At 35.0% G+C, this 70,930-nt stretch overlaps 6 protein-coding genes, 1 long non-coding RNA gene and 6 other non-coding genes across 25 annotated transcripts in view; 11 read left to right on the top strand and 2 right to left on the bottom strand.

Moving 5' to 3' along the window:
• Nucleotides 1-734, bottom strand: part of LOC133036648 (uncharacterized) — a 2,953-nt gene extending 2,219 nt beyond the window's left edge. Inside the window, exons 1-2 of one of the 2 annotated variants that reach the window (XR_009687235.1) lie at nt 530-734; nt 82-318 (exon numbers count right to left, since the gene is read on the bottom strand). This is a non-coding gene — a long non-coding RNA (uncharacterized LOC133036648). The remainder of the gene's footprint in view (nt 1-81; nt 319-529) is intronic. The other variant, XR_009687236.1, reaches the window with a different exon arrangement.
• Nucleotides 735-8,970: 8,236 nt separating this feature from the next.
• Nucleotides 8,971-13,714, top strand: LOC133036775 (uncharacterized). Its single transcript, XM_061113508.1, has 6 exons — nt 8,971-9,650; nt 9,739-9,855; nt 10,140-10,249; nt 12,188-12,370; nt 12,466-12,692; nt 12,803-13,714. The coding sequence occupies exons 1-6, from the start codon at nt 8,971-8,973 to the stop codon at nt 13,712-13,714; spliced, it is 2,229 nt and encodes a 742-aa protein (XP_060969491.1).
• A 73-nt stretch (nt 13,715-13,787) lies between these two features.
• Nucleotides 13,788-14,582, top strand: LOC115713178 (uncharacterized). The gene has a single exon (XM_030641663.2). The coding sequence runs from the start codon at nt 13,788-13,790 to the stop codon at nt 14,580-14,582; it is 795 nt and encodes a 264-aa protein (XP_030497523.2).
• A 16,550-nt stretch (nt 14,583-31,132) lies between these two features.
• LOC133036774 (uncharacterized) lies at nt 31,133-32,281 on the top strand. Its single transcript, XM_061113507.1, has 2 exons — nt 31,133-31,411; nt 31,523-32,281. The coding sequence occupies exons 1-2, from the start codon at nt 31,133-31,135 to the stop codon at nt 32,279-32,281; spliced, it is 1,038 nt and encodes a 345-aa protein (XP_060969490.1).
• A 203-nt stretch (nt 32,282-32,484) lies between these two features.
• On the top strand, nt 32,485-36,041 carry LOC115714107 (large ribosomal subunit protein uL22y). The gene is made up of 7 exons (XM_030642651.2): nt 32,485-32,659; nt 32,760-32,796; nt 32,984-33,024; nt 35,155-35,385; nt 35,465-35,567; nt 35,652-35,719; nt 35,800-36,041. Exons 1-7 carry the CDS (start codon nt 32,657-32,659, stop codon nt 35,863-35,865), a joined length of 549 nt encoding a protein of 182 aa, XP_030498511.1. The 5' UTR covers nt 32,485-32,656; the 3' UTR covers nt 35,866-36,041.
• Nucleotides 33,129-33,259, top strand: LOC115715470 (small nucleolar RNA snoR74). Its single transcript, XR_004011339.2, has one exon. It is a non-coding gene; the product is annotated as a small nucleolar RNA snoR74 (small nucleolar RNA).
• LOC115715471 (small nucleolar RNA snoR74) lies at nt 33,400-33,531 on the top strand. Its single transcript, XR_004011340.1, has one exon. It is a non-coding gene; the product is annotated as a small nucleolar RNA snoR74 (small nucleolar RNA).
• On the top strand, nt 33,743-33,879 carry LOC115715467 (small nucleolar RNA snoR74). The gene has a single exon (XR_004011336.1). It is a non-coding gene; the product is annotated as a small nucleolar RNA snoR74 (small nucleolar RNA).
• On the top strand, nt 34,056-34,192 carry LOC115715469 (small nucleolar RNA snoR74). The gene has a single exon (XR_004011338.1). It is a non-coding gene; the product is annotated as a small nucleolar RNA snoR74 (small nucleolar RNA).
• LOC115715468 (small nucleolar RNA snoR74) lies at nt 34,369-34,505 on the top strand. Its single transcript, XR_004011337.1, has one exon. It is a non-coding gene; the product is annotated as a small nucleolar RNA snoR74 (small nucleolar RNA).
• LOC115715472 (small nucleolar RNA snoR74) lies at nt 34,894-35,018 on the top strand. Its single transcript, XR_004011341.1, has one exon. It is a non-coding gene; the product is annotated as a small nucleolar RNA snoR74 (small nucleolar RNA).
• A 574-nt stretch (nt 36,042-36,615) lies between the features above and the next one.
• Nucleotides 36,616-39,562, bottom strand: LOC115714310 (small ribosomal subunit biogenesis GTPase RsgA 1, mitochondrial). Its single transcript, XM_030642962.2, has 5 exons — nt 38,724-39,562; nt 37,731-37,949; nt 37,429-37,623; nt 37,123-37,316; nt 36,616-37,025 (listed from the first exon to the last, which is right to left on the bottom strand). Exons 1-5 carry the CDS (start codon nt 39,393-39,395, stop codon nt 36,848-36,850), a joined length of 1,458 nt encoding a protein of 485 aa, XP_030498822.2. The 5' UTR covers nt 39,396-39,562; the 3' UTR covers nt 36,616-36,847.
• A 3,546-nt stretch (nt 39,563-43,108) lies between these two features.
• Nucleotides 43,109-50,853, top strand: LOC115714205 (uncharacterized). Of its 12 annotated transcripts, XR_009687228.1 has the most exons (7): nt 43,139-44,538; nt 45,363-45,427; nt 45,726-45,792; nt 46,014-46,223; nt 47,131-47,221; nt 49,285-49,367; nt 49,991-50,853. XR_009687228.1 is itself a non-coding variant. In XM_061113241.1 (3 exons), the coding sequence occupies exons 1-2, from the start codon at nt 43,575-43,577 to the stop codon at nt 45,386-45,388; spliced, it is 990 nt and encodes a 329-aa protein (XP_060969224.1). In that variant the 5' UTR covers nt 43,139-43,574; the 3' UTR covers nt 45,389-45,427; nt 45,726-47,124. The 12 variants fall into 12 exon arrangements, 2 of the variants coding, with proteins under 2 accessions (XP_060969223.1, XP_060969224.1); XR_009687232.1 differs by lacking the exon at nt 49,991-50,853 and having other exon boundaries at nt 45,996-46,223; nt 49,285-49,738; XR_009687234.1 differs by lacking the exon at nt 49,991-50,853 and having other exon boundaries at nt 45,721-45,792; nt 45,996-46,223; nt 49,285-49,738.
• The last annotated feature ends 20,077 nt before the right edge of the window (nt 50,854-70,930 follow it).

Below are 70,930 nucleotides of genomic sequence, written 5' to 3'. Positions count from 1 at the left end.
TAAATTGTGAAATGAACAATACCAATCAAGTTTAACAAAAATTTCATTTATAACAAATAAACAAGATGAAATGGAACTCACCCGAAAGTGACGTATGCCTCAACAAGTTCCTGATATTTATCTTCCCTTTTCAAGTGCAAGACATCCTCTATCAATACTCCAGAAGTAGATGTTTCTCCTGAGACATAAGAGACCATGTAAGGGCAACTGCCTAATTCAAGGCAACGATTCCGACGGCCACATATAGTATTGTTGCAAGTAACCTTTTTGCTTGTTGAAGAGCCATGGCGCTCTGCATCAACTCGGCCTCCAATCCGTCTGCAAATGAAGAAAGCAATTAAAGGAAAAAACAAACAAAAGTTATAGAATGAAGAAAGCAATTAAAGGAAAAAACAAACAAAAGTTATAGAATGAAGAAAATCCCTCAAATAAATGGTATATTTGGGGCGAAGAGTGAAAGATTAAAATCGATTGGAATTCGTTAAAGCTTTTTATTTCAATATTTTATATTGTGTTTAGAAGGACAAACCTGTTGATCCGATTGGGAGTAGTGTTTCTCTACCCTATTTCTTGATGTGGGTGGCGATGGTGGTGGTCGTGTAAACAGTACCCCCTAAACTCCCCATCGTTGGCGGTGTGGAAGCACTGATCGTGGTCTTTTTGGGAAGAAGAGGGTTTTGGAGGAGTGGAAATCCAATCTAGGGCATATAATTAAGGGAGAAGAAAATAATACAATAAAATAATATTATTCCCTTGAAAGGAAAAAAATAAATAAAAAATTATAATAAGAAAGCTAATAAAGTTTTATAGAAATTATCACAGCTGTTGACAGTTGTTACCTTAGTTATAGCTCAATGAGGGTTATATTTGTAAATTGACTATCAAAAGCCCAAAGAATTATTCTCTTTTTTATAAAGGTTTATAGATTAATTTTATTTTTAATTATAATCGTGTAATGAGTAGCATTTTTAGTTATGCCTGTTAAACAATCACATAGATTATGAACTATCCAAACACACATTAAACATTATTGCTCATAATCATTAAATGCAAAATCAATACTTTATTTAGAGCATCACAAACTTATGAAAACACATACCTCCTATATTAGCATTTTCCATTTGAACACCAAAATCTTTAATGTGAATGTGTCTCCAAGATGGTAGAAGAGGAGGTAGAAGAGGAGCTTATGAAAGCAAGCCCTTTTCTTATCACCACACACAGTCTCTCTCATTATCATACTAACACATATTAACCCCTTATATATCCAACACCCAACCCTAAGGGGTTTTATTAGGCTTATTGGGTTAATGAGTATAATTAGTGGTGGACTATAATTTAATGGGCCAATTATAGTTTTAGGGTGCTCTCATGTGCCTCTATACATTTATTAATTATTAACCATCCCATTATGGTAGTGAATAAATATTAGGCACATAGTTAATGATTGTGTTTATGGTATTAAGCTCATGATTATATTAGTCCACAATAATAATTCTAACATTCTCCCACTTGGACAATATAATCAACCACCATAACATTGTCTATCACACATAAGGTAACCAATTAAGACGTACATAATATCATATCGACATGATACATATATTATGTATGAATTGACCTTGAAGACATTTTAATCCAATAACAATCATTAAAAATCAAACCAAACATGCATGAGGTACAACAAAATTGAGACTATGCGCATTCATCTCCTTTTGTACTCGTCACTTCAGTAAACAACACATGTATGCATGACAACAATAATTAGAAGTGACTTCAATATCATTATGCATATTCAAAATACAAGTCATAAGCATTCCATACAAGATACTAGCATGTTCAATACATAATAGAAAAACTCCCACTGAGCTCAACAGCTAGGCTTCTAACAATCCCATTCAAGCAACATGCTCCAAACATACACATATGGGTAAGCCTTTCGTTAGTGGGTCTGCTAACATGCTAGTGCTAGGCGTGTATTCAATTGAAATAAGAGACTCTGTAACTTTCTCTTTGACAAAATAGTACTTTATGTCAATGTGTTTAGAACGGGAAGTACTTCTAACATTTCTAGAGAAAGCTACTGCTGCGGAATTATCACAATACAATTTCAGCGGCCTCGAGATAGAGTCCATAACACCCAATTCTGAAATGAAGTTTCGCAGCCATATCGCCTAACAAGTAGCCTCATAACATGCCATATACTCTGCCTCCATTGTTGAGGATACTGTGAGTGTCTGTTTGACACTTTTCCACGAAACAGCTCCTCCAGCCATCATGAAAGTGTAGCCTGATGTGGATTTCTTATCATCCACGCATCCTGCATAATCGGCGTCACTAAACCCAACTATATCAAGAGTGTCAGCTCGCCGATAAGTCAACATATGATCCTTGGTACCCTGAAGATACCGCATGACCTTCTTAGCCGCTTTCCAATGGCTAAGTCCAGGATCACTCAAGTATCTACCCAACACGCCAACAACAAAAGCAATATCAGGGCGTGTCCATACTTGAGCGTACATCAGGCTACCCACAACTGACGCATAAGGAACCACTTTCATTTCATCTCTCTCTTTGTCATTTTGTGGACATTGGCCCTTTGAGAATTTGTCACCTTTCACTATTGGTGCCTTTCCAGGTGAACAAGTATGCATATTGAATCTTTTCAAAATCCGATCAATATAAGTTCTTTGAGACAACCGAAGAATACCTTTAGATCTATCCCAAAGGATCTGTATCCCAAGTACATATGAAGCCTCACCAAGGTCTTTCATATCAAAATGGTCAGATAACAAATGCTTTGTCTCAGACAACAGATTTTTATCATTAGAAGCAAGCAAAATATCATCAACATACAGTACCAGGAAGATGAAGCTGCTCCCACTGACCTTCATATATATACATTGATCAACTTTGTTCTCCATGAAACCATTTGCAGTGACAACTGCATCAAACTTGAGATACCACTGTCTTGATGCCTGTTTAAGTCAATAAATAAACTTATTGAGCTTGCAAACCATATGCTCCTTGCCAGGCTCCTCAAAACCAATAGGTTGAGTCATGTAGATATCTTCATACAAATCTCCATTTAGAAAAGCAGTTTTCACATCCATTTGTTCAAGTTCCAAATCAAAATGAGCAACCATAGCCATGATGATTCGCAAAGAATCTTTGGTAGATACAATTGAGAATGTTTCTTTGTAATCAATACCTTCTCTCTGGCTATATCCTTTAGCAACAAGTCTAGCCTTATACTTTACTGGTTGCCCACTTGAATCATATTTGATCTTGTAAACCCATTTGCACCCAATGGGTCTTCAACCTTTCGGCAGAACAACTAAATTCCATACTTTGTTTCGCGACATGGAACTTGACTCATCTGTCATTGCATTCAACCATAACTTAGATTGGGGACTCCTCATAGCTTCTTGGTAAGTAACTTGTTCAGAAGCGTCTCCCACATCATAATCATGTTCTTGCAAATAGACAAGGTAGTCATCATGAATAGCAGGTTTGCGAGCTCTCTCTGATCTTCTTAACACAACTTCACCACCCTCAATATCAGGATTTTCATCTTGCATATGATTCTGAGGTTCATCATGAGCTTCTGTTGGAATTTGTTCAATCACGGGATCAATAGTAGGAGCGAAAGCGGAAGCAACAGGTACAGGGACATAAATACGTTCTTCCCTGAACAGAATTTCTCTTGACCCTTGACTTGAACTAAATTCATCTTCAAAATAGACAGCTCTATCTGATTCTATCACCCTGGTGGTGTGAGAAGGACAATAGAATCTAAAATCCCTCGAACCAATAATGTAGCCTACAAAATAGCCACTAATAGTCTTCAGATCAAGCTTCTTAGATTGTGGGTTATAGGGCCTTACTTCAACTTTACATCCCTAAACATGAAAATGACGCAAACTCAGTTTCTTGCCTGACCACAACTCGTATGGTGTCTTTGGGATAGACTTGCTAGGTACTTGATTCAAGATATAAGTAGCAGTCCTTAATGCCTCACCCCATAAAAATTCTGGCAAGCTAGAATGAATCAATATACAACGTACCATGTCAAGAAGTGTGCGATTCCTTCTCTCAGCAATTCCATTTTGCTGGGGTGTCCCTGGCATTGTGTATCTTGCATCAATACCACATTCTTGCAAGTATTTGGCAAAAGGCTCGGGGTTCCTTCCAGTTTCATCATAACGCCCATAATACTCACCACCTCTATCAGAATTGAGAGCTTTAATTTTCTTTCCCTTTTGAAGCTCAACATTCGTCTTGAAAATCTTGAAAGCATCTAAAGATTTAGATTTTTCACGAATGAGCTCAACATGGCCATATCGGGAAAAATCATCAATGAAGGTGATAAAGTATTTATAACCACCCATAGCAGGTGGGACAAAAGGCCCACAAATATCAGTATGAATAAGCTCTAACACATCTGCGCATCTGTCTGACTTACTCTTTCTAATCTTGGCAGTCAACTTTCCTTTTATACAATCAACACAGGCAGTAAAATCAGAAAAATCAAGATCCTGAAGCACATCATCTTTCACCAATCTCTCCATTCTATCTCTAGAAATATGGCCTAAACGTTTGTGCCAAAGCATGGAAGATTTCAAATCTGATCTTGCACGTTTAGAACCAACAACAGCATTAAGAGAAGAAGAAGAAGGGCAAGAGGGAGAAGTAACAGGAACAACATCAAGTAAATCAAGCTTATATAGGTTTCCACACAAAATTCCATTTCCAATCAACATAGAGTCACGATACAAAGTCAGTTTTCCAGTTCCAAAATGAAGACTATAACCTAGTCTCTCCAAAATAGATATAGATATCAAATTCCTCCTAATAGAGGGTAAATAAGCAACATCATGCAACTCCAAAAAAAATGCCCAGTATTTAGCTGCAGATTAACAGTCCCAAAAAATTCAACTCTGACTTTAGTATCGTCTCCCATGTACACATACTCCTCCAACCTACTCGGCCTTCTTCGACTTGTCACTGCCTGCAAAGAATTCGTAACATGAATTGTAGCACCAGTATTTAACCACCAAGTGTTTGAGGGCACATCAATAATATTGGATTCCAAACAAACCATCACAAGACAATTACCTTTCTTCTCTAAGTGAGCTTTAAGCTTTCGGCAATCGGCTTTCTTATGCCCGAAGCATTGACAAAAGTTGCACTTCCCTTTGAAAAACTCATTCTTATGACCAGTCGAAGAAGAGCTAGCTTGTCCATTTCCCTTAGGATTGGTGGCTTTCTTCTTATGAAACCTTTGGTCACTAGAGTTGTTGGGAGTGAACTTTCTCTTGTGAGAATTGTTTGGATTGGTCACCATGGAGATACTTCTTGCTCTCCCCTTTTTCATGTCCTCTTCTTCTTTGGCAAGAATAGCAGTCATCTCCTCAATGGTCCACTGCTCCTTTTTAGCATTGTAGCTTGATCTGATCGAATCAAATTGAGAAGGAATGGTTTCCATTACAAACCACACCATGTAATCCTCACCAAGATCCAATCCCATGCCCTTAAGCTTCTGGTAACAACCCATGAGCTTGTCAATGTGGGCTCTAATATCACCCGTATCAGCATAATTAGTGCGATGGAACAAAGTCAAGCACTCATTTTTCTCATTCTTTGAGAACTTTTTATACTTTTCCTTAATGGCAGCAAGAAAATCCTTTGCATTTTCAATCTGAGGAATACTATCACGAATGGACTCATCCATGTGATACCTCATAAGCATCAAACAACAGCGATTGGAATGCTCCCAATCCTCATAGGATTTCTTATCCTTTTCAGTGGCATCATCAGCAGGTTTAGGAGGTGCATCCATTCTCAAGGCCAAATCCACTCTCATAAGAGTCAAATTCAACATGAGAGATTCCACCCACTGTTTGTGGTTGGTTCCATTCAGTGTCAACATGGCAGAGGTTCTTGGAATGCTTAAAGCTGAATGAGAAACAAGAGCAATAACCATTAAATGCATGTTATAACAAAATCATGTCATTTGTGCTCTTTTTTCATGAATAAATGATCGCAAAATAACAAATGATCATCATGTATGCTAGAGTTGTTAGACAAATAAATAAAGTAGAACTCATACACAGGTAAGAACAATCTATTAAATATTATAATCAAATACATTAATTTACTATCGAAAGGATAGATAAATTGTGATTCATAATATTTAATAAATTTTCTTCACCATATTAAGCATCCTTAGTAAGCAATTATTATCGATAGGATAATTAATTACTTATAAGGATCTTAATCTTATATTGGAGGAATATACAATATTTAAATAAATTAATATTTAAATGTTTCTCATTACCAAATAATTTTTCATGCTTAATCTTACGATAGGTAAGAAAATAAGCACTAATTGTTTAAAATAAACATTAATTTATGCCATAACAAGATAATATTAATAACTAAGATTATGAATAAATTCATAAATTAATATTATGCATAAATTAAGATGTGGAAATGATAGAATGCTAAAAATATAATAAATTGGTGAAAAATGGCCCAAAATTTGACCTTGCACGCGCCTTCCCTTTTTTTTTAATTGCTCGAACGACATGTCGTTTTCCAAAAACGACATGTCGTTTGTGGAGGACGACGTGTCGCAGGGTCAAAAACGACCCGTCGTTTTGCTGCTCAAAAAGGACCTTCCAGTCAATGCAAAACGACATGTCGTTTGGCTGACAGAGCCCAAACGACATGTCATTTTTTTGCTCCAAAAAAACGACATTTTCCACCCATAATAAATGACATGTCGTTTGCCCGACAGAGGCAAAACGACAAGTTGTTTTTCGTTACCCCACCCCTGTCACCCAACAAACTTCCCCATGGGTCCGCGGGTCTGCAACTCGGATCGACGCGACCCGTTTCGTGACCCGATCGGTTGGAGCATTCCCGGCCACACAAAACTGACGGCATTTGAGGGGTTTTGTTCTATTTTCAACCCTCTATCAATTTCTATCATCCATTTCATCCATTTTTCACAAAAAAAAAATATAAAACACTACCCATAAAACACAAATCCGAAAATGGGTTTCCACCATTGATAAACTCAATGAAAAACTTGCAATCTTACAATAAACCATGCAATAATCATCCAAAGAATAAGATAAACCCATTCTAAAATATTTAAACTCATTTTATTCGAAAATATAAAAAAAAAAATCAAATTTGAAAAAAATAAATAAATGGGTTAGTTCAAATATTTTGGAGCTCTAAAATCAAGTATTCTAGCTCTTGATACCAATTGTTAAACTATCACATAGATTATGAACTATCCAAACACACATTAAACATTATTGCTCATAATCATTAAATGCAAAATCAATACTTTATTTAGAGCATCACAAACTTATGAAAACACATACCTCCCATATTGGCATTTTCCATTTGAACACCAAAATCTTCAATGTGAATGTGTCTCCAAGATGGTAGAAGAGGAGGTAGATGAGGAGCTTATGAAAGCAAGCCCTTTTCTTATCACCACACGCACTCTCTCTCATTATCATACTGATACATATTAACCCCTTATATATCCAACACCCAACCCTAAGGGGTTTTATTAGGCTTATTGGGTTAATGAGTATAATTAGTAGTGGACTATAATTTAATGGGTCAATTATAGTTTTAGGGTGCTCTCATGTGTCTCTATATATTTCTTAATTATTAACCATCCCATTATGGTAGTGAATAAATATTAGGCACATAGTTAATGATTGTGTTTATGGTATTAAGCTCATGATTATATTAGTTCACAATAATAATTCTAACAATGCCGTGTTAAATTGTAGAACTTAATGGTTAATAATACTCGTTTCTTGACCACTGAATCATGATGAAAATAATGTATCATATTTTTTATGTTATAGGTAACTTTTCATATCTTCTCATCTAAGGAAAATTTGATTTTTTATGCTTATAATTTAGCCAATAATTTAAAAATAAACCCATGTTGAAGATTATAGGAAACTAGTCAATGTAGTTGCGCGTTATTATAAATAAGGTAAATAGTGGCATAAATACCTAAAGTTTTAGGTTTGTCAGCGGCATAAACCCAATGATTTTTTTTAGTAGTATAAGTACCCAATATTTATAAAACTGTAATTTTCTTTCAGTTTCATCAGTACAGACTCTATTATTGTCTTAAACATGACACATATAAGACCCAATTTTTAGATTATTTGGTCTGGACGAAAAATATATAGTATCAGTTACTTCCAAATCTTTTTTTAATAAATTTAAAATGGAGTTGTACTGACGAAAATAGAGAAAAATTACAATTTTACAAACATTGGGTACTTATGCCACTAAAAAAAATTATTGGGTTTATGCCGCTTACAAACTCAAAACTTTAAGTACTTATGCCGCTATTTACCCTTATAAATATTAAATTAATGTAATATATAATTTTTTTTATTTTCACTTTCTTTTTGAATAAAATATATAAATGATTGAAAAATTACGATCTAAGAGAAGTAATAAATATGAATGTATCACTGATTCATCATCTTCTTTTCATATTTTCCTGAACTTTTACAAATACAGTAATACACAATACAATCCTTCTTATAATTTACATATTTGTTCAAGGGTTAGAAATAACAATATATAATAGGAAAATGTTGCCATGCAGTCAACCCTTGACATACATGAGCCAGTTGTCTTTTTAAAGGAAAATAATAACAAGTTTTTCTCTGATATAGAATTATCTATTTCAGAATTAAAAAGGCGACGGGTGGGCCTAACTTTAAATGGTGGGTCTGATGATATATCTAAGGTGATGGACCAAGACAGTAATGATACTGAGTGTTCTGATGGGTTTTCAAAAAACGGCAAATTGGTGGGTTCTTGTGCTCAGGCCCACTAATCACCATGAGTATAATTAGTTGGAACTGTCCTAGGCTTGGGAACCCACGGGCTGTTCAATTCCTACAAGACATGTGTAGTCAAAAGAAGCCCAAATTCTTGTTTTTATGTGAGACACTTTGTAAAAAAGATTTGGTAGAGCGTTTGAGGGTCAAACTTGGGTTTGAAGGTAGTTTTTCAGTCGATGCTTCCGGAAGGAAAGGCGGCTTGGCTCTATTTTGGAAAATTTATGAAGAAGCTAATCTACTCAGTTTTTCACCAAATCATATTGATGTTGAAGTTCGTATAAGGGGCATGTCGACATGGCGCCTAACTGGCTTCTACGGTGAACCAAACAGAAGACAACGGGATCAAACATGGACTCTTCTTCGTTCATTGCACAGCGAGTCGTCTCTCCCATGGTGTATCATCGATGATTTTAATAATATTTCAACCCACTCTGACAAGAGAGGCGGGCATCTATACCCAACTTCTCTTATTGATGGTTTCCAGTCGGTTATTGATGATTGCAACCTTATTGATCTAGACCTTCGCGGCTATCCTTTCACCTGGGATCGTGGACGAGGTACAGGCCATTGTGTAGAAATTCGTCTCGATAAAGCAATTTTCTCTCTTAGTTGGTTAGACACTTTTACTGAAGCTACTCTCACCAACATTGGTTTTTCTAATTCCGATCATACTCCCATCATTTTACAACCTGATTCCCATCATAGTACTATCACTGCTCCTCATTTTCGTTATGAGAACGTGTGGTCTCGAGCCAATTAGTCCACAGATTGTAAAAGATTGTTGGGATATGCACAGACACCTATCCCTCTTTGATAAAATAAAAATTTGTAGGGATAATTTGACAAAGTGGGGTTCGGATCTCACTGGTAATTTCAAGGGTCGTATTTCTACCAATAAAAAGAAAATGGCACAACTGAAGCAGCACCACAATTTTCCCTTGAAAGTTGAGTTTGTTAATGAACAAAATAATTACTTTGAACTTTTAGCTCAACAAGAGATCTAATTGAAACAGAGGTCGAAGCAATTTTGGTTACACAACGGGGACAAAAACATCAAATACTTTCATGCCACTGCTAGTGCCAGAAAAGGAACAATCAAATCTTGCACTTAGAAAATTCTGATGGAGCTTGGACCGATTGGGGAAACGGTCTTGACCAGGTTATCATCTCTTACTTTTCAAATTTATTTACTGCTAATTGTTCCTTGCAAAATACTGTTGCCACTGATGTCAGATGCTCTGTAACCAATGCTCAAAATGAAGAACTTTTGAAACCAATTGCCGAAGAAGAAATCAAAACTGCCCTATTCCAGATGCATCCAGACAAAGCACCTGGCCCTGATGGTATGGGTCCGAGATTTTTTCAGAAACATTGGGACATTGTGAGTGTTGAAATTATTTTACCAGGATCTTAGATCTACTCACAAGTATGTTGATTAACACCCTAAATATGAACTTTCTAAAACGATGAAATAAACACATATAAAGTTTAGTAAACCTTACATTGGGTGCAGCGGAATAATATGACTCCTTCCGTTCAGATATCTAGCCGTTGATTCCTTTCTGTAGCAGAGCATTATCAATATCTGAACCTGGATCTCTTTCTCTGATTCTTTAGTGCTGAAACTCCTTCTTGTTGAAAGTCTTTCTTCACGATCTTCCTCACTATGATTGAGGTATCACTTGCTGCGTGTGGGCAATACTCTAACACTAAGAATTTTGAAATCTTTATGAAGAAGAGAGAGAGAGGGAGTGGTCGGCCAAAGATAGGGAGAGAGAGAGGCTCAGTTTTTTCTGAATGAAAAGTCAGAAGAAAAGTGTAATTTTCCTGAAGCCTTCACTATCTATTTATAGCATTCCACTAGGGTTAGGTTTGAATTATTTGGCATTAAAATAATGAAAATATCAGAGGGAAAATCATACAAAAGTTTCCGGCCATGCAATGTGGATTTGGGCCTCACTTTTTGTAATTTTGCAGTTTTATCTTTTCTGCATCTGATTTTCTCAAAAACGCCAAATTTCAAATTCAACCATTTAAATGTCAATTCTAACTATTTAATAACTATAAATAATTATTAAATAATATTGACATTTATCATATTTATTAATTGAACCATACAAAGTATCATAATTAACAAATATGTCCCTAAAACTCTTTCTTTACAATTTCGCCCTTACTTACTGAAAAATTCACAAATAGACATAGTCTAATTTGAGAATTATAATTGATTAATCAAAACCAATTATATGAGTCTTACAAACAATATTATCTCAACTAGTGGGGGGACCATGGGTCTATATAACCGAGCTTCCAATAAGCAGATCAAGAATTTATAACCTAAATTCACTGACTTATTAATTCTTCGTTGAATCCACGCATAGAACTTAGAATTGCACTCTCAGTATATAGAATGCTCTATATGTTCCACCATATAGACACATTATTAGTTATCCATTGTTATAATCCTAATTTGATCAATGATCCTCTATATGAATGATCTACACTGTAAAGGGATTAGATTACCGTTACACCCTACAATGTATTTAATCCTTAAAACACTTAACCCCGTATAAATGATATTTCAGCTTATGTGAAATGAGATCTCCACCATTTATTTTCGTTTGGTCAAGCTCGAAGGAGATCATCCTTTACTTACTATTCGCCAGATAGAAGCTATAGATTCCATGTTTATGTTAGCGCTCCCACTCAATTGCACTACCGTTTTCCCAAAATGTACATATCACCCTAACCCAAAAGTAGGCTTAACTAACAAATCAAAGAACACGAATATCCTCTCGAGATCGAGCCTAATCATAACAGGATTAAGATCATTTGATCTAGGATCAACTAGGCGATATTGACTTGAATAGATATTACGGTAAGTTTAATAAATCTAAGTTAAAGTTCAATATCGGTCCCTTCCGATGGATACTCCATGCATCCAACCTGAGCTTTACTTTAACCAATGCTCTGGAAAGAACATAGCATTTCTCCAAATGCAAGTAAACTCTATTGTAGATTATCATATCAGTAAAACCCTGTGTCTGATAAATCTAGGAAACTTTATTCACATAGTCATGTTTACTTTCCAATATGTTGACAACACAATAAACAAGATCAAGTATGTGAAAAGGGTTTCAGATGAATTTATACATTATGTACATATAATCATGAAATAAATCATGTGAACCATGCAACATTAAATGTTATTTCTGATCTATATTAATAAGTAAATCTGATTATATTGAAATGAGTTTTATTTAGGGCATAAAACCCAACAGTGAGAGCATATTTGGTTAAGCTTGTTACTAATTTCTTTGATACCGGCTGTTTTCCGCGGGAGTTGAATGAAACAAACTTGGTTTTGATCCCTAAGAAGAAGAATTTCACCTCCATGGGTGATCTACGACCAATTGCTCTTTGTAATGTTGCTTATAAGGTGCTTTCAAAAGTTATTGCTAACCGTATGAGAAGCCTTATAGACCTTGTTATTTCTGACACCCAAAGCGCTTTCATTCCTGGACGTCTCATTCAAATAATGTTATGGTGGCGTTTGAAGTGATGCATTATCTTAAGAGGAAGACGAAAGGCAAAAAAGATTTTATGGCTCTCAAGCTAGATATGAGCAAGGCCTATGACCGTGTGGAGTGGGATTATCTTAGGTTCGTTATGGCTTGTATGAGTTTCGCCGAGAGGTGGATTAATCTAATTATGGCATGTGTCTTTTCGTCAATTATACTGTTATTCATGGAAGCCATACTATGGGTCCTATCATTCCTTCGAGAGGTATTCGACAGGGTGACCCTTTTTCGACATATCTTTTTATCATCTGTGCCGAAGGTCTTTCTTCACTTATCAAGAAGTTTGAATCTTAACGACTTTTACAAGGATGCAAGGTGGCTCATGGGGCACCACCCATCACTCATATGTTCTTTACAGACAATAGCTATTTGTTTTGTCAATCAACTACTAGTGTTGCCGGCAATGTCTCAAACTTGCTCAATCAATTTGAAACTACATCTGGACAAAAGGTGAACTTTTCTAAGTCTACGGTGTTCTTCAGTCCTAATACGTGTCTTGCAACCAGTGTCCAGATTTTTGATATTCTCCATATGCCCGAAGCCTCTGACAGAAGCCTCTATCTGGGACTTCCAAACATTATTAGGAGAAACAAAAATGTTGTACTAGGATTTCTGAAGACCAAGGTAATTGCAAGAATTAATAGTTGGGATGGAAGACTTCTTTCTCGTGCCGGCAAAGAAATTCTCTTCAAAACTGTTGTTCAGTCGCTCCCCACATATGCTATGAGTGTTTTCCTCCTTCCACTTGGTACATGTAATGAAATTGAAAAACTTATGGCCTGGTTTTGGTGGAAGTCATCTTCTAGTAAAGGGAAATGTATTATTTGGAGGTCTTGGGATCGTATGGCTGCTCATAAATACGATGGTGGCATGGGTTTTCGGCACTTGCATGATTTCAATATTCCCATGCTCGCTAAACAAGGTTGGCGTCTACTTTGCAATCTAGATACTCTTGTTGGAAAAGTCTATAAAGCTAGATACTTTCCCCACTCTGATTTCTTGTCAGTAGAACTAGGAAGTAACCCAAGCTTTGTTTGGAGAGGTATTTGGACTACCCAATATCTACTCCATTCGGGTGTCAGAAGAATAATCGAATCAGGAGACACAGTAAGCATATTAAACCACCCGTGGCTACCTGTACAAGATAACCCATATGTTTCAACAATACACCCTGGTTTAATGAACCAACATGTTAGATCCCTTTTTCATGTGCATAGCCGCTCTTAGGACAATGACCTTGTACGAGATATGTTCAATAATCAAGATGTTGATATTATTTTGGGCATGCCACTAAGCTCAAATGTCTCCATTGATACATGGTCTTGGGAGGGGGAAAGAACGGGCGAGTTCTCGGTCAAAAGTGCTTATAACAGAGCAACAACAAAAGCGCACCGAAGAGATGGTTGCAAACTCGAACTTCTGGCGGCAACTATGGCAATTGAAGGTTCCCCCAAAAGTCCAAAACTTTTTGTGGAGAGCCGTTACAGGTACATTACCAACTTGTGTCAAACTAGTGATCAAGCATGTCGATATTTCTGTCACTTGCCCTATTTGTAATCTACAACCTGAAACCATCAGCCATGCCCTCATCTCTTACCCGTTTGCATTTGATTGTTGGAGCCAATGTGCAACTCCAGCAGTTTTTTATCCTGGCGTTTCTTTCGGCAATTGGTTGGAGACCATCTTTAAGCAAGCTGAATCTGATATGATTTGTCTTATTGCCATGTATAGCTGGGCAATCTGGAAGGCTAGGAACAAGGTTGTTTGGAAAAAGAAATACTCCTCTTTTAATGACGTGCTTACTTCTGCACAAGTAGCTCTTGATCACTGGAATAAAGCTCAGGATAAAATTTCATTGTCATCAATCTGTCTAGAAATCATCGGTGATGGCGCTGAGTCATGGTCTAGACCCGTAGAAAATACAATCAAGATTAATGTAAATGCAACACTCTTTGATAGCGACAATAAGTATGGTTTCAGAATTGTTGCCCAAAACCATCTTGGTCACCTTGTTACAGCACGGGCTGGTTGCCATGGCGGAAGATATGCTGCTGAAGTCATTGAAGCCTTGGGTCAGTTGGGTAAAGACCAATAATTGGCAATATGTTCGAATTGAGACGGACAATCTTGTTTCAGTACAAGCTATTCGAAGCAACCAAGCAATGAGGTCCACTTTTGGCCTTTTAATCAAAGACTGCCAACTTTTGTTATCTACCCTCCCAAATGTTAATTTATTTTTCACTAGACGATCAGCAAACTGAGTAGCACATTATGTTGCTAGACATTCTCGGTATTTATCTGATCGTAGCATTTCTGATATTTCTATTTCTGGTAAACTCTTACATCTTTTGTATTCAGAATGTTAAATTATTCAATAAAGTTGATATTTCATCTAAAAAAAAACTTATAATCATAAAAAAAAAATCAATATTACATAATCAACAATGTTTAAATTGTGTAATTGTGCTTTTGGATGAAAGATAGCAACATGTATAGTCTTGAATATCTAACTATTGTATTTTTTTTAATTGATCATTAATCAGTTATATATAGACTACTACTATTTCCAAAAACCTATTTATATATAACAAATTTTAAAGTTATTATGATTTCATTTATCATATTATTAATATAAAGTTTGAGAGAGAAAGTGAGAAAATTACACTTAAGTAGTACCTAGATCTAAATGTAAAGTTTAGAAAAAAGTTAGTACTTAGAGTAATTTTTTTAAAAAAAAAATGCAACAAACTCATGAAATGCTAAATTTGTATGTTTTAAAAGTGGAGAAAATTACACTCTACACCTATTTTTTATTTCCTATTTTAAATTTTACTTTTATTTTATTACTTTTTAATTTATACCTAATTTTATAGGTTATATTTCCATTATGCATATTAAGAAATTTAATTTTGACAAGATATGAAACATCAACGGTTATTTTTATAATTATAGAGCGTCTGCCGTTTGTTTGCTCCAAGGCAGTTATTTTCCTTTACGGTTTTTTTACCCATTTTTGGTTTTCTGTAGATCATCTTCAACCCCACAAACCCTTTTCTTGCCCCTGATTATCAACTTTTGCCAATACCATGGATCCCTTAACTCATAAAATGAAAGGTATTATCAATTTAGAAGAAGAGGAGGAATCAATACTTACTTTTGATGAGGAAGAGTCCCCCACTTTGGATGCGACTGAAGATTATTGCCTCCTTGCTCGTGTCCTCACTAGGAAACCAGTTTATCTATCAACCCTGCAAAAACAAATGAAAATTGTTAGGCTAAAATTAGTCTAAGATTCGGGTCATATTTCGGTTAGTTTTCACTCTTTGTTTCTAGTTTTAGGGCTATATTACGCTTGATTCTTTTGTTTCAGGTCCTCGGGCATTTAAAGAAAGTATGTACAAGAATTGAGGAAAAACGGTGAAAGAATCGAGAAGAAAAACCAAAATTGGTGTTGCTGCCTATTCCCGTCGCGACGGGGAATTTGCCAGTCGCGACGGGAACTGACAGAAAGTTTTCAAAAATTCGATGCTGAACTCCCGTCGCGACGGGGGCTTTGCCAGTCGCGACGGGGACCCTTATGACGGGATTTTTGGGCAATTTCGTAATTTCACGAATTTTGAAGATGTGAATTGGTTTAAATAGCAAGGGTTCGTGAAAAATAGAGAGTATTCAGAATTGGAACCCTAGAAACAAAGAAGGAGGCTAGAAGAGCGGCTTGTGGCGACCCGGATCAATTGCTTCAACTAGTTCTTTCTCTTCTCTTTAATTTTTCTATGTTCTTTTCTATTTCAATGTTAATTATGGATTTGATTATGGATGTTTTGAACTAAACTCCTATTTAGGGAGAATGATGAATGTTGTTTAAGTTTTTCCTAGTTAATGATTAATTGCCATTCCTCCATCTTGATTGTGAATTCTATTCATATTTGTGTTTAATTTCCATGTGCAAGATTGATCACCTTTTACATGTTTTATGATCTCAATTCAAAATCTGAAAAGTGAGAATTGAGAATGCTAAAATTGGATAGTCTAGGTTTTGATGTGAAACGAAAGTATTTACATAGCCTTTGTGACATTTAGATTATTGCTTAATGCTGATTTCATGTTAGTTTAATTAAGAAATTAATTAGAGAGCATGAGATTTAGAACCTGTAAGATCTCAAAAGAGCTAGGTTAATTCATAATCTGTCATTCACTTCAAGAGAAGGATAGCATTTAAACATTAACCTTGGTAACTTAACAACAGGATTCGTCTCCCTATTTTCTTATCTTGATTAATCTTCCTTTAGTTAGTTTTAATTTTCTGAATTGTTTTATTTAATTCATAAAAAGTATTCTTTTACCAGATAGAATCAATAGTATAATTTAGTAGTAATTAGTCCAATTCCCTGTGGTTCGACCTCACCTGTGTGAGTGTACTACTTGATTGCGTATACTTGCGTAGTGATTATAAATTCAATAACAAGTTTTTGGCGCCGTTGCCGGGGAATTGTTTAAAGATTAATATTACATAAAATTATACTAACTTCTACTTTGGTATATTTTCTCTTGCTGATTTTCTAACCTTTTTCTTGCAATATTTTCTTGATCTATTTCAGGAATCCTAAGTGTATGCGCCGTCAAGGACAAGCAATCATATTACTGGTTGATCCCGAAATCGAGAAAACTTGCGGGGAGGAATCGAAAGAACAAAAGGCAAGAAAGAGTTTCGGCAATCGCTGAAACATCGTAAATCATGGTCGCCAATGTGAACAATAATGTTGGAAACAATGGGGGTAATAACCGGTAATAATGGAGGCGGCATGGAAGATCAAGCTAATGGTCGTAGCTTGAGAGATTACATTCTCCCTACTCGACGGGAGTGCGGTCATGTATTAGGCACGCAAGAAGGATGCAAACAACTTCGAGATTAAACCTGCCATCCTTCAAATGGTGCAGTCTTCAGTTCAGTTTGGTGGCCTACCTTCTGAAGATCCTAATTTGCATCTCTCTAACTTCATGGAACTCTGTGAAACTTTTAAAGTTAATGGAGTTAGCGATGATGCCATTCGACTGAGATTGTTTCCATTCTCACTCAGAGAACGAGCCAAGAGTTGGTTGAACTCTTTGCCACCCCAACTCTATTGCCACTGGAATGATGCGCAACAAAATTCTTGTCAAAGTTCTTTCCTCCGGCGAAGTACGCAAAGCGAGAGGAGAAATCAATAACTTCGCCAACAAGATAATGAATCTCTCCATGAGGCTTGGGAGAGGTTTAAAGATCCGATCGGGGAGGTGTCCTCATCATGGTATAGAGAAGTGGATCTTGGTTCACAACTTCTACACAACGGGTTGGTTGGTAATACTTAGAACTCTAATAGATGCGGCGGCGGGCGGAGCTTTTATGAGAAAGAGTGCTAATGAGGCGTATGATCTATTGGAGGAGATGGCTCTGCAAACAACCAGCGAGTGGCCAGCGAAAGGAGTCAATCTAAGAAGGTAGGCCGGTGTGTTAGAAGTTGATGCCATCACAAAGTTAACGGCTCGAGTTGAGGCATTGGGACAAAGCTAATTGCGGGGCAAGCTTAAACAAGCCCAAATTGTTTGTGAGTTATGTGGAGGAAGTCATCACTTTTCGGAGTGTCAAGCAGATGTGGATGATTTGCCAATGGATGAAGCTAAGGCCATTGGAGATTTTCACGTAACAACAACAACAACAATTATGGGTTCAACGTATAACAACCGAAGAAACGGTGGGTTCTATCGGACGCAATCGGAACCAACGGTTTAATCGGCAAAGCCTCCGGTGGAAATTCTAGTTTGCAAAACGGATTTCTTGCTCAGTTTATGACGAAACTAGATCTTCAATTAAAGACACTGCACTCGGATGGGCCGGCTAGCAACTCGGGTAGCAACCGCCCTCAAGGAAACTTGCCTAGCACAACCGAAGTTAATCTAAAGAAAGCGCAAGGCAATTACCACGAGGAGCGGTAAGAAGTATGATGGGCCCGAGTTACCACAACCGGTTGAGGTAGATGAAGAAATAACCGTTCAACCGGTGCAAACACCAACACCAACAACAGAGAAAGCTCATCGAAAGCTCAAGACTACCATAATCTCCACCTATTAAGCATTGATCATCATGTGAAAATACCCTATCCTCGTAGGCTCAGAAAGTCAAGCTTAGACAAGCAGTTCACCAAGTTTCTTGAAGTCTTCAAAAGACTTCACATTAACATTCCTTTTGTTGAAGCTCTAGAGCAGATGCCAAGTTATGTGAAGTTTATGAAGGAAATTTTGTCAAAGAAGAGGAAGATGGAAGATTATGAGACAAAGGCTCTAACCGAAGAGTGTAGCGCTATTCTACGAAGAAACTCCCTCCAAAGCTCGAGATCCGGGGAGCTTCACTATTCCTTGTACTATTGGAAAAATTGAAGGAATAAATGCACTATGTGATTTGGGAGCAGTATAAACTTAATGCCTTTGTCGTTGTTTAAAAGAGGCAGCGGGTGAAGCAAAGCCAACCACGGTAACTCTTCAATTGGCGGATCGATCACTAGCTCATCCTAGAGGAGTCATTGAGGATGTGTTAGTAAAAGTTGACAAGTTCATCTTTCCAAATTGACTTCATTGTTCCGGATATGGAAGAAGACAAGAATGTTCTACATCATCTCGGGGAGACCTTTCTTGGCAACAGGAAAGCAACGATTGATGTTCGAAAGGAGAGTTAAAGCTTAGGGTGCAAGGAGATGAAGTTGTATTTAATGTGCTTTCAGGCAATGACCTACCCTACTTCGCCATGACAATTGTTTTGCAATTGATGTGGTGGATCACCATTGGTGGAGACAAAGACGCATATTGAAGACCCTCTTAATCCGACTTTGGTACAAGAGAGGTGGTGGAACAAGACGGTAAGGAAGCTTATGAGTATGCTATGTGGCTCGACTCTTATGGACCGTTGAATAGAAGATACTATGAAGAGTTAGGAGTCATACCAACAAAGCCTACCCCATCTACCGAAAAAACCTCCTCAACTAGAGTTAAAAGTCCTACCGAGCATCTCAGGGTATGAATATTTGGGAGAAAGTAAGACACTTCCCGTCATTGTGGCATCTTCCCTATCTTCCGTAGAGACGAGACAAGCTATTACGGGTTCTAAGGAAGCATAAGAAAGCCATTGGATGGACTCTAGCGGATATTAAAGGATCACCCTCAACCGTAATGCACACGAGAATCTTAATGGAGGAAGGAGTGAAGCCTACCATTGATGCACGAAACGAAGATTAAATCCACCGATGAAGGAGGTTGTCGAAAAGAAGTCTTAAAGTGGTTAGATGCCGGGTAGCGTATCCTATTTCGGAGAAGTAAATGTAAGTCCAAATTCCAGTGTTGTTCCAAAGAAAGGAGGGATGACGGTGGTGAAGAATGAAAAGAATGAACTCATCCCAACCGGAACATCACGGGATGGAGAATTTGCATTGACTACGGAAACTCAACAAGGCCACAAGAAAAGATCACTTTCCACTCCCATTCATTGATCGGATGTTAGACAAGTTGGCGAGGTCAAGAGTACTATTGTTTCCTTGATGGGTACTCGGTGGTATCACCAAATAGCTATAGCACTGCAGGATCAAGAGAAAACAACATTCACATGTCCATACGTGCACTTTTGCTTTTCGACGAATGCCATTTGGGCATGTGTAATGCTCCAAAGAATATTTCGAGGAGGTGTATGATGGCCATATTTTCGCATCTAATAGAAAAATGCATCGAGGTGTTCATGGATGATTTTTCAAAGGTTTGGTTCATCGTTTGACCAATGTTTAAGCAACTTGAATTGGTCTTAACAAGGTGTGAAGATTCTAATTTGGTGTTGAATCGGGAAAAATGCCATTTCATGGTTACGGAAGGAATAGTGGCTTTGGGACACAAAATCTCGAAAGAAGGTATTGAGGTTGATAGAGCCAAAGTATCTACAATTGAGAACTTGCCTCCTCCAATTTCAGTTAAGGGAGTTCGAAGCTTCTTGGGTCATGCCGGGTTCTACAGAAGATTTATCAAAGACTTCTCCAAAGTTGCCAAACCGCTATCTAATCTTCTCGCTAGTGGCGTACCTTTTGAATTTGGGAAAGATTGTCTTGAAGCATTCCAGATTCTCAAGGATAAGTTAATCTCAGCACCGATCGTGACTACGCCAAACTGGGAATTACCTTTTGAAATCATGTGCGATGCAAGTGATTATGCGATTGGAGCAGTGTTGGGACAACGGGTTGACAAGGTATTCAGAACTATTTACTATGCAAGCAAAACCTTTAATGATGCCCAACTGAATTACGCTACTACAGAAAAAGAGATGCTGGCTATAGTGTTCGCATGTGACAAATTTCGACCCTACTTGATTGGCAATAAAGTGATAGTGTATACAGATCATTCTGCAATCAAGTACTTGATGACTAAGAAGGATGCCAAACCAAGACTAATTCGATGGGTTCTTCTTTTGCAAGAATTTGATCTAGAAATAAAAGATAAGAAGGGTACAGAGAACACAGTAGCAGATCACTTGTCAAGACTAGAAATTTGGAAGAAAGTCGAATACGAAAGAGGTGCAAATAAATGAACAATTTCTAGATGAACAACTCTTTAGTGTGAGGGAAAGTTTGATGGTACCATGGTATGCGATTATGTTAACTTCTTGGTCACCAATATCACTCCTCACGAGTTATCTCGACAACAACTAAAGAAATTCTTTTACGAGGTGAAACACTACTACCGGGAAGAGCCAATCCTCTACAAGACCGTGTACGAATCAGAGATAATAAGAAGGTGTGTGCCCTCGAAGAGGAGATGTACTCTATTCTTAATCACTGTCATGCTCTACCATGTGGGGGACACTTTAGTGGAACTAGAACAGCTGCCAAGGTGTTGCAGAGCGGATTCTTTTGGCCAACACTTTTCAAGGACGCTAGTAATTTTGTGAAGGCATGTGATTGGTGTCAGCGTACAGGAAACATCTCAAGGAGAAACGAAATGCCTTTGACAGGAATCTTGGAAGTAGAATTGTTTGATGTATGGGGGATAGACTTCATGGGTCCTTTTCCTTCATCATTTAGCAATCTATACATCCTATTAGCTGTGGATTATGTGTCAAAATGGGTGGAAGCTGCAGCCACACCAGCTAATGACGGTAAAACAGTTCTTCGGTTCCTTCAAAAGAACATATTCACTCGGTTTGGAACTCCTCGAGCAATCATAAGCGATGAAGGGAGTCACTTCTGCAACAAACAGTTCGAAGCACTCCTTTCGAGATATGGTGTTCGTCATAGAACCGCTCTACCTTATCATCCGCAAAGTAATGGCCAAGCTGAGATTTCTAACCGTGAAATAAAGATGATTCTGGAGAAAACGGTGCAGAGATCAAGGAAAGATTGGTCAAGAAAGTTGGATGACGCATTGTGGGCTTATAGAACAGCGTTCAAGACGCCAATCGGAATGTCACCATATCGATTGGTGTTTGGAAAGGCTTGTCATCTACCGGTGGAGCTAAAACACAAGGCGTATTGGGCAATGAAAACTTTGAACATGGATTTAAGGGCTGCTGGTCAGAAAAGATTACTACAGTTGGATGAGTTGGAAGAATTCCGGAATGAGGCTTATGAGAACGCTAAGATCTATATAGAGAGAACTAAAAGGTGGCATGACCGAAATTTAGTTAGGAAGGAGTTTCAACCTGGGCAACAAGTTCTACTTTTCAATTCAAGTTTAGCGAAGTTGTTTCGGTAAATTGAAGTCAAGGTGGTCGGGGCCATTTACAAAGTGGTCAAAGTGTTTCCTTATGGAGCGGTGGAATTAAAGGTGAAGGCCCTAATACTTTCAAAGTTAACGGGCGGCGGTTAAAGCTCTACTTGGGAGGTCAATTCGGACCAAGCCAAGTCCGCCATGATTACGGCGCCACTATGAAGATCTCGGTCAACGTCTGGGCGAGTGACGATAAAGCGAGGCGCTATTGGGAGGCAACCCAATCTTTTAATTTAGTTTTACTTTATTTTTCTTTTAAATTTGTAGAAGACATTTACAAGTGTTTTGTGGCATTTTAATTCGTTTCATTGCACTTAGGTTAGATTTGCATTTGTAATTTTACAGTAAAAAAAAAAAAATGGCAAAAGAAGGCCAATGCTACAGAAGTCGCGACTAGGAATTCCCCGATGCGACCGGGCCTTCTTCGGTAAAAAAAAAAAAAAAAAAAAAAAAAAAAAAAACCCGAAGTCGCGGCGGGCCTTTGCCCGTCGCGACTGGGATGGCGTGAATAAAAATTGAAAAGTTTCTGCCAACTCCCGTCGCGACGGGGCATTGCCCGTCGCGACGGGACACGATTTTTCAGCCTTTTAAATCCCAAATCGCACATAACCCTAAAATTCAATCAAACACCATACAACCCGAGTTCTTCCCCTTTTCTCAGCCTCAAAACCTCATTCCACCATTAAACCTCAAATTTCTTCTCATTCTCTTCCAATCTTCCATCCAAATCACCAAAAACACAAATTTCTCTCATAAATCTTCTCTTTTCTTCAAAAATCACACCACAAATCACCCTTTTTCACCCAAATCCGAATTTTCCACTATTCATCATCTTCAACCTTGAGTTTTCCATGGATGTGCAACAATGGTGGTGGATGAACGGCATTCTCGCTTAGTAAGTCTCTTTCTTGTCAAAACTTTGCTTAGTTAAGTGAGTTTTTAGAAAGTTTGATTAATTATCTAGAGTATTTGGGATTGTGGATTTATTTTGGAGAATTTGTTGAATATTTGTGAAATATTGTTATTGTGGGATTATTGTGGAACTTTTGTGATTTTTGGGAAGTGAAGAAATTAAGGGGAAGTGCTGCCGAATTTTTCCCAAAATTTTTGTGTGGTCATTTTGAAGTGTGCAATGGGTTCTAAGCGTACTACAACGGGGCAAGCGGGTGCGTCATCGTCAAAACCGCCAACACCGGCGTCAAAGTCTAATTATGAAAAAGATAGATTTGTGAGTTTGAAAGCGCAAGAAAGATACTTCGAATTGCAAAAGAGAGCTTTCATCGTGGATCGAGGTATCGAATATGATGGAAATCCCACTCCGAATAGCCCATTATTCGAGACCATGAGGCAACAAATTCAGACCCGCCAATGGGAGCAATTAGTGAAGATTCCAGAAAGAATCAATCAGACTCTGGCTCTTGAATTTTTAGCCAATTGGCCGGAAGCAGAGAACGATAGGGTACGGGTCCGCAAAACAAATGTGCTTGCAACTTATGCTTCTATCCATAAACTGTTTAACATGGAAATGGTGAATAGCCACTACTACAAAACGTTTATGAAGGAAACGTTTGATCCTGTGGACTTGGCAGAAACAGTTGGTTTTCCGGGTTTAAGATTGCATGAGGTGGATGATGGGAACCAAATGCTTTATCGCTGTGAATTGAATCAAGTTGCTCGCGCTTGGATGTTTTTTGTGAGTGCTAGGCTTATGCCTAGTAAGCATTTATCAGATTTTCCATTGGAGAGACTTAAAATTTTTAAATTCTGCACTTTAATTTCTGCATTTTAATTTTCTGTTTTAGTTTTTCTGTTTTAGTTAAGGAATGGCAATAAGCTTGACGATAGTTGTATACTGCTGATTAGTGTGATGTGTTCTGAAATTGTAAAATAATTGTGTGCTTGATTCTGTTAACTCTTTGGATTAGTTTGGATGCTTAGAAACCTGTGTTTACCTGCAAATATTCAATCTGTGAAAATTGTTATAATTGTTTTACTATGGTTTGTGGTAAGATTGACAGGATAGCTTAGAACTTGCATGTTTATTCTTTTGAGACGAAATCCTTGATAGTGTTCAATTGGAATATGACTTAGGCATTTGTTGGATAGTTTGAGCCTTTCAAGCCTACCGTAATAATGTGTATCCCTAGTTAACCTTTTGAGCCTAAACCTATTATGTTTTTCACCCATCGAGAAAAAAATTGCAACCACACTATTAATTTTTCTTCACCATGTTATCTATGATATCATAAGCTACATAATTAGTTTGGGGGAGGAGAAACATTTAGTGTGAGGAAATCATGAGAGGGAAAAAGAAAAAAAATTGTAAGATTGAGAAGAAAAAAATTGTGTAATTCAATGTCACTGAAAAAAAAAAATGAAATACGAAAAAAAAAAAAAACACAATAAAAAGTAAAAATATGTGATGTTGAAAAATAATAGAGACTTCTTCTATCAATCTTGGTAAACTTGGGAATATTATGGGATCTTAGAAAAAGAAAAGTAAGAAGCTTGTGGGTTCTGTTTGTGTGCTTATGATATCTTGAGCCAAAAATTGACTTTTGCCTATCCCTGAATATCTGAGCCATATTACCTAAGCCTTGAAAAGACCTAATGATTCCAAAGAATACTGTCAACATTAGTGGAGAAAGGTAAGCATGCAAGCTTATGAGTTATCGGGCTGTGGAACTGTTGGAAAGAGTAAAGCTTTTATAACAATGTTTCACAATTGAATAAATTTTTGCAGTTGTACATAGTGTTATAAACCGAGCATCTAAATTAATTGTTAGAGTTGGTAGAATTGAAATTCTAGTTTGAGCAATAGAAGAGAACAACACATGAGGCAGTAGTATTATGATTATATGATAGCGTAGTTAGTAGTTAGTAGCATTTATCTTACTCGAGGGCGAGTAAGAATCTAGTTTGGGGGAATTTGTTAGGCTAAAATTAGTCTAAGATTCGGGTCATATTTCGGTTAGTTTTCACTCTTTGTTTCTAGTTTTAGGGCTATATTACGCTTGATTCTTTTGTTTCAGGTCCTCGGGCATTTAAAGAAAGTATGTACAAGAATTGAGGAAAAACGGTGAAAGAATCGAGAAGAAAAACCAAAATTGGTGTTGCTGCCTATTCCCGTCGCGACGGGGAATTTGCCAGTCGCGACGGGAACTGACAGAAAGTTTTCAAAAATTCGATCTTTGAACTCCGCGTCGCGACGGGGGGCACACCAGTCGCGACGGGGACCCTTATGACGGGATTTTTGGGCAATTTCGTAATTTCACGAATTTCGAAGATGAGAATTGGTTTAAATAGCAAGGGTTCGTGAAAAATAGAGAGTATTCAGAATTGGAACCCTAGAAACAAAGAAGGAGGCTAGAAGAGCGGCTTGTGGCGACCCGGATCAATTGCTTCAACTAGTTCTTTCTCTTCTCTTTAATTTTTCTATGTTCTTTTCTATTTCAATGTTAATTATGGATTTGATTATGGATGTTTTGAACTAAACTCCTATTTAGGGAGAATGATGAATGTTGTTTAAGTTTTTCCTAGTTAATGATTAATTGCCATTCCTCCATCTTGATTGTGAATTCTATTCATATTTGTGTTTAATTTCCATGTGCAAGATTGATCACCTTTTACATGTTTTATGATCTCAATTCAAAATCTGAAAAGTGAGAATTGAGAATGCTAAAATTGGATAGTCTAGGTTTTGATGTGAAACGAAAGTATTTACATAGCCTTTGTGACATTTAGATTATTGCTTAATGCTGATTTCATGTTAGTTTAATTAAGAAATTAATTAGAGAGCATGAGATTTAGAACCTAGAAGATCTGAAAAGAGCTAGGTTAATTCATAATCAGTCATTCACTTCAAGAGAAGGATAGCATTTAAACATTAACCTTGGTAACTTAACAACAGGATTCGTCTCCCTATTTTCTTATCTTGATTAATCTTCCTTTAGTTAGTTTTAATTTTCTGAATTGTTTTATTTAATTCATAAAAAGTATTCTTTTACCAGATAGAATCAATAGTATAATTTAGTAGTAATTAGTCCAATTCCCTGTGGTTCGACCTCACCTGTGTGAGTGTACTACTTGATTGCGTATACTTGCGTAGTGATTATAAATTCAATAACAAAAATCCATTGGGATGGACAGTTCCCTGCAAAAATCACTGAAAAGGAGACTGAATTGTTCATGGTCTCCTTCGGCTGTGAAGGAGATATGGAAAGAGTCCTTACCCAAGAGCCTTGGCACTTCCAAAATCACCATATTGTACTTCAAAAACGTTATGCATTGCAAAATTTGACTCCAACTGATCTCAAATTTTCACCCTTTTGGGTACAAGTATATAGGTTGCCCTTTCTTAGTAAATCAAGAGGGTTAGCAAAAGCATTGGGTAACATTATTGGGGAATTCCTGAAAGTTTATACTGACTCTCTGAATGAGGGATGGGGGCCATTCTTATGAATTAGAGTGAAACTTGATGTTACTAAACCATTGAGAAGGGGTCAACACATCCGTTTGCAGCAAATCCGAGACAAGTTTTGGATGGACTTTCGCTATGAACGACTTCCCGAATGGTGTATGGAATGTGGTTGTTTAGGCCATCCTTACCAGAAATGTTCTACATTCCTTGAACTTATTGATAATGGTATAGTACCAGAACTCGCTTATGGACCTGCTATTAAGGGGGCTGCCTTGCCAACATCGGGTTATGATCGGCATAGAACGGACTTCTCCAAAGGCAATGCTTGGCCTTTAGTTACCCGATTAGCAAGAAAAACCATCATGAATACAATCCCTGCTCTCTCTCTTCGTGGTCAGCCACAACCAAAAACACTGCTTTATGGGGAATCATCGAACCAACAGAACGCATACTCTCATGACATATCAAATCAGAATTTTGTTGGTGGCAATCGATCACTCTCGGACAATTTTCAACACCATAACAATGCTCTTTTTTCCTTTGCACCAGCAACCTTGAACACTGCATCTCTGGTTCATAATGATGTTACAATGGTTGTGACACCAACTGTTAATGATGCTGCAGGAAAAAATAAGGCAACAGTAGGCACGGATCAGCCTACTACTGGGAAGAATTCTGATGTTACTCGTTCAAAAAATCAACATAACATTGCTATTGGAATTCAGGGAAGTTCTCAAAGTGTTGAATTGCCTATTCTGGCACCATCTGCCACCACTTTTGAAGCCTCACCATCACTGATTCAAGGAAACAATAAGGTTGGCACCATTCCACCATCTCCCACTACCTTACCAGCATCTCCAAATGAGAGTGACCTGTCTGAAATGTTCATGCCAAACATTGGACAACCACTGGGATATATTGCTACATATCCGCCTGATGAAAACACAACTAACCTTTTCAACATTGCTTCCAACATGGCTAGTCAACCAACTTATGCTCCAATCATGTCTGATTCCACCATTTGCATGACTATTGCTGCTCTGTATGGTAAAGAAAACCAGTCACCTAATCGAGTTTCAAAGAGGCTTCATGAAAATATGTCAATGCGAAAGGCTCTAAAGCGTTGTAGGGGTCACAAACTTACTTCCTCAATTTCAGATTTGTCTACTGATGCTGAGATGAACTAGAATGCTTCTGATACTGTTGCAGATCCATCTGATTCCTTTGACAACCTTGCGGAGGCTGTTTAACAGCCCCACAACCAGCCATGAAAATACTAAGCTGGAATGCGCGTGGCTTGGGGAATCCTAGAGCATTCAGACAACTTCGTTTGCTTGTCAATGAGCAAACTCCTCATGTTTTATTTATTATGGAAACTAAATTAGATTGTAATGTAGTTACTCGTTATCGTCAAGCTTTACGTTTTACTAATGGTTTAGAAGTACCTAGGGTCGGGTTAAGTGGGGGTTTACTTTTGTTATGGAAAGACAATGTTGATGTAACTCTTCTTAATTATAATCTAAATATTTTTGACTGTTGCTTGAAGTGTGATAATGGCCAAACTTGGCATTTCTCTGCCTTTTACGACGCTCCCGAAACTCACAAACGAATTCATACTTGGAAACTTCTTGAGAGATGTAAGGATGTTGCACCTTTGATGCCTTGGCTAGTCATTGGTGATTTCAATGAAATTCTATCTAACAAAAACAAGCTTAGTGGGGCTTTACGAAGTGAGCAACAAATGGACAAGTTTAGATCAGTGTTGGATTCTTGTTATCTTTATGACACAACCTTTCGAAGGTGATCCATTCACTTGGATTAAAGGGCGCCACAATGTCAATGTTATCAAGGAACGACTTGATTGGTGTTTCATTAACGACCAATGGCAAAATTCTTTTCAGCCGATTACAACAAAACACCTAGACTACTACAATTCAGACCATAGAGTAATTTCTGTTGAAGTACTTCCCCTGGCTGCTCGAATGCACGAAGATAAAAGACTGTCAAGGTTCAGGTTTGAAAAAATGTGGCTGTCCGACTCTGCAGCAACTGATATCATTCAGCAAAATTGGAAACAAAACTCGACAGGAACAACAATAGATAACTTTTGCACTAATCTTGAGGTTGTTTCCAATTCTCTCCAACAATGGCACCACATGTAATATGGCAACATCAAGAAGAAAATCAAAGCAGCTCACAAAGAAGTGGAAATCCTGAATAATCAACAAACCCGAACCAATGAGTCCATGTGCAATCTGAAAAAAAATGGAGGATACTTTGGATGAATTGTTATCTCAAGAGGAAGTATATTGGCAACAAAGATCTAGGATTGATTGGCTACAAAGCGGAGATGAGAATACTAAATTTTTTCATGCTTATGCATCTTCAAGAAAGTCCAACAATACTATCAAAATGTTGCAGTAAGTTCAAAGCAAGGAATGACTGAAATAATTTGCAACTTTTTTGGTGATTTATTCACTGCTTCGGGTACAAATGCAGTAGCTTTGCAACAAGTTCTTCATGCTATTCCCACAACAGTATCTGATGAAATGGACTCCTCATTGTTGCGTCCTTTTACTGACAAACGCTCAATGAGTCCAGACAAAAGTCCGGGAAGTGACGGTATGTCTGCAATGTTTTATCAACATTATTGGGATCATATAGGTTCGGATGTCACTGCAGTTGTTCTTGAAGTATTGAATGAAGGCCATGATACGAGTAGAATAAATCAATCTATCATTACTCTAATACCAAAAGTCAAGAAGTCGAAAGTAATGGGGGACTATAGACCAATTAGTCTTTGTAATGTGATCTACAAGTTGATCTCAAAAGTGTTAGTACTACGGTTTAAAGATGTTCTACCTTTGATGATATCTAAAAATCAGAGTGCTTTCCTTCCAAATCGTCTGATCACTGACAACGTTCTTGTTGCTTTTGAATTGGTTCACCATCTCAAACACAAGACACAAGGTACTAAAGGTTACTCAGCACTCAAGCTTGACATGAGCAAAGCTTTTGATAGAGTTGAATGGGATTATCTGTCTGCGGTAATGGAAAAAATGGGCTTCGCTCACCAATGGATCTCTCTCATTATGCGATGTTTGTCGTCCAATAGCTTCTCTTTTCAACTGAATGGAGAAATTGTGGGTAATGTTTCGCCGACAAGAGGACTTCGGCAAGGTGACCCGTTGTCACAATATCTTTTTTTAATTTGCTCCGAAGGACTATCAAGACTACTTCACCATGAAGAGCAGCTAGGTAATTTGTTGGGACTGAAACTCACAAGACATGCCCCGTCGGTATCCCACTTATTATTTGCTGATGATAGTCTCTTATTCTGCCATGCAAATAATAGTTCTGCTTCAACCATCAAAAGAATATTGGAGGTCTACCATCAAGCTTCAGGACAGTTTCTTAATACCAACAAATCAATCATGTCCTTCTCCCCCAACACTTCAGATGATGCAAGAAATTTTTTCAGCCAAACTTTGGGAATGCTAATCTGTGAATGTCATGAGACTTACCTCGATCTTCTTGCATATTCAAGTCATAACAAAAAGGAGTTATTTAGCAATGTCAAGGAACGAATCTGGAAACTCCTACATGCTTGGAATGAAAAACTATTTTCTATTGGAGGAAAAGAAGTACTCTTGAAAGCTGTGGTACAATCTATTCCTACATACGCCATGAGTTGTTTTCGCTTGCCAACGAGTTTCTGCAATCAAATTGAATCTATGATGGCCAATTTTTGGTGGGGCACTAACAAAGATGGGTCCAAGATACATTGGAAAAGATGGAAATTACTTTGTAAATCCAAGTTTGAAGGCGGAATGGGCTTCCAATCTTTTGTTGATTTTAATCAAGCAATGCTTGCCAAACAAGCATGGAGGTTATTTGACAATCCGAACTCACTATTAGGCCGACTTTTGAAGCACATATACTACCCAATAAACTCTTTTTTGGAAGCTCACAAGGGTCACTCACCATCTTTAACGTGGCAAGGAATACACTGGGGTCGAGAGCTACTTCTTAAGGGTCTTCGTTACAAGCTTGGTAATGGTTTTCATGTCAGAAGTGGGCTAGATCCTTGGATTCCAGGACATGATGAGTTCAAGCCGATTTGCTATACTAGTGATCCATCTACGCCTGTATCGACATACATTCTTGATACTATGGAATGGAATTTGCCTCTATACATGAACACTTTGCTCAAATTGATATTGACCGAATCCTTACTATCCCTTTGAGTTTTTACCAGTCAACGGACAGGCTTATATGGCATCATAACACAAATGGCTTATACAGTGTTAAATCTGGCTTCCACCTTGCCACCTCAATCTCGGAGAAGGACCAAGAATCGTCTTCGGATGATTACAAAACATGGTGGAAATTCTTTTGGGCACTGCAAATACCACCAAAAGTGAAAATATTTGCTTGGAAAGTCATTCAAAATGCCCTACCAGTTGCCACGGCTTTACACAAAAAGGAAGGTCATTGATTCAGCTTTATGTTCACGTTGTAAATATGCATGGGAATCAATTGGACATGCTTTGTTCTCATGTAAATCTGCCAAGGCTGTTTGGAAAAGCACTAAGTTTCTAATTGATTATCACCATGCTCAAGGTATGTTTAATGGAGATTATCTAATACACTTGGCATCAATAATGGAAAAAGAGGATGTTGAAGCACTAATATGTGTAATGTGGAGCATTTGGAATGATAGAAACAAAGTACTTCATGGTGGCACACAAAGAGATCCCAATTGAATTGCATCTTATGCATTGAATTACATAGAACAATACAGAAGTGCTAAAGGCATTTCCTGCAAAAAATTGCAGTAGCCTAAAACTCACCAAGCAGATCCCACGGGTCAGATTCCACACCAGCAGGGATTTCAAGACCAGTACCACACTGCTGATCAATCACATGGGATGCAAACTCAAACTACAGTGGTTCCTCTTAGGCGTTTTAACAGTCAACAAGTTGGAGAGAACCAAACTGACCAGGCCCGACTTAATGCTCACCAACACCAGCAGACTGCATCTAGAATGAGGCACCAACCGATCATCTCAGCTGCAAATGACAATGTCCAACTTCAACGGCCCTTGGATGATATAATTTGGAAGCCTCCTGCTATGAACATGCTTAAATTGAATGTTGATGCTGCAACAAATTCCAAGAATCTGACATTAGGAATGGGAGCGGTGGTGCGCAACTACAAAGGAGACGTCATTGCTGCACTCTCCAAAAAAGTTCAGGGATGCCTTCGAAGTGATGAAATGGAAGCAAATGCGCTCTTTCATAGTCTAAATTGGGCTTCACAATACCAATTGTTAATCACTATTGTGGAAACAGATGCATTAAGAGTTTTCTCTGCTTTAAAATCTAATCATAATGACCTGTCATGTTTTAATGATCTAATCACTAATGTACGTTGTCTTTTATCCTCTTTCCCTAGAGTTATTGTTACTCATGCTCGTAGGCAGGCTAATAAAGCTGCCCATGGCTTGGTAAAGTACGCTCTAGAGTTAGATGAAGATGTATCTTGGATAGGAGAAATTCCTTATCCTATTTTCTCTATTATTGTAAATGACTGTTGATTTATAATAATATTGAAAATTTCTCAAAAAAAAAAATTAACAAGATATTGTAAAGTTATATTTGGTACTTTAATTATAAAAAAGAGTATTTATCCTTTAAAATTATTTTGAAATTGTATTTGATTAATGTCTTAAGCAACTTTCAACATATCCCTTTAAGTGTGTCTACATAATTAAGTGGGCCGTCAACAAGGCTGTGTAGCCCATAAACGATGATGGGCTTAAATTAACTTGGCCGAAGTTCTGGTCAAGTGTCTAGGGTTTTATCTGTTCTTTTACTATAAGTTCAAACCCTACCGCCTCCATTGATCTCTCTGCTGTGGGGAGTTTATAAAACCTTTCACTGAGGTTTGAAGCTGCACATTGCCGGCAGCCATGGTACTTTTTTACATACTCTTCTTTCTCTTTCCATACATGAACAAGTTCATTTTCTTTATCTTTAGTGTTCTGAATAAAACTTCATCGATTGCCGTTTCAGGTGAAATACTCAAAAGAGCCCGATAATATCACCAAGTGTAAGCAACCCTATTCTACTATCTGAATTTTTGTTATTTTGTTGGTGTTAACTCGAATTTATATACATTTGTTTTTGTTTCCCCCACATTTCGATGTTTTCACACTCAGTTGGTAATTATGGGGAATCGATTTTGTATTCGTATTTTGATTTTAATGTGTGCTGATATTAAATTTTGCGTGGTGCAGCCTGCAAGGCAAGAGGTTCCGACCTCAGAGTTCACTTCAAGGTACTAGCTCGTTTTATTAGGGGTTGATTGGTATTGTTATTGCTGTGAATTTCTTGGTTTTGTGAGCTGTTGTAGTAGTTGTTTTTGTGTTGTTGAACCTGATGATAAAAGCAGGGGCCTCTTGCAGTTGTGAATGGGCCTCTTGCAAATGTCAGGAAAGTCATTTGGCGTTGTTATTGGATGAACCAATGTTTTGTTTATTGTAGCTGAAGGTTCATTAAATGTTGCAACTTTTGTAGTTGCATTGATATTTGATTTAGTTAGTCTTTTAGTTTATTGCTGCATGTTTAGGCCGAATCAGATGATAAATTAGTGATTAGAATCATACCTGTTTTGATGGGGTTTTCATAATTGTTTTGATTGTATAACCTGATTAAAAAAGCGGTGACCTCTTGCCTTTGTGAATGGGCCTTTTGTAAATGTCATTGAAAATATATTAGCATTGTTTTTGGGTGAACCTCCATTTTGTTGATTATTGCTGAAGGGTCAGTAAATGATCCAACATTTTGTAGTTGCATAGTTTTGTATTGCTAATGTCTTTTCTTTATCTATTATTGTAATGTTCCATTGTTTGAGGTTAAGTTGGACAATAATTTAATTTTGATATTTGAAATTTGTTTTTAAATTCTATTTCTACCTCAAAGTTGTTATTTTATTCTACCCTTTAAATTAATGGAATATATTGTTGTTGTATTTTGAGAATTTATTGAACCTGATTAAAAAAGCAGGGATCTATTGCCTTTGTGAGTAGACCTCTCGTAGATGTCAGGGAAATTATTAGCCTTGTTCTTGGGTGAACCTCTGTTCTGTAATTTGTTTACCGTGGCTGAAGGTTCAGTAAATGATGCGACATTTTTATTTATATGAGTTAATCCTGTTTATCTGGGTTTTTTCTTTATCGTGCCTGATTTGGTTAATTTAAGATAGGATAAACAGCAATTAAGCATTCAAGTTCTCAAATTTACTTTACCCTACCCTTAAATTAATGGAATACATTATTGTTTTATTTTGAGAATTTATTGAACCTGATTAGAAAAGCAGGGATCTATTGCCTTTGTGAATAGGCCTCTCGTATATGCCAGGGAAATTATTAGCCTTGTTCTTGGGTGAACCTCTGTTCTGTAATTTGTTTACCGTGGCTGAAGGTTCAGTAAATGATGCAACATTTTTAATTTCACGAGTTAATCTTGTTTATGTTTTTTTATTGTACCTGGTTTGGTTAAGGTAGGATAAGCATTAATTAAAAAACAGTTATTAAACATTTGAGTTCTCAAATTTATTTTACCCTACCTTAAATTATGGAATGCATTTTTGTTGTATTTTGAGAATTTATTGAACCTGATTAAAAAAGCAGGGACCTATTGCCTTGGTGAATAGACCTCTCGTATATGTCAGGGAAATTATTAGCCTTGTTCTTGGGTGAACCTCTGTTCTGTAATTTGTTTACCGTGGCTGAAGGTTCAGTAAATGACGCGACATTTTTTAAATGCACGAGTTAATCCTTTTTGTCTGTTTTTCTTTCTTTATTGTGCCTGATTTGGTTGAGTTAAGATTAGAATAAACAGTTACTAAAAACTAATAGCTTATCTTGAGTTCTCGAATTTATTTTGGAGCTAGTTTTCTTATTTCAGATATGTTCTGATCGTTAAATTTGATTGTTAAATCATTTGACTGGTTTTGGGGTGAACCACTGTGTTGATGTTTGTGACTTCATGTTCAGTTAATGATGCAACATTTTGCAGTTGCATAGTGTATCGTGGTAGCTTTTGTTATCTTGTCATGTTTGTGTATCATGGTAGCTTTTGTTATCTTGTTATGTGATGGTTGTACTTCCTACTGTGTGTTTGTGTTTTCCATAAGCTGATAAAAAATATAGCAGGGGTATGTTGCCTTTTGTGAACTTTGCTCTCGTAAACTTCAGGAAAATTAATTGCATTGTTTTTGGGTGAACCTGTGTTATATGTGAATATAGGTTAGTAAATGGTTGTACATGTATTAATTTGTTTTTTATCTGATTTGTAGAATCTTGTTTTCTTTTTATGAAGTTTATTATCCATTTCTTTTCTTTTGTTCCTGTATTTATTTCATCTTTACCATTTTAACTTATGTTTCTTCTATTGCCATTAACAGAACACTAGGGAAACAGCGTTCGCCATCAGAAAGTTGCCTTTGATCAAGGCTAAGAGATATTTGGAAGATGTCCTAGTTCACAAACAAGCCATTCCCTTCCGTAGGTTCTGTCGGGGTGTTGGGCGTACTGCACAGGCTAAAAACAGGCATTCCAATGGACAGGGTCGTTGGCCAGTCAAGTCAGCCAAGTTCATTCTTGATTTGCTTAAGAATGCCGAGAGCAACGCCGAGGTATTTGTCTCTATTGGCTTCCCCTCTATTTCCTGATCTTAATTTTCCTTGCTGTGCTCATATTCTTATACATTTCCAGGTGAAGGGTTTAGATGTCGATGCCCTATTCGTATCTCACATTCAGGTCAACCAAGCACAGAAGCAAAGACGTCGTACTTACCGTGCTCATGGAAGAATCAACCGTACGTATCTGAATTGCAGGATTTACTTTTATGCACTCCCTGATTATTACAGCAATATTAATGTATGAATGATATTCTTTTCAGCCTATATGTCATCCCCTTGCCATATTGAGTTGACTTTGTCTGAGAAAGAAGAAGCTGTCAAGAAAGAGGTAATTTGGTTTTAGAATATTGGTAAAAATGATAATATTTTTGCGTTTGGTTCTCAAAAATTGCACTTTCATCATTACAGGCCGAGACCCAGTTGGCAACAAACAAATCAAAGAAAACCCAACTTCGCAGCGGTGCTTCTTCTTAAGAGTTGCATTAATTTACATCTACTTTGGAGGGTCACCAGATTTTTCTTTTTGTTCTCTTGTGGATTTTTGTTGCTTTAAAATTTTTACAACTAAATGTTATCTAGACAATTTTCAGACATCCTGTGTTCTTCCAATTTGTGTTTAGCTCAATGTCATTGAGAATTTTTGACGAGTATTTATTTGGTTAGCGTATCTAGATTTACCCAAATATTTTGCGGCTTTTTTGGCATTTTCTTTTCGGTTTATATTGTTGTGGTTCATTTTCCCAAATCAGCATTAAATAAGCTAAAATTGAAGTTGCAGCTTAAACGACGACGTGCTCTTGATTTAAGATTAGGCTACCAGACTTTAAGATCATCTGTGGATGAAATTTATTGTTTTAATTCGTAGCAGAAAATATGTAATGGAATTTCGCAATTATAAGAGCATCTCTAATGTATAAAAGTGGTAGCAATTTTAAAATAGCTTTAATGGTGCGTTAAATGCAATATTTTTTGCATGATCATTAGTGATATGTTTTATTACATTTTTTATTGTAATAATAATAATTATTAATGATATTTTATTTAGTACAAATATATTATATTTTTTCGCCAACATAATGGATTTTATTACACATTTTTACATAGGCTAGTGTCAACTGATTTTATTACACCTTTTTATTATTTAAAATCAACGGATTTCATTTCAGCTATTTTATTTTCTGTTAGCCATCCAAAAGTAAAATGCATGAACATAACAAGGTTATGTAAGGCATTATGTAAGGCATCCCAATTTATTATTGGAAAATAAAAGAGTTGGTTTCTTCTGTTTAACACCGGATAGGTATTAGTACTGAGGTCTATGAACATAATGAGTCAAGATCTGGTCTCTAGCAGTTGCATTGCACACTTTGCTTGAGTGGCATGCATTCCTTTTCTCAAACAAAACAAGGTCTTCTTCGTATCTATGTACAATGCTTGGTCTTTCACTCCCAGGTGATCAATTTACAGAATGATTCTCCAGGTCTAGTAAGTTTTCGCCATCTTCGTCGTCCTCATCCAGCTCATCTAATTCATCGAGAAATGACTGGTTAATTCTCTTACGAGATTGTCTCCTATGCTTCTTTAGTTCCAACCTCGGTTCTGCTTGTTGAACTCCTTTGTCTCCCACCTTGTACCTGTCAGAATCAGTAATTTCATTACTTGAACAAAGCTTTGCCCCAGTCACAATTCAAGAGTTTTACGTTTCTGTGAAGAACAAGTTTGGACAAATACCTTACGTCACCTTCTTTTTTGGTTCCAAATGTCCTTAATTGAAATTCCTCCCTAATTCTTATCTCATCAAGGAGTTGAAAGTAAAATGGATATCTTTCCCAATCCCCTTTGACAACGCATCCTGGTTCGCCAAGATGTAGGCAATCATTGAAAGAACATTTTGCAGGCTCATTGGCATTGAGCAGTTTCCGGACCTGAAGAAATACAGACATGTCAGCTGAAACAGGTGTGTTGAATTTTGCGCTAAGAAAACGGTGCAAAAGAGACCGAAACCAGAAACAAAGTGCATCTAACAAACAAGCATACCTCTGGGAAAGTTTGTGCTAGAGACTGCTTTGTTACTTTTAATAAGCTAGGCTGGTTAAATCCTGGAGTATCAGCAAGATAACCTCCTCCAGCTAATGGAAGTAAGGAAACATTGCGAGTAGTATGCTTCCCCCTGCCACTTCTTGTTGAAACTTCTCCAACCCGCTGATCCTCTAACCATTTGCTTCCTAGAATCTGGAGAAGAAAAAAAGAAAGTACAAATAAGAAGAAATGGGGGAATGATATTACCATTATCACTTATATGAAGAATAAAATAATAAGAAATAGATAATACTACTCACGGTATCAAACCAATTATCGTCTGTAGCATTTGAAGCAAGTTGGCTGTTTCTTAAAGCATTGATCAGGCTAGACTTTCCAACTCCACTTGGACCCACAATTACAGTGGTTTGATCTCTTAAAATAAACGCAAGGGAATCAAGTCCAACTTTGGATTCAACACTGCAAAACACTGGTTTGTATCCCCAGCTTCGCAGTTTAGATTGCCACAAAACTATTGTCTGCATAGAAGTATGGTATTGCACAATAAACATCGATAACTAGTTGTCAGCGTTAGACAGATTGAATCGCACGTCAATATTAGAGAGATTACCCTATATAGTCCTCGAAAGTTAGTATCAAATGTCAGGTAGTAATAGAATGCACAGAATCGAATCCAAAGAGAACCAAAAAATACTTCGATTGAGGTCAAACACCCCATCTTAAAACAGCTGTGTTTAAGTTATCCTTGCATACAAGGCCATCTTCCATTCTGATTCAAGGGTTTAGGTTCTAATAAACTACCTTATTGAACATCATTGTAATCTCCTAAGAGTCATCTAGAAGCTTTTGTTTGCTACGAGAATCATCTAGAAGCTTATTAGAGCAGAAACAAGCAACTAAAATTTCAGTTAACCCAAGAAGGGTAGCTCAAATGATCAAACATGAAGTTTTTAGTTTGCTCCATTAGAAACCTCCTGGGAACCTACATTGCAATTGCTATAGTTTCCTAGTATAGGGTGGGAACCCTAGTTTCAAAGCATAGAAAAGATTCAGCTAATCTCATTCATTCTAATATACATTATTGTCAAAAGCATTTTCTCATTATTTCATAACTATATGAAATTCTAGCACAAAGATTCCATGAACCATCGAAGTCATGAGGTTTGGAGCCAAGTATGGGATTGACCACTCGACCTACAAATGTGATTAATTACACTAATTGGGTATCCAAGTCTTAGTTCTCCATCAATTAAGGAGCAAAACATAGCATTAAGATATAACCAAATACTAACCTCTTCATCAACTAGCTCCACCTTATTCAAAGCGAGCGTAAGAGGAATCCCAGTGGACTCGGCTTCAACCAAAAACCTAGTGAGCGTAAAGGGCTCCACCTTCGGCTGGTCCAAAGAGAAGAGCACAAGCAAATGGTCCACATTGGCTACTGGAGGATCAAGAATCTCGGAGCTTCTCTGGAACACATTCTCGATCATTCCCCTACGGTCCACCCAATCAATGGACCCAACCAAAACAGTATCCCCAACCAAAACCCTCCTCTTAATCTTCTTCAACACAGCTTTAACAACACACAGTAACTCAACTCCAATTCTAGAAGAATCATCCGAACCCTCTTCGAAGCTTCCAAAAGAGTGTTCGGATTGAACCACGACGCGCATAAAGTTGGCTTGAGCGGAGGCGACGGTGCCGATGGCTTGGGTGTCCGAGAGCGGTGGTTTGTCGTTAGGAGAAAGTACAGGAGCGAGTGAAGAATAGTCCTTGAAGGTGTGTTTGGCTCTGAGGAGTTTCTTGTTTGGTTGCTGGTGGAGCTTCCTGGATACGCTGTTTGGATTGTGTTGCTGTTTGGCTGCAGCTATTGAGAAGCATCGGATTCCTCCACGGAGGACGTTGTTCAAGGTTAGGTGAACGCTGCTCCGCTGACAGAATATGGAAATTGAAGAAATCGCCATTGATATATTTTTTTTTTCCGAAATAGGAATTTGGCTCTGATTTTTAATTTATTAGGAGTGAGTGAGACAGTGAAGAAGTAGAGTCTCGTTCTATCCCATATCTTTCTCTTAATTACGAGCATACTCAGATAGTGTCTAGAACTGACACGATCAAAACGGTGTCGTTTATGGTGTTAAGACACGTTCCTCGTGGTTATCTCTTTTATTTATTTTTGGGGAAAAAAAAAATATAAAAAAAAAAAATTACAAAAATACTATGGGCCGGCCCATTAAATATTTATACAGTCCACATATAAATATTTACAAAAATACCACATGCACAAAACCTCCAGCTGCACGGAGCGAACGATGAAGATGAACATACCTCGATCGTTTCAAAACAGCAAAACAACCAAAATAAAACCAAAACGAAGGAAATACAACCATTAATTTCGGCGAAATTAGCTGGAAAAGAAGACATGCAATGATCTAAACAGAAAATGATGAAAAAAAAACCAGAAAAACCGCGAAGAAACTGAAATTACACATTTATTTATGTTTTATTCGATCAAAACAACTCCCCCTAATACCGAAATCCAAATTCATAAAATGTAAATCTGTAACAAACAGATCTGGAGCTCCCACTGAATCCAAAACAATATGCTGTGAAATTTTTTTTTTTAATAAAAATCTCATGAATAATAGATCTACGTTATATACAGTTGCATTTTGATTGATTATTGGTTTCCAACGTGGAATATATTTTTTTTAAAACATAATAAGTAGAGCAAATTCGAATTAAGGTACAACCAGTTACGTATAAGTCTGTTTATTTTTTTTGTTTTGGTTGTCTTATAGTTGCATTATCGTTTTATGATAGTTTATATATTATGCAGGAATTTAATTTGACGAGGACCAAAAAATAGCAGTTATACATAGTAAGTTTTGTGCAAATAGTTGCATATTAGTTTTATAATGAAATAACATATGCAAGTAGCAAAACTATAATAAAACTACAAAACAACTGTATACAAACTAAAATACAGGAAAAACTCTTTGAACATCAACATCCATGATAAATCTCATTGTTACTCATTGATGATATAAAAATGGACAAGAAACAACTAGACAAAAAACATATTAAAAAAAAAAATACATACAGAATGTGTTTACACTATTAAAAAACTATTACAAAATAAGAAATAATCAAATGAAGAAACTGAAATGAAAAACAATAAAACATCTGAAAAAAAACAAAAACAAAAAAAAAAAAAAAAAAAACAACAAAATAAAACAGAAATTAAGACTAAACAAACGAAAATAAAAAACTCATAAAAAGAACAAATAGATTAAACTAAAAAATAAAAGCCCTAAAAACCAAATAAAACTAAAAGAAATGTTAAAATGAAAAACCTAAAATAGTAAAATCGATAAATACAAAACACACTAATGTCAAATACGAAAAAAATTTCAAAAAGGGGGGAAACGAAAAAGAAACCGAAAACAAACCTGAGATCGAAGACCAGCTCCATGTTAATCATTTTTTGAGCATCATCTTGATGAATTTTTTCTTGGGCAACCACCTTTGATTTTTTCTTTGGATGAGCTCACCCACGTTTCGACGATGGAGGAGCAAAATCAGAGTCATCTTCCTCAACTCAATTTTAGAAATTTTCTTTTGAATAGGGGAAGGACGAGTTACATCCATATTTATATATGGATTAAGAGAAAAATAAAAAGAGGAAAAACAGTTATGGGATTCGGTAATGAGAGTTGAAAAAAATTGAAGAACAAAAAGAAGAGGGAAATCGAGTTGGGATCGTGGAGGGGGAAGTGTTTAGCTATGGAGGTTAATATTTTTTTTAAAAAAAAAAAACTGAAAAGAAATGAAAAATAAAAGGAAAAAAAAAGAGAAAAAAAAAAAAAGAGGGAAATGATATATAGAAAGATTGATGTAATACATCAATCACTCACGTGTCAACAAAGCATTTATTGTGTATGCATGTGGTACAAATGTAAAAAATTAAAGGAAAATGGTATAAATGTTTGGGTAACCGTGTAGTGGTATTTTGGTAATAAAATTAACATTTTGTACTTTTGATGTAAAAATTTATTTATTTATTCCCTTCTCATATATACAAAAATTAAATTTTACTTTTAGTTTTGTATTATTATTATTTTATATTTTTAATAATTATTAAATAACATATTAAATTTTATAAAATATAACTCAATTTTTACATCTAAATGTCTAACATTCACAATTACCATTTTTTTAGGGTAAATACCATTTTGGACCATCTGTTTTATAAAAGTTATCAATTGGACCCTGTGTTTTGTTAAATGACAAAATGGACCCTGTATTTTTTAAAATAGTACAAATAGGACCCTGAATTGATTTTTTGTCAAAATAAAGTTTAATTATAATCCGATCTAAAAGTGCTATGACAAAACTGTTTACATTTTTTGTATCTGTTCGTATTAAGCATTGTCTTCAAGTTGGTTGTATTAAAAAAAAAGTTGTCAAAAATTAAGTTCAGGGTCCTATTTTTACTATTTTAGAAAATACAAGGTCCATTTTGTCATTTAACAAAATACATGGTCCAATCTGTAACTTTTGCAAAACATAGGGTCTAAAATAGTACTTACCCTTTTTTTTTAATATAATAACCAATTTTATTGGTGATACAATTACCATTTTTGATGCATTTATTCCGGGGTTATTTTATTAATATATATATATATATATTTTTTGAAATCATACATTTTTTTTTTTGAAGGAAAATGGTAACTTTATTAATAAGAAGATTCATCCATTACAATAGAAAGAAAATTAGCAGGAGCATCATCCTCACTAAAAATACGATCTGGATACAAACAAGAGCTACGAGCAAGACAATGTGCAGCTTTGTTTACAGAACGTTTAACAAAATTAATTGAGACTAACGACAAATCGGCCAAAAGAGAACGACAAACCGCCAACTGAAGGCCAAAAGGAGAAGGTAACTCCACCGTGCTCTGGATTGCCTGGACAACAACCAAAGAATCAGTTTCAATTTCAACCGGTCCCCAATGTTTCCTCTTTATCCAACTCAATGCCTCCTTAACCCCTACCAATTCAGCCATAGCCGAATCCACACACCCCACCCGTAAAATTGTGAAGCCTTCAATGAATCGACCCTGAGAATCCCGGGCCACCCCTGCCGCTCCAAATCGACCATCACTTGCAAAGATTGCACCATTGACATTAACCTTAATCTTTCCCATAACTGGTTTCACCCAATGCTCTAGATCCACTCTTGAACCCGTAGGAGCAAGTAAAGACCCCATTATCCTTTGTTGAGCATTTCTCCATTGATTAAGGACTACTCTTGCCAATAAAATAACCTCCGCCGCTGACATTGATTTGTCCCGCCAAACAACCTCATTTCGGGCATACCAAATCGCCCAAAGAACCATAAGCAATTCTTCCTGGGCTGTGGATGAGTGTTGTAGCAGAATATGGCTAAACCAATCCCAAAAAGACTCCATAGGCGTATGACTCAAATCTAGAACCGACAGATGCCAACAAGACCGTGCAAAAGAACATTGCACCAACAAATGGTAAATGGTCTCAGGCACCTGGTTACACATAGGACAAACTTGGTCAAGATGAATATGTTTGGTAGTAAGTTGAACCTTAGTAGCCAAACAACCAGATAAAGCACGCCACATGAGTTGGTGCACTTTGGGAGGGACATGAAGCTTCCATGCAATTTTCCATATCTTAATCTCAAACTCACTAGTATTAGTGATATCTGAATGATGCAGCAACCGATATTACATTCACAATTACCATTTAAAACCTTAATTTATTAATTTATTTATAGGGTATTGTGACATTACATTCACAATTACCATTTTTGTTGCATTTATTCCATTTATACGCTCTTCCTGATTCTTCTTCTTCTCCACTTTTCAAGGACAGAGATCCAGCCGGCGATTGTTATCAACAATTTCCATCAAAATCATCGCAATGTGATTCAAACACTCAAATCTCTCCCGTCAAATTCAAAATAAGGTAAGAATAACATTTACTTCTATTTACGATATTACGATCTGTATTCCCCTTGCCCTCACTCACAGACGGCGACGGAGACGGCGACGGAAGCTCTTTTCCTCTCTCGGACGGACCAGTTCACCTTCCTCAGTTAGTTGAGAATGGCGGGAATAGCTATAGCCTTGGATCTGTTGAGGAAAAACACAAGTTTATATACGGCTCACTCTTCTGGATTTATTCCGGCCACGGCTGCTCCCTCTGCTGCCGCCGCCTCTGTGGCTGCGGGAACACCTTATGCCTACAAAACTTTGTTTGGTTATTTCAGGATACCAATTGTTCAATGTGATGCTGGTGCAGAGTTTTCTAATAATTACGCAACTAGTTTCAAAACTGCTTCTGAAAACTTGTTTCAGAATGATGCTCTTAGATACAGTACCAAGGAGTACAGAATTCATTTAAAGCCTCTATTTTCGGCTTTTGAGCTTAGGACACTAGCGATGACCTCCTTACGGTCTTTATTAATGTTCTATTTACCACTTTTGGAGCCTCGTACGAATTTGGATGCGGATGATGATGAGTTCCTGCAGGAATCTCAGGAAGAACAGCCTGTAGACTATGTTGCTCCCTTAAAAAAATCAGTAATACAAATCTGTCGTGAGACTACTATTGTCACAACTAGAAGAATTTTGGAAAGAATGGCTGTCCATCATGTTTCCCAGCGAATGGCATGGAAACTCTTAAAAGATGTTCCAAAATCAGCCACACGCAAGGCCAGCAGAGGAATGCCTGCTTATGTTTTCTTTTTCAGAGTTGGCAAAACGACTTTCAGAGGACATCTTCTAGGAGTTGCGGCATCATGGACTGTTCAAGTTGGCATTGAGTTTTACCGATTTATCACTCGCTTGCTGAATTTAAAAGAAGAGGGTGATGAAGTCGAGCCAGCAGAACAAGTTAAACTTCTTGGAAAGAAGCTTTCTTCTACTACAATCAAATGCGGTTCATCACTAGTTTTTGCTTCTATTGGAGCTGGAATTGGTGCAGTTTTATTTCGCCCTTCAGCTGGTCAATGGATAGGCTGTGCGGCAGGGGATTTGGTAGGGCCTATTATTGTATCGACTTGCCTCGGTAAAGCCTTTAGTATTGAAATTTAGTAGGTACTAAGAGATGTATGTTAACATGTTTTGCTGATTCTTCATATCGACTAGTGTGAACTTATGACATTTTTTACCATCAGTTTTTAGGAGGATAAAAAAAAGTGAGATTCTGAGATATTATTCTCCATTTCCCCTGATCTGCGCTTAAGTCAATAGATAAGAATGTTAGGCTTGAACTGCCTTTTCTTGTCTATTGTAATTTGTATTTATTAAACTGGGCTACTCAGTTTTCCCTAGTTTAATTGACAATTCCTTCAACTTTGAGGACTCCACTATTGTTATCTTCAAAGTTGATTGGTTTTAAATAATTGTCGTTAGAGTAAACCATGTCACAATAATGTATGCATCGTTGTATTGCTCGCGTCTTAATTTGGTTCTAAGAATTTGATAGCAAATAGTACAATTACTTCTATTTATCTATAAACAATCTCAAATCTGGAAGGGGGGATTTGATACTCCATGGGCTGCATAAAAAATGATATTCATTGTTCTTTTTTTTTAAAATCACCATCATCTTATCTATAAACAACCTCAAATCTAATTCACCATAAAATAAGAGGTAAGGATTCCAAATTAAAATTGGTCTTTGTTTGGATTATTGAAATATTAATTTGATTTGTTTTGATTCTTTGTTCTGTTTGAATGGGGCTGTGATTGTTTGAATTTCAATAAAAATGAAAGAATGAAACTGAAAGAGAATTGGGAGAGAGTTTTTACAGTAATGGGGATGTTTACGAAGGTGAGTATCAAAAGGGTAAATACTTACTGAATAGCTTTGCTGCTTTTCTTTTTCAGCCATAACATTTCTTTTCAGCTACTAACATCGGAAATTCACCTGTTCTTGGATCTTGAAACCTAAGGTAATCCTAATATTTTTATTTGATTATCACTGCTGGTTTTCCATTTCTGTTATTTTGGGCGAAAGGTAGTCATTATAGGGGTCACTACAGGCAAGGTTTAAGTCATGGAATTGGGGTTTATAAATTCTACTTTTATGCTTATGCTAGGCAGGAGGTATTATGCTAGAGAGGTGACAGAGATAGTTGATTTGCTTAAGTTTCTTGATTGTTTATCTCTTGTGATTGGTTCTTCTATTGGAATAACTAATTTTGTTTGGCTTGTTCGGAATTTGGGAATGACCTTCCTTCCAAAGCATAGATTCCAAAAATGGCTCAGATGGTGGGTTAGCAGATTGGATATTTCCTTTGCCACCAGGCATTGGCAGGTAAGTTATCAACTTCACCTTTCTTCTTTCTTTGCTTCTGTGTATTTGTAATTTTTTGTGTTTTTGGTAATTTTAGAAAGCTTTAGACCAATTTTTAAAAAATCTTGGCTTCACTGTGAAATATTTGATGAGCTGTGACTCTACTAATCAAGACCGTTATTTCGGTTAGAAGATTTACTGGTGTGAAAAACTTCCTCTTATAGGTTGTTTAATGCTTACAGTCGATGTTGTTGCTGCCATTGATTAAAAAAGGAATAAGATTGATTTTGGAGTAGTAGTAAGAAACAAGGAAGGACGAGTGCTTGCTGACTAGTGGTGCCTTGTTCATGGAATTTTATTTCATCACTGCTGCTGAAGGCCAAAATTTGTTGCATTCTCAAGTGGTGTTTGTTAATCTCTTTACCAATTTCATATGCTGAAGTAGCTATAAGGTGATTGTGGTCTAAATAATGCCTCCTCCTAAGGATATTGTTAGCGAGATTAGAGCTTCTTTCCTTAGTCTCATTCTTGCTTATGTTTCAAGACAAGCTAATCTTTTAGCTCATAAATTAGCAAAGAAAAGGTACTAGGACTAGATAATGAGTTGCTATAATCTCCACATTATTTAACTGTTGTACTTCTAATTATTTTATCTGTATGAAAGTTACTAATTCTAAAAAAAAAGTCTTCTCATTTTTCAACTATTACGTAGTTTATGGTTACATTAGTTTTTCCATATATGACAAACATTGTTATTTGCTGGGAACTAATAAATATGAATTTTAGTTACAAGTTGATAGGTTATTAAATGATAGAAGTTTGAGATTCGCATTATTTTACCGTTGCGAAGAGTTCCTCTCCTTTATCTATATATACAATCACTTTTGATTAAGTGACAGATGAAAACTGAGAACTAGAAGGTTCTTGTAAGCGATCTTAGGGTGATAGAATCTTTCTGGGGAAAGTTCATGTGGTTGTAATTGGGATCATTGGGATGTCTTTGTTTCTTGAAAAACAAGAGAAAATTCATCAACCTTCTCTGATGAAAATCAATTGTAAAAAATTCTTCTTGTTTATTGAATTGACAAGAAAGTGATTTTTCTGCCTTGGATATAGTATTGCACATTGCAGTCTGAACCAAGTAAAAGCTGGTTGTGTTCTTTCTTTGTTCTTGTATTTGCTCCTCATCTGATTTCTTAGTTCTGGATATTATAAAAATTGGATGGGTTTAAAACCTCACAAAAATTCCACTTTCAACATTTTTTTTAACCTCTGAATCTCTGTTTCACAAAGTGATAATTTTGTGTTTTTTGTTGAGTCCAGAGTTAATGGTTTAAATTAGCTTCCTTTGGCGTGTAGGGTGATCCGAAGGTGTTAAAAAGTGGAAAACAGAACTTGGTGGCACTTTCTCAATAGCTAGTTGGATAGTCTTCATTGGTTTATTTGCCGGGTGAGTTATTGATGGAATCTTACATAACACAGTGTGAATTCATGATGCATTTTTCTAATTCTTCGTTGTTTATGGGATTTTGATAGCTCTTTTTCCCAAATTCTATCAATGGCTCCATTTGTTGTGTTGTGCTATGTTTTGTTTTATATAAGTCCTTATCACGTCATATTCCGCCAGTAAAGGCTTGTACTTGTCTAATTCTGACATTTGTTTCAAGTTTATTTACTGCTCAGTGGTTTCTATATTACAATTATGATTTGAGATGATACACCCAATTTCACTTTTGAGAAATTGGACATGTGAAACTTTTACAACTAATATAAATCCTTCATAATTTAAATATAGATGTTCTACTTGTTGTATTATGTCTTATTGTTTGGTTCTTTTTGCTCAATTGAACATGAAATTGATAGGAACTCAGATCTGAAATTGGCTATTAAGTCTTCTCTACTGATACTCAAACACAGAAAATACAAGATAGAAGGGGAAATTTGAGGATCCCTTAAGCCTCCCAATGAATTCTAATGAATTCCTACAATGACAAAAAAAATTCACAACCCTACTAACCTCTTTTCATCTACTTATATCCCTCAAATAGCTAGAAATTCCTATTTAATTCTATAAATTTCTTAATAAAAATTTAGAAGCTAGCCAGCCATTGTTTTGTTGCTAATCGCCAATTGGCAGGCCCAAAATTTTGGATTTGATAATTTCTATAGGTGTAAGGTTGTATATTGAAAGCATGTGTATCTTTTATAGTTTACAATGAAGTTTTTACATTCATTTTTGCAATTAATTTATTATGATATGTTTGTAAGTATAAGTGTAACTTTCAAATACATTAAAGACTTGAATTTCATTGTTTGTTTTCATTTTCTATTACCTTAAGAAAAATAGACCACATAGTGAACTATTGTTCTTCAATTTTGCCAACCATAGGTATATAGCATTAAGTAGAGGCCACAATATACATACTCTAGTTAGCACTACATTTTACCTAAATTTATCATTACAATGACCACTGTTTTTCCCCTAGATTCCAGTTCTGCATTGTTACTAAATGAGCTGGTTTGTTAATTTGTTGGTGAAATTTTTGTTGTGTGATTTGATTGGTTGAGCTCTATCAACTGAAAATGTGGCGAGAACTGAGGCATACACAATACAAGATTGATTAGTATATCCCATTTTAATAAGACCCTGTGCTGTTGTGTACTCTTTCTTGTTCTAGCAATGTATGATTCAACTGTATTTTATGGTAAAATAAACTTCCAGTTCAGGTGAGATTTATTGCCTGAGCAATTTAGCTCACAATGGAGACCCTTTTTGAGTGAAAGACATGATTGGAGCCTTCAGCCTTGTTCTTCTTGGCTGTCTTGTTGAGACTTATAGAAGGTGCAACTTTGATTTAAAGAACAATCACAATTTGTGTTGTGTGATTTGACTGGTTCAGTCAGCTCAATGAATTGAAAATGTGGTGAGAGAACTGAGATGCATACAATACAAGATTTCTTTAGTGATAATCAAGATGTGCTGATGTTTTCTCTTTCTTCTAGAAATTTAGGTTGGTTGGTGGTACTAAGCTTAAAATTTAAAACAATACCTTATTGGACCAACCTGAATACAATCTTTCTCATCAGAAAACAATTTTTTTTATATTTAATTTGCTGAAGAAAATTATTGGACAGGGTATTCATATATTGCAGAGCTCTTGCTTTTTTAAAACAACTGAACAACCAAATTCATCTTTGGGGATGTAACAACTGAAGAACATAAACACACACACACACACACATATAGAATTCTATCAATGGCTCCATTTATTGTGTTGTGTCGTGTTTTGTTTTGTATTATATAAGTCCTTATCACGTCATATTCTACCATTAAAGGCTTGTGCTTGTCTAATTCTGACATTTATTTCAAGCTTATTTACTACTCATAAGTTTCTATGTTACAATTGTGATTTGAGATGATACATCTAATTTCACTTTTGAGAAATTGCATATGTGAAACTTTTACAACAAATCTAAATCTTTCATAATTTAAATATATTTTTCTTGTTGCAGCTTTCCTAAGTGTTGAGTTACAGAAGAAGATTGAAAGAGCAAAAATCTTGTCCGAATTCAACTGTTGGACTACTATCTAATAGGTACCAATATTGACTTGCTCACCTATCTGCTACCAAATAAAAAATTTAAACTAATAAAATGTTGTCTGCATTATTTCTCACTATCTTTCTTACTTTTTTTAAGAGCAAAAAAGTACATGAAGACTAGGATAATGAAGCTTCATCTACCATAAGAAAAAAAATTAATAAAAGAATTCAGTTAGGATCATTATCTTAGTTTATTTTTTAGTTGTTTGTTGGAAATATGTGCAAATTAAGATTATAGTTTATAGTTGCAATATTAATATATTGTCTCTTCTTGATTTAAGATATAGATAACATTTTTATTGTATTCCAACATAGTGGTCATTGGGATGAATATTAAAATTACATCAACTTTCAAGTTTGTAAAATGATCATTCCAAATAATTGCAACTACAACACCTTAGTTGAAATGATATGTAATGAGTTGAAGATAGAGCTTGAATCAACAATCGTAAAGATAGAGTACTAAGGAAGAGACGTTACCTTTCATTTCACATAGTGAATGATCTTCAGTTTATCTTCTACAAGGAGTTGAAGAAAAACGAATTAGATTTCATGAAGTACGTTTTGTGCCTTACAACGAAGATTACCAAATTGAACCGACTTTTTTTTTCAACCAGAAGTACAAGAACACATAATGAGTTGTATATAGAATTGGAACAAGTTGAAGAAGCGACATCAAATTCAGATGAAGAAGGAACTGTTGATATGGGTGCAGATGAGTATAGATTATATCTCTTATGCAAGGCTTGTTGCCAAGCAAATAATAGAAATGGGAAATGAAGCAAACAACGATGCAGAAGAGATCTAAATTGATGAAGATTCGGTAATCAACAACAAAAACCATTAAGAAGAAATAGTTTTGTCTCATATATACAAAGATAAAGAGACATTGAAGACTGTGTTGAGCCACTACGCTATTAGAAAACATTTTCAATACCCTGTGAAAAAATCTAGCAAAAGAAAGTTCCTAGCGAAGTGCTTTGACAAAAATTGCAAGTGGAAGTTAAGGGTATCAAGGAATGGAAACACAAGCCAATTTATAATTAGTGCTTTTGATGATGATAATAGTTGTGATATGAAGATAAGATTAAAAGATCAATGTCAAGCATTCTCAACCATCAATGCAGATATGATCAAGTACAAATTTACAAACATCAAGACTAAAACCACAGTTGCAAATGTTATAAATGAGTTGAAAATTTGTGGAGTGTGAGTCAAATATAGCAAAGCTTGAAGATCTATACAAAAGACAAAAAAAAGTGAGGAAATGTAGTTAAATCTTACTCTGAACTAGCTAAGTAATTTTACTTGTTGCATCTTACAAATTCAGGCTTTTTTGTGGAACTCAAAACAGAGGAAGATGGCAAATTCTTTTCGTTTTGTAGCATAGAATGCTTTAAGAAAATGATGGTTGCATTGTATTCCTGTAATAGTTGATGGGATATTCTTAAAGTCAACATATGGAGGAATATTGCTGGTTGATCATATTTTTTCGCTAGCTTTCGACGTGGTTGATTCAGAGAATGATAATTTCTGAGAGTGGTTCTTTGACAAGTTTAATAAGTGTTATGGTGCAAGAAAAAATATGATCATTATCTCTGTCACGAAAGCATAAAAAAGACAACTATCAAAGTGTACCCAAAAGTATCTCATGGGAGCTTGTACCTTTCACCTGCTAAAAAACATTAAAAGCAAATTAAGGAAAAGCTCAGAAAAGGTCTCAGATGCATTTTTCGCAGTGGCAAAGGAATACATTGTTAAAAGTTTCAAGCACTACATGGGAAAACTAGATAAGATTGATAAGAGGTTACGACCGTACTTGTAAGAAATTAGGTATGAAAAATGGGTTCAAGCTCACTCTCAAAACAATAAATACTCAAACATGACATCCAACATTGTAAAATTTTTGAAAAGCTCACTCTTAAAACAATAAATACTCAAACATGACATCCAACATTGTAAAATTTTTGAATTCAACAATTGTTGAAGTAAGGGACCTACCAATTTGTACTACGGTAGAATGTCTAAGAAGTTTGGTGCAAGAATGGAGCTGGAAAAATCTCAAAATATAGCTGAAGCAATTCTCACAAGATTGACAAGCAAACATGAAGTAATCTTAAATAATAACTACAAATACTCATTGAAGATGATGGTATTATTCTCAATTTTAAATTAGAAGTTACTTAACTTGACTATAAATTCTAATACTAATACTTTGAAACATTAGGTGCACTAACAAATGTTTTGTTCGAAGTTTGTGATGGTTGTAAAAATGCAATAGTTGATCTAAGCTCTAGAATTTTTACATGAAAAAAGTATATCACTCAACCTATATATATTTATATATATAATATATATAAAGTTTTATTGAATTTTCATGGTTCCCTGGTTATATTGTCTATTTTATATAGTTTTAAATATTATGGTTCTTTCACACTTATTATAGGGTAGCTCATTTATTTTTCTTATCACATAAATATATTATCTATGTTGGACACTTTAACCTATAGGACTCCTATATATTGTCTTTAGCTTTATTTTATAATTTGATCCGATTAAAAGCACAAGGAAGGCATCATACCAAACTACAGTAGCAAAAAAAATAAAAAATAGGAAAGGAAATTTAATTATTACACTTTTGTCTACCACTTTAGCAATTTGTCCAAAAGTCACTAATAATAATTAAAAAAAAAATTAGTGATCAATAATGAGATATTTAGAGATTGTTATTTTGGGTTTCTTTTCAATTTGAATACATCCCTTCAAACAGCTAACTTGATCATCCATTCACTCTTGTTACATCAAAATTATACAGACAATAAAACAGAGCTAAAGTAGAGTTTTAATGGAAGGAAAACAAAGTTTGGACTGGATGAATTTGCTTTGATAAAAAGCTTAAACTGTTCTAAGTTTTCAGAGCATATTCAAATTAGCAACCCGCCTAATAGGTTAATGGAATAATATTTTCTTGGGAAGAATTTTGTTTCAAGGGATAATTTGAAAGAATTTATGTTGTCTGAAGCAATTAAGGATGATGATGATGCCATTAAAATGACTAAGGTGTTTACAGTGACAAACATTTTAGAAAGTAAGAGAGGAATCACCACAATTGATAAATTCATTATGAAACCATTAGACGATGAAGAAAGTTTTAAGAAAATGTTTGCACTGGTAAGATCTTTAATAGTTTCGAGAAACTAGTACACATTTTATGTCATTAAAATGTTTGCACTAGTAAGGTCTTTAATAGTTTCGTTGAATGAACGACGACCTTCAGGATACTTCTCAAAACTTTCTTCATCGTCTACTAGTTTTATAATGAATTAATTAACTGTGGTGAATTCTCTCTTTACATTCTAAAATGTTTGTCACTGTAAACACCTTAGCCATCTTAATGGCATTTCATCGTCCTTAATTGTTTTAGACAACATAAATTCTTTCAAGAATATATTTTTTCAATAACCTATTAGGCTGGTTGTTAACCTGAATATGCTCTGGAAGCTTAAAACAATTTAAGCTTGTTATCAAAGAAAATTCATCCAATGCAAACTTTATTTTCTTTCCATCAGAACTCAACTCTAGCTCTGTTTTATTATCTGATAATCTTGATGTAGCAAAAGTGAATAGATAATCATGTTAGCTGGTTGAAGGGATGCATTCAAATCGAAAAGAAACCCAAAGAGTAGTTTCCAAATTTGTCTCGTTGCTGCTCACTAAGTTTTTTTTTTTAAGTAGTGACTTTTCGGCAAATTACTAAAGTAATAGACAAAAGTGAAATGATTAAATTTTCTTTCTTATTTCTTAAATATTTTAATTTTTTTATTTGTTAAACAAGTTTAGCAGTTAACGTGTCATCCTTTTTTGCTACTGTAGTTTGCTTTTAATGGGATCAAATTATAAAATAAAGCTAATATATAGGGGTTCTATAGGTTAGAGTATTCTACATAAGCAATATATTTATGTTAATATTATGATGAGAAAAATTAATGAGATGCACTTTCAATGGCTGAACAAGTGTGATAATGATCACAATATCTAAAACTATATGAAAATAGTCAATATGATTACGGAACCAATGGAGATTCAATAGTACTTATATATATTTATAGGTTGAGTGATATACTTTTTTTGCATGTACAAGTTCTCGAACTTAAATCAACTACTGCCTTTCTGCAATCATCACGAACTTCGAACAAAACATCATATTTGAAAGTATTAATATTAGAATTTATAGTCAAGTTAAGTAACTTCTAATTTAAAGTTGAGAATAATACCATCATCTTCAATGAGTATTTGTAGTTATCATTTAAGATTACTTCATGTTTGCTTGTCAACCTTGTGAGAATTGCTTCGACTATATTTTGATTCTTCCAGCTCCATTCTTGCACCAAACTTCTTAAACATTCTACCGTAGTACAAATTGGTAGGTCCCTTACTTCAACAATTGCAAAATTAAAAAATTTTACAATGTTGAATGTCATGTTCGAGTATCTATTGGTTTGAGAGTGAGCTTGAGCCCATTTTTCGTACCCGATTTCTTGCAAGTAGGGTCGCAACCACTTGTCAATCTTATATAGTTTTTTCATGTGGTGCTCGAAGCTTTTAACAGTGTATGCCTTTTGCCTGTGCAAAGAATGTATTTAAGATCTTTTTTTGAGTTTTTCTTGAATTTGCTTTTAATGTTTTTTAACAGGTAAAACGTGCAAGCTCCATGAGGTTATTCTAGGTAAACTTTGATAGTTGTCTTTTTTATGCTTTCATGACAGGAAAATGTAATGATCATGTTTTCTCTTGCACCATAACACTTTCTGAACTTATCAAGGAACCAACTCCCAAGAATTATTATTATCTGAATCAACTATAGCGAAAGCTAATGGGAAAATATGACCTTTCTCATCTTGAGTTTTTGCAACCAGCAATATTCCTCCATATGTTGACTTTAAGAATGTCCCATCAACTATCACAACAGGATTGTAATGCAACTATCCTTTTCTTGAAGCATTCAATGCTACAAAAAAGAATAAGAATTTGCTATCTAGAGCCTAGATTTGTAAGATGCAACAAGTAAAGATACTTGGCTAGTTCAGAGTAAGATTTAACTACATTTCTTCCCACTTTTTATTTTGTCTTTTGTGTTGATCTCCAAGCTTTGATGTATTTGACTCGCACTCCATGAATTTTTAACTTATTTATAATATCTGTAACTGCGATTTTAATCTTGATATTTGTAAATTTGTACTTGATCATATCTGCAATGATGGTTGAGGTTGCTTGACGTTGATCTTTTAATCTGATCTTCATATCACAGTTGTGATCGTCATCAAAAGTCCTAGTTATAATTTAGCTTCTGTTTCCATTCCTTGGTGCCCTTAACTTCCACTTGCAACTTTTGTCAAAGCACTGCGCTACGAGCTCTCTTTTGCAAGATTTTTTCACATGGTATTGAAAATATTTTCTAGCGTGGTGGCTTAACCCAATCTTCAAGGTCTCTTTATCTTTGTATATTTGAGACAACTATTTTTTGATGGTTTTTATTGTTGATTACCGAATCTTCATCAATTTCGTTCACTTCTGTATCGTTGCTTGCTTCATTTCCCATTTCTATTATTTGATTGGCAACAAACCTTGCATAAGAGATATAATCTACACTCTCATCTAATCCATATTAACGGTTCCTTCTTCATCTGAATTTGATGTCGCTTCTTCAACTTGTCCCAATTCTATACACAAGTTAGGTGTTCTTGTAATTCCGGTTGAAAAAGAAAAGTCAGCTCAATTTATTTAGTCTCCGTTGTAAGGCACAAAGGGTACTATCTGATTCTTTTTTCTTCAACTTCGTGTAGAAGATAAACTAGAGATAATCTACTATGTGGAATGGAAGGTAACCGTCTTTTTCTTGGTACTCTATTTTTAGGATTGTTGATCCAAGCTCTATCTTTAGCTCATTACCTATCATTTAAACCAAAGTGTTGTAGTTGCAATTATTTAGAATGATCATTCAGGAACTTGAAAGTTGATGGAATTTTAATTTTCATCCCAATAACCACTATGTTGGAGTACAATAAAAATGTTATTCATATCCTACATCCAAAAAAGACAATATATTAATATTGTATCTATAAACTATAATCTTAATTTGCACATATTTCCCACAATCAATTAAAGAAAGTAGACTAATGATAATCATCATTACTGAATGCTTTTATTCTTTTTTTTTTTCTTGTGTTTATGGTAGATTAGGCTTCATTATCCTAGTCTTCATGTACAACAGGCCTCATCCATTGTGCAAACTGTGATGGTGGAGAAGTAAGATGTTTTGTAGATTCTGACTATGTAGGAGACCTTGACACTAGAAGATCATCATCAGAGTATGTTTTTCAATTAAATAGTTGTATAATTAGTTGGAAATCAAATCTAGAATCTATAGTTTCATTATCTACAATAGAGGCAGAGTACATTAAGAAGCACTCTGGCTAAAAGGAATTACAATTGAACTTGGTATCAACCTAAGGACAATACCAATTTTGTGTGACAGCCAAAGTGCTTTACACCTCAGTAGGAATCAAGTCTTTCATGAGTGAATCAAACACATTTATGTGAGGATGTATTTTATTCGAGACATAATCTCAGGTGGAAAGATTAAGCTACTTAAGGTCCCTACTGAAAGTAATGCTGCAGTCATGCTCACTAAGTCATTATACTACTGCTAATTTCACAAAGTGTCTTCAAATCTTCAATGTTTCAAGTCATTTTGAGTGCTAAGGTCCAATGCTCTCTGTACTATGTATATTATAGGTCAAGGTAGAGAATTGTTAGATGGTTTTGCCCTTGTAATATACACACATGTACATTAGCAGCTTAGTTAGTTAGGACTTGACTATTTTACAATTAAGTCAGTTAGTTATTAACAATACAAAATGAAGTCTATTAGTACTTCCTGATCTGTACATTTCTTTTTAGTCTTGTAATTAGCACTATAATTCATATTAAATACTCAATAAAAGATTCATTCATTTCTCTCTTGTGTCTCCCTATGTTTATTTGTGATTTTGTTCTTGATTGAGTTTTGGAATCCTGGTATCAGTGCAGATCAGAGATATGTTTCCAACAAGAACAAAAATTTGGGGCTGCATGACCCCGTCCAAACTCTCACTCCATAACTTATATTGTAACTTATAAATAAATTGATCAATCAATTCTCTTTATTATGGATAAAGTGCATTGTATTTTACTATTTAAATACACTCAATTTATATGGGTATAAAAAAAATATATGAAATAACAACCGCGATGGCAGCAAAACGGATGTTAGATTCCATATTTGACGACAAGAACAAGCTATCGATCTATAAGTTTTACATCCGTTTTGTATGACAATAACAACGTCAAATATGGAATCTAACATCCGTTTTGCATCCGTTTTACATCCGTTTTGTATGACAATAACAACGGCGATGTACTAAACGAACCGTATTGTATTGTATTTCATGCAATATTTTTATGTAAAACTATATATAATATTAACTTGTATGAGCATATAAATATATAATATTTTTGTATAAATTAAAATTTAACATAGTATTATATGAAAATATGATAAATAATCTAATTTAATATCATACAATATGATTTAATACAACGTACTAAACGAGCTCTTAATCAATCAAGGGCTTAGCTTTTATTTTCTACAAACTATCGGCATGTAGTTAAGGGAACAACAAGCTCTTGATCAGTGCAAATGAGATGAGGGAGATAAGGTTTTGTTTAATGAGCTTTAATTTTTATTTACATATTTCTTGTTATAATTTGGTCCTTCCATTTACTTTGATGGTCTAAAAATGGTGTAAAAAATAATGATATAAAAAATGTGTTCATTGAGTCCATCCCTTATTATATATACTCAAAAAGTAAGGTTGAACATTAGGCGTGTTTACGGGATTTCGAGTTCACGGGTTTGGGTTTACGGCTTTCGGGCATAAGAAAATAGCACATGTACCCGTCCGTAAAATGGGTATGGGTTTGCGGGTTTAAAGTTTCGAGTTTGATGGGTTTCTGAGTTGGCAGTTGGCTAGATTTTTGGGTTTGCATATTTGTTTATTTTTGTTAGAAAAAAAAAATTAAAAAAGGCCAAGCTCATTAACAGTATAAACCCTAAACCATCTCCTTCCTTTTTTCTCTTTTGTCTATCTATTCTATTCTTCTACTATATCTAGTATCTACCTCTCTCGCTCTCTTTGTAATAGTTATTTTTTTTTAAAAAAAAAATGATCGATGGCTGTTGTGAGGCAAGGAAGAGATCGATGTAGGAGTGTAAATGGGTCAGGTCGGATCTGGTCTGGCTATGATCCGACCTGATCTAGATCAGGATCTGCTCTGCCCCGTCCCGCTAGATCAGATCTCGGATTGGATCAGATCCGACTAGACTTATTCAAATCGAATTTGATCCGACTAACTCTTTTTTTTTTCTTAAAAAAAAATTAATATTAACTTATAATTTTATTATTTTAATTTTGTATTAGTATTATTAAATACAATACTATGTTTGGTATTGCCATGTATAAATAAATTGTGTAAAGATAATATATTTTTAATAAACTCTACCCCAACACCAATAATGGGTCGGGTTCGAGTCCAAGTTTGGGTTTGAGTCAGGGTCCTGGGTCCGGGTCTGAGTCTCGATCTGGGTCTGGGTTCGGGTCCAAGTTTGGGTCTAGGTCAGGGTCTTGGGTCTAACACCCTAACTACCTTAGGCGTATTACGTGATTTTTAAACGTACTGTGCAGCTCGTTGCTAATCAACGAGGTTTATGGAAAAACGTGATTAGTTAAAATTTTGCTTTTTGATTAAACTTGTAAAATAATATTACAAAAGGCTCGGGATCCCGATTTATAAAATCATTTACAAAAGTTTTAACTGTTTAACTGTTACATAAAATAAAGTCGTCTAACGACCAGTTACAAAAATTCAGCCTTCTTGTCCCAGAGGATCGTACGCTCCAGGGCCTAACCGCCAGACATGTACAATCTCATAAGCTCGCTCACGGTCCATCGGCTATAGCCTTGCCTTTACCTACACATGAACATAAGCGCGGAGGTCGACGGACTCGGTAAGAAAAGCATAATAATATCATACATAATTCTAACTCGTCGTGTCCAACACGATGCGAGTCCCGCTACCGCCATGTCCAACATGGTGCGCCGAGCCACTTCTTGCCATGTCCAACATGGTACCGAGTTTTGAACGTTCATAGGGACGGTACTATTGACAAGTATCCTCTGATCGGTCGAATAGGTCATACTCCGGTACTGGTCATACTCCCGCCTGTACCGACGGGATAGGTCAATAGTACGGGACCACCAACCAAATGTCGGCTGATCGGTCGAGCCGGTCATACTCCGGCCGTGGTCATACTCCGGCTGTACCGTAGGACGTGACGGGGTTGGATGGTTCGAAGCCTATATACATAACTAATGTAATCTAGCGAGGCTTCCTACATGCACGCTAAACATGTAATCTACATATGCATCTTGTTATACTAATCTTACACAGTTAGATTTCGGGTGTGCTTGGTCAACTTTGTTGAAGCTGAGCTGAGCGGCGGATTGCGGCTCCACAAACCATAAAAATCACAACGCTATAAGTGACACGCTAAATCACTTCCCGGGGACTAAAACTAGAAACTAAAAGTTTCCCTATCGATAAAAAGCATGGCAATACCCCCCTAAAACATAAAAACGAGGAAAACTAGGGTCACGAATTTTCCCCAACCTAGGTAGGGTTGCCCAACCGGGATTCCGGTTGGAAAATTCGACCCTCATCCGATGGGATGCACAACCGGAATTCCGGTTCCTCGCAGGCAGCAAACCAAATTTTTCATAACTCGACCAATTCAACCCCAATTGGTTCCAAACTTTCCAGACCTGCTCTAAACACCCCAAAGAACAAATCTAAGGCAGCAAACTAACCCGTAAAATCACGAAACAAAAATCACCATTGGAGCTCAAGCTTTGAGTTCTAAACTCAAACTTGAGCAAATCCACCTAAACATGCATTCCACTAGCTTAATTCTACTTAAACTAGCATAAAATCACCTCTGAAAACTATTAAAAGCCACAGCAACATCACAGAAACAGATTACACAATATTCATGTTGAAAAATCAAACTTTTGCATAATAAACCTCTAGCATGCTCAACCTAGGAATCATACTTCACAAGAGCTTAATTACCAACTAAAAATCATGCTTTAAACCACAGAAAACATGAACAAAACACGAATGACAACCTCAATTAATCATGCATGCATCACCATTTTCATCATTTTTTTCCAACAAATTAAAGAGAAAAAGTTAGAGATTACATACCACAAACAAGAATTCACAAATATAGGTTGAATCAAGCTTGAAAAACCCAGCCTTTGAATCCCAAAACCCAGCCGAAAATGAGAAGGAAAGAGAGAGGTTTTGAAGGCTTTTCTTTGAAATTTTCTTTCTTTTCTTTACTTAATGATTTTTTTGATAAAAAGAGAAAATGAAATATAACATATACACTATTAATTTCAGCCAAGTATACACTTAAATAATTATTTATTTTTCAAATAATAAACTCACATAAGACAAAACACTAATGGGGCAAAAAGACCATTTTGCCCCTCCACCATAAAATCATGAAAATCATACTAAAGGGGTACTTTTGGGACATTCTAAATTCCCGGCCATTCCCGACATTCCCAATGTCTAAAACCCGTCCCCAAATAACTAACATACTAAGTTGTGATTTCTACTGAGCCAAACGCCGAGTTCCAAAATACCGGACACCGGAAATGCAAAATATGCAAGCTACTGAATAACATAAATAACAGTATAATAAATTATTTAAATGACTATAAATAATTTCATAATTAATCACAATTAACTGATAATTTCCAAATTAACTAAGGGGGCTTTACATTGGGTCCGGGTCGTAGCTCTCAGTTCGGGTTCGGGTCCTGGGTCTCGGTCCGGGTTTGGGTTCGGGTCCAAGTCCGAGTTCGGGTCGCGGGTCGCGGGTCTGGGTCAAGGTCCTGGGTTCGGGTCTGAGTTTGGGTCCTGGGTCTCGGTCTTAGTTTGGGTTTGGATTCGAGTTCGGGTCCGGGTCCCGGGTTCAGGTCCCAATCCTAGGTCCCGGTGCCCGTCTTGGGTCCTAGTGCCGGTCGGTCTTGGGTCTCGGTCCCGGTCCTGGGTTCCGTCCTCAGTCCTGGGTCCTGGTCGCAGTCTTAGGTCCGGGTCTGGGTCCCGGTCCCGGGTCTCGGTCTCGGGTCTCGGTCACAGTCCCGGGTCCCAGTCCCGAGTCACAGTCCCTGTCCCAGGTCTCGGTCCCGGTCCTGTTCTCGGGTCCTGGGTTCGGTCCTGGTCTTGGGTCCAGGGTCCGATCCCGAGTCCTGGTCCGAGTTCGGGGCCGGGTCTCGATCCCGGTCCAGGTCCAGGTCGGGGTCGCGGGTCCTAGGTCACGGTCCTAGGTCCGGGTCTAGGTCTCGGTCCGGGTCCGAGTTCTCGGGTCCTAGGTCCCGGTCCAGGTTTAGGTTCGGGTTCAGGTCTGGGTCTTGTGTCAAGGTCCAGGTTCGGGTCCTGGTCCCAGTCTCGGGTCCTAGTCCCGGTCCTGTTCTTGGGTCCTGGGTTCGGTTTTGGTCTTGGCACCTGGGTCCGATCCCTAGTCCCAGTCTGGGTTCGGGGCCGGGTCGGGTCCGGGTCTTGGGTCGGGGTCCTGGTCCGGGTCGGGGTCCTGGTCCGGGTCGCGGGTCGCAGGTCCAGGTTCGGGTTTGGGTCCTGGTTCGGGTATGGGTCCAGGTCTGGGTCCGAGTCCAAGTCCCAAGGGATCCGAGTCTGGGTCCGAGTTTTGAATTAAGTTTTTTTTTTAAAATAAATTAAAATCGGGTCGGATCAAATGAGATTCGATCCAAAAAAAATTAGGCGGGGCGAAGCGGATCTGATCCAAGATCCAATAAGTATCCGAATGTTTCGGATCAGAGGTGATCCGTCAGATCGGAGCTCCAACCCGCTCCAACTAAATGGATCTTTTTCACATGCCTAAATCGATGGGGTGGTGACTAGCATCCAACGTCCAGCGGGTGTGACTCACGAGTAACCACTGGCGAAAATTGCAGGTGAGGGGTGAACCAAAGGGAAAGAGAGGGGGAGAGGGGATCCGTTCTGGTGGGAATCGAATGTGAAAGAAGAGAGGGAGAGGGAGGGGTTGGTGGAAATCGAAGGGGACGAGATCCGATGGGAATCGAAGGGGAAGAAGAGAGAGGGAGAGGGGGAGTCGGATCTGTTTGTCTTCGAATGTTAGATTTTAGGGTTTTTAATAGTTAGTATTTAAGTGTAATAAAAAATTTAAAAAAATTAAAAAAATTAAAATCGGGTCTATGGGTGAGTCTGAGTTTTACTCGAACTTGATCGCATGTAAGAACTTCACCCAAACTCGCCCATTAATTGGAATTGGGTTTAGCCCGATCCCGTCATTTTTACGAGTTTTGTTCAACGATCGGGTTGTAATTTGGGCGGGTTTGGGGAGGTTGATTAGGTTCGGACCAGGCCCGGCCCTGGGCATAGGCGGGCTAGGCCTGTGCCTAGGGCCCACCCAGCGCAGGCTTGGCCCTAGGCATAGGCGGGCTAGGCCTGTGCCTTGGGCCCACCCAGCCCAGGGGCCCAAAATTTTTTTTTTCTCTTTTAAAATTATATAATTTTTTTTACTAATTTTGAAAAATATCACATTTTTTCTAACATAAGGGCCCAAATTTTTTTTTTCCTGTGGCCCACTTTGTTCAGGGCCGGCCCTGGTTCGGGCTCAACCCTATCAAAATGTTGCGTCCTCTAAAAAAGTGATAAAATTTACCGACCTTTTTTTAAGCTTATTAATTGAGTAATTAATACATTTGAACAATTTTTATTATTATTATTTTTAAAATGTCAACTAAAGTTTTAGTCTTTAACCAATATCACTTTATTAATCCCTTTATATTGTTACGTACGTCGATAGAATAGAATGTTTGTACAACTCAATTACACGTACGTTTTAGGCTAGCTGGACTTTCAATATTCCCTTATCCAATATAGACTTTAGCAATTTATGATAATTTATGGTAAAAACTTGTATGTTAGATAAGATCGATCAACATAAAATTCAAAGCAAAGCCTTTCCAAACTCTAGGGTCAATTGTCCATAGAAGAAAAAAGTTGATGTAATATTCACATGATAAAGATCAATACGTACGTCTTACTTACCAATTCAAAGTCGTTAAGAATAATTTGTAGTTTAATTTTTTTTATATAAGAATAATTTGTAGTTTATTGTGTATTAAGATTAGGAGGCGTTTGGTTGGGAGGAATGAAAATATAGGAATAGGAATGGGAATGGGAATAAGAATAGGAATGGAATGGAATAAAATTTAAAATGTATAAAAAAAATTGATAAAAAAATAATTAATTTTTTTTTCTTGTTACATTGGAATGGTCATTCCTTCCTTTTTAAAATGGAATAGTCATTCCACCAAAATGGTGGAAAGAGCATTCCATCGGAATGCCATTCCAATACTTTAAAATGCAACCAAACAAAGGAATGGAATGAAAATTGTTTCCTTTCTATTCCATTCCATTTCATTACCTCCAACCAAACGCTACTTATACATGGAATGGCTCTTCAACGTTGCAAAAAGTCGATTAACAACAAACGTCAAATTTGAAAAGCTAATTAGTAGTGATTATTTGGAAGGACTGGTTTGATGGAAAATACCTATTTTATGGTGTGTGTGTGTTTTTTTTAGTTGAATCGATGTATCTAGTAAGCTACATTATATATATGGTTATTCAGATAAAAAATTTTATATGTATATTTTTATAAGTCTATTTTTATTTTTCCATTTATAACATTTGTTGACAATTTGAAATTTAGCTAACTTATTTTATATATTAATGATGAAGTAAATATAGAAGTATATATTTAGCGAGCATATCTAGTGAGTCAACATTAATTATTACTTGGTAAAGGGTAAATACCATTTTAGATCCTGTGTTTTGTAAAAGTTACAGATTGGACCCTGTGTTTTGTTAAATGACAAAATGGACCCTATATTTTCTAAAATGGTAAAAATAGGACCCTGAGCTTAATTTTAGACAACTTTTTTTTAATACAACCAACTTGAAGATATTTCCTAATACGAACAGATACAAAAAATATAAACAGTTTTGTCATAGCACTTTTAGATCGAATTATAATTAAACTTTAAAAATCAATTCAGGGTCCTATTTGTACTATTTTAGAAAATACAGGGTCCATTTTGTCATTTAACAAAACACAGGGTCCAATTGATAACTTTTGCAAAACACAGGGTCCAAAATAGTATTTACCCTAAAAAAATTAATATTTGTGGTGTATGATCTTTCCATTAAAAGTAAATAGTGACATAAGTAATTAAAATTTTATGTTTGTAAGCAGCATAATTTAATATATATTTTTAAGAGCATAAGTTCTTAATGTTAATTATTTCTCTAATTTAATTATGAGTCAATATTTTCTTTCAAATATTTATTTAATAAATTCAAAACTGAGTTTGTACTGATGAAACTAGAAAAAAAATAATAGTTTTATAAATATTCGGTACTCAATCTTCCTTTTCGGGAGATTGGACAAAGTGGTGGCTGAGGCTGTGATGAGGCTAGTAGGATTAAAAATCACTTTTCTGGATGTAACTTTAATTTTATTATGTATAATTTAATTTTGTGGCTTATAAATGGGTTATCAGATATGATATCTGGGTAAGACTTGTGTTATTCCAGTTGAGACAATTGCTACAGATGTTTATTGTAATGACCAGCGGTGATTTCCTTAATTTTTAATATTATGCACGTGTTCATAAAAATAAAAATAAAAAAAAATAAAAAAAACCTCAATTAGCTAGTGCTTCATATTGACGTCACCATATCAACTAACATGCAATATTAAAGAAGTTATATTTTGCATGGTTATAATCGCTTTTATGGTAAAAATAATTAATTACAACAAATATTTATAAATTTGTAAAAATGGTTTACAAACTTGTAAATTATTTACATAAACAAATTCGTATGTTTATAAATAGGGTGACTATTCAATGGTTACATTTTTATTGTAACCATATAGTTACATTTTTCTTTAACCTGTAATAGCAAAAGCTACCAATGCGAAATCACTTTCCTTTTTTAGATTTAATTAATTATAATTAACTATTTTCTTAAAATAATTAATTAAATAGACATTCCTTTTTTAGAATTATTTAATTATAATTAACTATTTTCTTAAAATAATTAATTAAATATTTAACAAGACCTCTTTTAGTAATTAATATTTATATTTAAATCCTTACTTGAATTATTTTAATAATTAAGCCATTTAATTATAATATTTACAATAAAATTTATTTTTTTACAAAAATTAAACTTCTTTTGACACAAATTAAAATTCTCTTCTTATAATAAATTTTTAAATAATTAATTATTTTTAAATGATATTTAATTATTTTGTTACAATTATATGAACTAAGTATGAGGCCTCAAGCTAATCAATCGATAACAAGTGCAGCCATTTTTTTTCTAAAAAATCCTTCAACTTATTTCATTTTTTACTTTTTAAATATTTAAATTAAAAAATTAAATAATTAAGTGTAATAATTTAAAATTAAGATTACAAGAATAATAAAATTTAAATTCTGAAATTATATGTGTATAATTTTAAATTATAAAAAGTTTTGCTATAAAATTCTAAATAATTTAAGTGTAAAAAAATAAATTGCTAAAAGATCCTTATGTAGTAATAAATTGCAAAAAATTAATTAATAATTATAAATAATTTAATTTTAAAATATAATTAATCTTAATTAAAGTTTTATAAGGAAATAAATGATTAGGTTACTTTCAGGTTACAAGTTATTTATAATTTATTTTTATTTAATTTCCAAATTAATCACAACCATTTAATAGTAATCCAATGGCTTAAAAAAATGTAACCATGATGGTTACAATAAAAATGTAACCATTGAAACCTCTTCCTTATAAATAGAGAAATTTACAACTCACGACTAAAATGTTAAGTATTTTACATTTTTACTTTTGTTCCGTATCTTATTCTTTTGTACACTTCATTATTTTCATCATTACTTTTTAAACTTTCATTAATTACATTTTTACGATTTGGACTTACATGCATATTTTTGTCTATAACTCTCTTCCACTCTTTATTTCCTTGTTCATTTTCTATATACATTTTCTCTCTCAACACAATTATCTTCTACAATCAGGTCACATCAACTTCTTTTTCACCTTTTTTATTTTTTTTAAAAAAAAATCACTTTTTGTAGTTAATATACACCCATTTCACATACAGGTGTTTACAACCTATAGTTGTAACTAGTTCTAGGTTATCTTCCCCTTTTCTTACTTTTTTTTTTTTTTTCAAAAAGGCTAATAAAAAAAACTCTAAAGTTGTTCTTGTTATGGGTAAAAAATCTCTTTTAACCTTCGAAGCTAATTGTAATTGAGGAATGAAGCCTTCTTATTTTTGAAAATATTTTTTTTCGTGAGAAGGTTGAATCTCAAATGGCTAAGCACCATAAAAAGCATATAGAAGTGGCGGCCCTATCCTATTTTAGTATTATATAGTTGATTTTTTTTATATTATTATTTTTATTTATAGTTTATAAAATATAAATTTATATGCTCAAAAATGATTTGAGTCTAACTGATTGTATTTGAAATATCACATTAAATTTATTTGCATCCACACGCATTAAAAAATTTATTAAGCTAATTCAATAGTACTCATCTTTCAGCTCCCACTCCCACTTGAAAAAAAAAAAAAACACTTGTCACGATCTAAGACACAAAAAATCTCCATTATAGTTGTTTTTAAGTGTTTTTTTTTTCTAGATTATTTGTGTGTTGTTTTAGTTTTTTTTCTAGTTGACTCAATGTATTGATGCTTAATTATTTAAATTCCATATTAAATTCAGGTTATTATTCATTATTTATACATGGAGATTTAGTTATTCAACGAAGATCAAATTGAGTATATGTTTATTTGTCATGGTATAAGTGATTTGTAGTTGTTTTCGTTTTATTCAGATAAATTTTATGTTGTTCTTACGTTTCTTTTAGGTTGTCAACAAAATATATTGATATTTAAAGCAGTGTTATTGTCTAGTTGTTTTTTAATTGTACTTGAGTTGTCCAAAAAAGATAAACAAAATGAGTATATATTTAGTTTTTTAGATATATTTTGGAGTAGTTATCTAGTTATTTTGTAAGTGATTTTTAGTTGTTGTGCAATTATATTGATGTATATTTTAATTTATTTTTTATATTTTTTTTGTTGTATCATGGTGTTGTATAAGTAATTTGTCACTGTTTTTGATTTATTGAGAGTGATATTTAGTTAGTTTACATATTAAAGTAGTGTTGTTGTCTAGTTGTTTCTCAGTTGTAATTGAGTTGTCCAAAAGAGATAATAAATAGTCTTATAATTATGAGTATATATTTAGTTTTTCAGACATATTTGAGAGGTTGTCCAAATGTTTTGTTGTTGTTTTGATGTATATTTTAGTTTATTTTTTATACTTTTTTGGTTGTGTTTGTATATGTGATTTGTAGTTATTTCTGTTAAAATTAATTTTATGTTGTTCTTAGGTTTTTTTTAGGTTGTCAAACAATATTAAAACTAATATCAAATTATATTTTTGTTTGACCAATAAAATATTATTTTATATTGACCAACTAATAATATTATTTTTAGATTAAAATTTTATTATTTAATTTTTAAAAATAGTATTATCTTCTTTCCTATTTTTTTTTATAATGTGCCGTAAAATTATTTTTCCTACAAAATTATTTTAAATAAAAATATACCACATTCATTTTATTAAATTTTAGATAAAGTTATTTTTTTTTTTAGAAATTAATGTATTTTTAGATATGTATTTTTGAGCATTTAACACAACTCTAACTAGCTTATTACTAATCCCTAGCAATTCAAGTTGATAAAAAATATTCCAATTCAAAATTTTAAATCAAATTATACCAAATGAGTATATGTTTAGTTTTTGTTGGGTACATATATTTTTGAGTAATTAATGTATAATTCTTTTGTACTTTGTAGTTGTGTTTTATTTTTAAGATTATTTGTGTGTTGTTTTTATTTAATTTTTAGTTGACGCAATGTGTTCATGCCTAACTAATTTTTATATTAAAATAAAATTGTTATCGTGTTGTTTATTTATTGTTATTAAGTTATTTGACCAAGAGAAAAATAAGTATATGTTTAGCTTTTTATGGCTACATATATTATTGAGTTGGTATAAATGTGTTTTGTGGTTACTTTTAAATGCATTTTATACCTTAGTGGTATTTTTTATTTTTTTAGAATCATTTTCATGCTTATGTAATTTGCATATTGAAATGGAGTTGTTACGCCGTTTTTTTTACTATTATTTAGTTGTTTAATTAAGAGAAATGATATGTATACATACTTTTTTATAATATTTGTGTGTTGTTTTTATTTTATTTTTAAGTTTACGCAAGTATTGATGTCCAATTAATTTTCATATTAAAATAAAATTATTATTGTGTTGTTTATTCGTTGCTATTAGGTTGTTTAACAAAGAGAAAAATGAGTATATATTTATTTTTTTAATGTGTAGATATATTTTAGAGTTGGTGTACAAGTATTATGTACTTGTTTTTAAATTTATTTTATAGATTATTTGTGTATTTTTTTCTTAGATCTGATGCAATTCATTGAGTTGTTTTCATGCCTATTTAACTTGCATATTATAGTATACAGTTGTTTATTTGTTGTTATTTAGTTATTCAATCAAATAAAAATGTATATATATACATGTTTATTTTATTCTATACATTAGTGGTATTTTTTACTTTTTTAAAGTTATTTTTATGCCTATATAATTTGCATATTGTAGTGGAGTTTATGCAGTTATTTTTTGTTGTTATTTAGTTGTTTAACTAAGAGAAATAAATGTATATATATGTTTTTTTATTTGTGTGTTGTTTTAATTTTATTTTTTAAGTTGACGTAAGTGTTGATGCTCAATTAATTATTATATTAAAATAGAATTGTTATCGTGTTGTTTATTTGTTGCTATTAAGTTATTTTAGTATTGTATTTTTTGAGATTTTTGTCTTATAAATTTATTTTTGTTTGCATAATATGATAAACTTTAATTGATTTATATATTATGGTTAAGTTGTTTTCAATAGTTGTTTTTGTGTTGTTTTTTAGTTGTTTTTGTCAGGCCGAGAAACGTTGAAATTCACTTTGTCCGACCCGCCACGTGGCAACTGCTGCGTTCGACGGCTGCGCTTGTGAGCGTCAGACAACTCTGAAGGCTTTGTCCCTCACTCGCGTGTGAGTCTCACTCGCCCACATAGCCACATGTGTGTCACACTTCTCCTTGCGCATTTGGGGAAGTTTTTCTACCGTATTTTTGTAAATAACAAACTTTAGAAATAGTATATTTGAAATTAATAAACAATATAAATGTTTATTTTTGCTTGTAGTAGTATAAATGTTTATTTAAAGTAATATTAACCTAAAATAGAAAAAATCCCTTATAAATATGTATAAAATTTGTATTGGTAGTCTTAAATAATAAATTATATAAAGAAATGTATGAATTATTCCTCTTATTTTTAAAATAAAACCTCATACATCTTATCATATACTTCTATTTTACCTTTTCTACCACACATTCACATTTTTGAAAACAATTCATATTTCTCATGATTATTTTAAAATTTTCTTAGATGAGTTACTCCATTTATTGATTTTTACAAAAGGAGATAAAGAAGCGAAAATAACAAAAATTCCTATCTTTTAATGCTAATATTTCTTAAAAGAATATTATTATTAAGCACTAATAATAACACCTTCTAAACATATTTTCTTGCAATTAGTTAGTGATATTCTCTAAAAATTATTAGTATAATTACATAAAATACTATATAAACAACAAAAAAACTACATAAAAGTAACAGAAAAATAACATCAAAATAACAACAGAAAATAACATATTAAAAACAAAAAATCAACAATAAATTAACAAGATTACAACATAAAAAGACTGTATTATCTGTAAATAAAATCATAAAAATCATTAAAAAAAATATTTAAAATTTTGTACAACCGTATTTTTATAATTTTTTTGTTGTTTTTGTGTAATTATGAAATAATTCTAAAATTATTACATTAAGTTATATGGGATTGATACTTAATTGTATCAATAACAATATTGACATGTAGGAGGGTGCTAGACACCACTAATATATTTTAGCATTTCTCTTCTTAAAATTGTTAGTAAAAAGAAGAATTATGACCATTCACGAAACAGATTAACTATTTATGAGGGGAATGATTTTTTTATATGTATTTATGTATTTTTATATAATTTTTTTTGTATGTATATAAATGTATTTATAAATTATATTTTAAGAAGTTATTGGCCCTTGTTAACGCAGATTTTCGTTAACTAAATTTGAGTCTCACAGTGACAATCTCACACAGAAAAAATAAAAGCTGTAAAATGAAAAGTATGAACACACATGATTTTTTACGTGGTTTTGCAGTTAAAATTCTGCATAGTCCACGAGTCAATCTTATTCAGATTTCTGATGGTTTTCTCAGGGCCTTTCTTGTACGATTTTTTCATCCCCTTTTTTGATCTTATTTGCCACTATTTATAATCACATAGTTGGCAGTTAATTACAAAGTTGACTGTAATCTTTTTACAACGATCATCCCCTAAAATTATGGGGTTTGATTACATATCACGTAGTGTAAATGCGGTTATTATTTGAAAATCATATAGTTGTGATCTTCCCGCTTTTACTGGGTCAAAATGATCGTGTATTTCAAGCACGTCTTTAATTGTAACGTTCGGGGATGTCTCGACAGGAGCTAGGTTCCAGTGGCTGTGATAGCGAGCCAGAGCCTTTTTTCTTATCCTTCCGAGGTCGACAATGTACACCTTGTTACCAGAGAGTTTCTCGAGGCTCATTTGAATGTTATCTTCTGATTCGTCGAGATTGTCAGTCTCGCTAAGAAGATGTTTGAAGTTAATCAGGGGAAGTTATAGGAATGAACCTTCCTATAACGAGATAGGCTCCTCGTCTATTAGGTCTCGAGCTAACCCGACTGTTATACTTATTTTGTACATTATTTGCTAAGTATTTTCACAGTCGATATGCGTCGCTTTCGTCTTCCCATATATAATGGAGTTGATGCCTCGCCTTATGCCTTCAATGACATATGGTTTCTCGTTAATAAACCAAACAACAGTTTGCATATTTTTTCCTCGTATAAGACCTTATAGTCAGCGAGTTGCCAATATGCTCTGCTACTTATGCAATTAATGAGTTATTCCATAAAAAGAAATTTCATCGATCCATATTCCCTTTATCTTGACACGTGTCCTCCACTGAGATGTCAGCCGAATTTCGAGTATAACAGCCCTGATCATAGTTTTGCCTCTGAATATTTC

The sequence above is a fragment of the Cannabis sativa genome, chromosome 4, assembly GCF_029168945.1.
Source record: "Cannabis sativa cultivar Pink pepper isolate KNU-18-1 chromosome 4, ASM2916894v1, whole genome shotgun sequence".
Lineage (NCBI taxonomy): Eukaryota > Viridiplantae > Streptophyta > Magnoliopsida > Rosales > Cannabaceae > Cannabis > Cannabis sativa.
This window is presented reverse-complemented; position numbering and strand designations above follow the sequence as displayed.

Bases quoted from the DNA above. Each gene is read 5' to 3' on its own strand.
- LOC133036775 (XM_061113508.1), top strand. From the start codon at position 8,971: ATGTGTAGTCAAAAGAAGCCCAAATTCTTGTTTTTATGTGAGACACTT. The intron at 9,651-9,738 runs GTCTCGAGCCAA...AAAAATTTGTAG, and splicing joins TTTCGTTATGAGAACGTGTG to GGATAATTTGACAAAGTGGG. The intron at 12,371-12,465 runs GTATGAGAAGCC...TGGCGTTTGAAG, and splicing joins TTCAAAAGTTATTGCTAACC to TGATGCATTATCTTAAGAGG.
- LOC115714310 (XM_030642962.2), bottom strand. From the start codon at position 39,395: ATGGCGATTTCTTCAATTTCCATATTCTGTCAGCGGAGCAGCGTTCAC. The intron at 37,950-38,723 runs GTTAGTATTTGG...ACTTCTATGCAG, and splicing joins TGGAGCTAGTTGATGAAGAG to ACAATAGTTTTGTGGCAATC. The intron at 37,317-37,428 runs GTATGCTTGTTT...GTATTTCTTCAG, and splicing joins TAGCACAAACTTTCCCAGAG to GTCCGGAAACTGCTCAATGC.
- LOC115713178 (XM_030641663.2), top strand. From the start codon at position 13,788: ATGTCTCCATTGATACATGGTCTTGGGAGGGGGAAAGAACGGGCGAGT.
- LOC133036774 (XM_061113507.1), top strand. From the start codon at position 31,133: ATGCCCTACCAGTTGCCACGGCTTTACACAAAAAGGAAGGTCATTGAT. The intron at 31,412-31,522 runs GTACTTCATGGT...AAATTGCAGTAG, and splicing joins TTTGGAATGATAGAAACAAA to CCTAAAACTCACCAAGCAGA.
- LOC115714205 (XM_061113241.1), top strand. From the start codon at position 43,575: ATGGCGGGAATAGCTATAGCCTTGGATCTGTTGAGGAAAAACACAAGT. The intron at 44,539-45,362 runs GTAAAGCCTTTA...TTTCTTTTTCAG, and splicing joins TATTGTATCGACTTGCCTCG to CCATAACATTTCTTTTCAGC.
- LOC115714107 (XM_030642651.2), top strand. The intron at 32,797-32,983 runs GTAAGCAACCCT...TGCGTGGTGCAG, and splicing joins GCCCGATAATATCACCAAGT to CCTGCAAGGCAAGAGGTTCC. The intron at 33,025-35,154 runs GTACTAGCTCGT...TGCCATTAACAG, and splicing joins ACCTCAGAGTTCACTTCAAG to AACACTAGGGAAACAGCGTT.